This window comes from Chiroxiphia lanceolata, chromosome 12 (assembly GCF_009829145.1).
Source record: "Chiroxiphia lanceolata isolate bChiLan1 chromosome 12, bChiLan1.pri, whole genome shotgun sequence".
Taxonomy (NCBI): Eukaryota; Metazoa; Chordata; class Aves; order Passeriformes; family Pipridae; genus Chiroxiphia; species Chiroxiphia lanceolata.
The window spans coordinates 12,265,403-12,322,654 of NC_045648.1; the positions used below are offsets into that span (position 1 = coordinate 12,265,403).

Here is a 57,252-nt window from a genome sequence, read left to right on the forward strand (position 1 = left end):
AAAGCTGCCCTGCAAGATGCACGAGTTGCTGATAAGGAATGACATATCAGCACCCCGTTATCACATGAGAAGCCAATGTGACAATCATGAACAGAGGAACTGTAAGCAATGCATAGACAGATCAGGGAAGTACAAGAGACTTTATGAACTGATGGCAAGAAAGAGTTCACTTTAATTTTTATGCAGTCTACAATACATTTGGGAAGCTGGAGGCTCCCCTAGGGATGTGCAATTGAGTTTATATCAACTATAGAAGGAGATCACCCAACTGTGACGCCTCAGTGCTTTCAATTCCTTGTCAAGCAACTTGATCTGCTGAACTGGATCAGCAGTTCAGCCGTGACCCACCTAGCAAAAGAGCTGAGCTGCGGGTCAGCATTTATTAAAAATGTCTACTGTGTGTGCACTGTGGAGCCATGGATCAGCTGCAGCCTTACGGCTGATTAATGGAAGCTGCAAACCTCTGGATGCCTGCCTAGAGCTGGAAGAGCTCAGAGGAGTTACTTCAGCTAAAGTGGCTTTTAGTAAAGGGGAGCTGCAGTTCAATAAATTGAAATGTTGTGTAACATTAGTGATACAATGAGTTGAACATGCAATATCAATTAGTTTGAAAACGTGCTTGAAAGGTGCACTAATATTAGACAGTATTATTCCCTCTAATGTTATATTAAACTATTTATATGCCAAGTGTGTGCAATACACTTTAAATCAGCTGTCACAACTCCGAGAACAGCAGAAGCACCCCTTGCATTAGTATAAAGACACCATGGATATTTTAATATAGAAAGATTTATTTTAGTAATAAACCTTTTCAAGGATATATGATATTTTTTATCTTGTGGAGTTGCTGGATTGTCTTTTCCTTGCATCAGCAAATTGTGGAGATGCTTGTTTATTATCTCAAAATCCATATTATAGCCAGAGAGACATTTGGATCCTGGGATGTTGCCAAGATACTTGATCTGATTAGCTGTCTGCCTTTTTTCTACATGAAGTGAATACCTTCTAAACCAAACATTTAGTTAGACATTTGAGCCAGAACTTTAATTAGGTAACCCATCTTTTACGTGTATCTTTAATGTGCATTCAAAATGAATTACAGAAGAAACTAGAAGTGACTTGCTAATGACACTTCATTTTTAAGGAAGAAAATTGTGTTACCATTGAAAACGTGGTGTCTGGGCTACTGAAATATCTTCACGGATTGATCTGTGAAACAGTAGCTTCCCTGGGGTGTATTGGCCCTGAGTTGTGAGTTGTCAGCCCCCTGTCTTGGTAGAAGCTGGACCTCACTTGCTTCCCAGTGTCCCACTAAAAAGGGCTGGAGTTGGTGTGGTGCAGACTGGCATTGTGCCAACACTGCCAGCTGGGTGGGCTGCTCTGTGAATGACTCCAGACCAGTGAACAAGCTCCTCTGGCAGCCCCCAGGAGGGAAGGACTTGCAGTGCTTACCTACCCCTCAAGGTGTGAGCATTCAATATCACAGCATCAAACTTGCCACATTAGAAACAGTCCCTGCTATAACTGGGATTCTCAGTTCCCTGGAGCAATATTTGCCCTCCTGATCTCTGAATCAGCAACTTATTGTCATATGTGGGTAGTTCCTGATATGCACAGGGGTTACATGGCAATTAGTTTGAGTTTATTGGTTTAATGGCTGATAATAACCTTCCCTGTTCAAGGAGTCTCTTGGCACTACTGACTCCCCTTCCTTTCTCCTTGTTCTTTTCTCTTTGCTGTTTCCTTATTACTGCATCTGTTACCTCTTTCCCCACAGTAGCTTCCAGTTTCAAGGAGCTGTACTTGCCCAAACTCATTTCTTGCTTTAAAATCAGTAGTGCAAGCGTTGAAGTCCTATAACTGGGGGTTGGATTTGACACTCATCAGACTCACATGGGACAGAGGAGTTCACTCCTCTGAGTCATTGTCCCAAGGGTGGCTGCAGACGTTGTAGCATATGTTCCTCACTTTGCCTTTGGGAGGTTATTGCTGCAGCTAGAAACATACTTTTAGAAATGAAAGCTTTAATCTCATAAAACTCAACTAAGCTTTATGGAGTGCTTGCCTGACCCAAGAGTTCCTTAGAGCTGAATCTGGAGAAGACAAAGTCCCTCTCTGCATTTTTTTTTTTCCTTGGGGACACGTTCAGACCTAGTTAATACTAGTTTTACATTCTTACATAGAATCATTGTACAAGAATTGGATAATGACAGAAATGATGCATGGGAGCTAATATTATCATATTTACTCATGCAGCAGTGGTTAAAGGTAATTCTAATTAATTTTTCAGTTCAGGAATTGTCACTGCCTCTTCTGTCTTTCTAAACTTGTTCTGAGGATGAGAGCTTTCCTTTCAGTAATGTTGCATGATAAATCTTCTAAATAACCACAGTATTTGAGTCTGGACTACTTCTAGTTAGTATTGGATATCTAGCTACCATTTTATCATTGAAAATCATTCATATCTAGATCAGTAAGTGCACCATGATCTTGATTTATTTTAGATATTATATGGTCAACAGATTACAGTCAGCAATCTTCTAAAATAAAGATCAGTACCAAGTCAGTCTGGTTAAGGTGGGCATATGATTTAGTGGCAAAGTAAGTAGAGAAGAGAATGCCTTCTGGCTAAATAATCATTCTGTTAATGGTCACAGCTATTCATCACCTACTTTGCCAGTAAAGAAACTCAAACTTGCTTAGTAAAGGATTAAATGTAACAGCCAGCATTTCCTAACTTTGATGTTTATGATGATGCACGCCAGGGACATTACCATTTATAATAGTTGTACTGATGTAGAACAAGGATGTTTTAATTTCAGGAACAATAAAAAAGCTATCCTTGTGGGCTATATGTGTGGGCAGATTTGCACTAATTAGGATAGAACAGGGAAAAAGAAGGCTACCCTCTGGTAATGAGCCGTGCATCAAGCTAAACCGTCCACCTCTGCTCATGTTGCAACCTCTGACAAAAAAGAAGATGTAATGTAGGACAAAGATCAGAGACAAAACTTGCCTTTTAAGAATAATAGCCCTGGGTTCTTCAATTAATTGCAGCAAAGAGAGAGGGTCTTGCATGAATTTCAAAAGGAAAGTAGGATCATCTGAACTGATGAACGTTCCTTAAGCTGTGCACATCTTCCTCATCAAAATAAGCCCATTATGTAGCAGGAGCAGCTGGGAGCCATTATTAATATTTAATGCTCCTAGCAGGGGTTACTGTGGGTTTCTGTATTAAGGTTACAAGACAATGTTGCAATATCATATGCTGTGGGTTTGCATTCTCAGAGCTTTTTTTGGCTTTGTATAAAGCGCCAGTGAAGTTTTATTTATTCCTCTTCCCTACCATTTGCAGAGGCTAAATATTTTTCTAATCGAGATTGTAGTGCGTGATTATCCATTCTTCACTGCCTCCAGTTTTGCTTATATGTCACCTGCTGACTTGGTAATGTGTGTTGCTTCTACCCATCCTGGTAGAAGCAATCTTGCACAGGAAAGGATGAAGCTAGTTTGGGTCTCATAGCAAGGCCTGGCTTGTGCTATCACAGGTGTGTTCTGTTTCCTCCAACCATGTGGTTTTTGGTGTGACCTCCTGGAGAGTGATGAAACCACTCAGCCTCTTCTTCCTAACCACATCTTTTGACTGATACTTGTTTTCTACCTGTGCATGTTTTAAGGGCAGACAGTTATTGAGCAATTCACAGTTGTTTTCACTAAAATAGGTGGGCTGAATATGCAAGATGGAATCACCATGTTCTGCGCATCTGCACCTGAGGGGGCACCATCCATGCATGTATTAGACCTTGGGAGTGGGGCCAGCAGGCAGTGCCGAGCACATGGGGACATGGCAGACAGGGAGTTTCTGCTGACATTGCTTTGGAGGAGTGTGGGACAAGCTCTCCAGTGGCTCCTCAGGGACAGCCTCTGGCCTTCAGGCTTTCTTTTTTGCTCATTTTTTTGTTTTTACCCATTTTATTTTTTATCAACTTTTTTTCCTTGAAGTCATAAAATCCTTGAAATCAAGTTGTTTACAGCTCTGTCTGGTTAATAAATTGTCAGGCAGTGAAGTGAACAGTACAGGAGGAGGAAGCATTTGGAGCATCATCATCATATATATCCTTTAACAACATAAACTATATAAAACACTATGAAACAGTTGTTAGGAAGGTGCCCTGGGACAGTATCTGCTCTCCTTCAGTGACTTCTGGATTAAATGTATTCAGTTTAGAACTAAAATGTCAGGCTATAGCCTTCCTTAAATTCATGCCTTGCTGATCATATGTGCAACCTGAGATTATGTGTGGCAGATGGCTGGGTGTTGATTAACTTCATAATGCCTCAATAGCATGGTCCCTTTTACACTGTTTATCCAACTTATTAGTGACAGGGGATATTGGCAACACATCTTTTACCTCCTAAGCTGGTTTATAGATTTGCAGGTGGAGATGCCTTGTGTTACTTAACTGTTGTTTGTGTAAGCCCTGCTGCAAGATGATGGCAGCACATCATGCTCATTTTGGAAGGGGAGGAGTGAAAAATACTGCTGAAAACATGGAGGTAAATATGAGTGAGAACAGACAACTTTCTGAGTGACTCCTTTATCATTGGACCTCATGATACAATAGTTGATTTCAATTTCCAGGCTGAAATTAATGTCAAATTGGAATATTAGCCATTGCAGAATACTTCTGCGTTTAAACATGGTTTTGATTTAGCTTCTGTGTGTTTCTATTCACATTGCCTGAGCTGTCCATGTAACAGCTGCTTCCCATGCACCTACAGCCCAGCTAAAGCTGGATATGCAGGATCCTCACCACTGTTGCACTCTGCCATCACTGCTGAGCCTTCTGGTGCCAAGTTAAAAATAGTGTCTTCCTGTTCCTGCTAAATTCAAATTCACTGCAATTAACCTCTGCTTTAGCCTCTTTTAATTAAAAAAGCAATGAATACAGTAAATCTGGATGTAATAAGGATGTTAATGGCACCTTCACTGATGTGTAAACCCAATAATGAGCATAAGAAAAACATCTCTGTTGTTTGGGAGAACTGTGCAGAACAGCCAGAGGGATGGCAATAAGGAAGTGACTTGTCTTCACCCCATTATGTCTGTGAGTGGCTTTTTTCCTGGCTGGAGAATATTTTATTGGAAAATCTGTAAACAGGTGATTCACCCCTAGAAATACAGATTTATTCATACAGATTTAAAAATAAATAAAATCAATATTTATTCATCAGTGAGTGTTTTTTCTTTAAATATCATTATGCACCTCATTTTGCCAAAATAGTTCTAGTCTCATCTCTGTCTAAAGCCAAAGGGAACTTTCTTAATTAAGTGAAGAACCATAGAAAAAAAGACTGCTTTACTTATATATGTTATTACAATTCCCTTTTTAAGCTTATTTTTACCAACAGTTTTGTATAACCTGTTCTAACAGGTTGAGAATGACTTCTTTATTTTATACATGCCTTTAGAATTTTTTTTTTAGCTTGGGAAGACTTAAAAAAATAAACAAACAGCTGCTTTAAGCCTTCCTTCAATCTTAGGATTCAGTTCAATAGCAATCAACTAGTGATTTCAAAGAGCTCTGTCCTTTATCAAAGTGTACCTCAAACTGCTTCAATAGGAAATCCAAAGAAGCTGTCCAGAAATTCCCCAAGAACATGAATGAAGTCATCTGATGTGCAAAAATCCAGATCAGAATATCAAGCTTTTCATCTCCATGTCTACCTACTAGACTATACTTATTCTTCCTTTTCACCTGCTTATTGATCCTATTTCTCTTAACTGTCCATCAGTCCTCATCCTGTATTTCCATCCTTTTGTTGCCTTTTCTCCTTCTTCAGGTTGGACCTGGCTTCATCTCAGGAGCTGAAGTAATCTAGGACAGAATCTGGGCTGCCAGTAGACTTGATCTGTCATCTAGACTCCGGTTTGCTTCAATCCGTGGAGTCACTGGGGTGATTAAGAGCATAACTTTGAAACTCAAGCTGCAAATCTTCAGCCGCCTGCAGACATCCAACAGTCCCCTGCCCACTTGAAAGACAAGTTAGGAGAAGCATATGGGTGCTTGCTTTTGCAGTGTGTGCTCGCAGGGTACTCGTGTGTCTGAGGAAAAAGAGCACTGCTTCAAAATAAGGGTGAGAGGGCTCTGTTTGTGAATATTTTCCTTCAAGGTAAAACAAAGTTTAACTCTTGTCTGGGAAAGAGCAACTCAAAGGAGGTTTTTGCTGTGAGTCACTTCTGAAATTACCTGTCTTCACTGAGTGCAGAGGCTGCCTCAAACTACAGCATCCCCAGGCCTGAAGGTGGTGGCCCTTGCGACACTCCCCTGAGAGCAGCCTGTCCTCGGTAGAAAGGAAGGCTGCTCTGGAATAAGAAGACAAAACAAGGGTGCATTTGAAGCTGTGTAGCAACTTTCTATTCCAAGACTTCTCTTTGCCTTCAAAACAAAGTTTACTAGTGTTTATTTTCTTCCTGTGGGTACATATTAATATGACCTAATTGGCCCTGTAGCTCATATTGTCATTCAGTGTCCAAAACTGGAGTATGTTTTTTGCCTGGGATTATTTTTAGCTGGTGTAAATAGGGCACTAAACCTACAGCATTCATTTTATTACAGGCTTCTCGCTTCGGTTGGTTGGTCTTAAAAGTATTACAATGCTCCTATTGGAAGTGAGAAGGTGATGATGGACCAAGTAGGTCATTGTTTTGTATCCTGACAGTTTCTAGGTGCTGTTCCTTAGCTTTTAAGGTGACAATGTACAAGAACTTTCTGTGATCTGATAGCAGACAGTTGGCTGATCTGAGTGGAAACTAACTTTTTCCCTTTCTCAGGTAAATTGTTTCCATTGGAGGAGGGTGAGAGACTAGAATGTGGGTGTGTCTGCCTTTCTTTTTAGTAGCTAAGACATATGCAAACTAAACTGTACATATCTGTACAGTCTCTGCTCAGATTTATCTGGCATTGACCTCGTATTTCTTCACTGCTTACACTTCAGTACTCTGCCACTCTGTTTAAATACGTACAGAAAGCTTTGAGATCAGCCTGCAAACAAAATCCTCGTGGTGAGCTAGAACAGTCTGGCAGTTTGGTGTCCTTCATTTTCGTTCCCTCGTCTTTTCCTTACTGAAATGCTGCCCTCGAGTGGCGACCAGCTGATTGATCCCAGCTGGAGGTCTCCAAGCTGTTAGTCCTGCCTGGCCGGTGCCCTGCATGTCCCTTTGGGAGGTAAATGTTCCTGGTGCCCGGGTACCTCGAGCACAGTGAGGCTCCAGGGTCAGCATCCAGCTGAAGGCACCTGCTCAGCCTGTTCTGTGCAGTAAGTGATCTGAAGTTTCCAAGCAATGCTATGACACAGCAGCTTGAACTCCCTGGCACCAACAGTGTCCTCAGCTTTTACAAGAAAATGGAGAACTGTGATTCTGAAGGAAATGTAATCATTCAAGATGTTAATCTGACCACAAGACCTCTAAATTTAATTTATATGAATATTTCTTCCAATAACTCCATCTGTTGTGCTGTTTCTCTACATTAGTTCAAGGTTTTAATGTAGAAACTGTTTACAGAGGAGTGTTTGTCTGTGACAGGGTAAAGATCTCTGAGCTTGTCTGAGCAGTATCTCCACTGTGCTCTCTGTCCTGTATGAAGGTATCCTCTGAATGAGCTCCAGAGCACCCCAACAGTGTATTAAGTTAGAATATAAGATGAGAGGTTAATAAAGGGATAAAGTTGGCTTATGGGAAAGCAGCTTGGGGCATTACTGCTTTGAGTTTTTCTCTGTGTGTCTATGCCAGGGGTTACAGCCTTTATAGCAGCGTTGCTAGAAGCATAAGGACGCTGGCTCCTCAGCCAGTAAGTCATGGCTTAGTGTACTGGTATAACTCAGATGGTTGTTTTTCTGGGCCACTGAAAAGTGTGTCAGTGTGTGACTTGTTTTACCTGCAAGGTAAAAAGCAAAAACAAAAATGAGGAAGGTTTTTTATGTGAAGGGAGCTGTGTCTTTTGGGAGGACTTTGTTCTTAGCATTCCCAGGGTATTTGAAGAGTACTCCATGTTTCCATGCTTCACTGTAGACCAATTGTCCAAAGGGATATATAATCCTACCTGTATGTAATTAACTTTTCTGGCAAGTACCAAGTGTGTCCTATTGGGAATAGTCTCATGTTCTCATCTTTTCAAAAAGACAGAACATAGTGCTTTTCTTATGTACTGTAAACTTCTATCAACCTGCACAATATGCAAATACCATAATTTCTTCCTTCATTAACACACCTAATTAGGGACAGACTTGGTTGTTCAAGCATCAGTACGGTTTGCAGACTCAAAGTGAGTACATGAAGTCATGTACTTTCAGATGCAGAGTCCTTTCTAGGGAGTCCTTCAGGACTGGTTATTTAAGTGCCTGAGTCTCCCCTACTTTCCCATTCCTTCAGAATCCCTTTAGGTTCCAGTTTGAGTGATTTTTCAGCTAGTTTTCCCCCCTGCTGCTCAGTCCTCATCCTATGAAGTACTTGCTACAATGACCAGCTAATTCTTGCTCACTGTCCTTTGGGTGATTAGTCTTGGCAATAGCTGTGCCTATGTGTCTATGGATATATGGGTGTATGAAGGCCTCTGAGAGCCTCTGTGTGAAATATCTATGTCAAATATTGTCAGTAAAATTGTCTCCTTGATGATCTGGCTCAGCTGAAGACTGCCTGTACTGAAAAGCTCTCTCAGAAATGATTTACATCTCTGTTTCTAGCTGCTGAGAGCTCCTTAATTGAGATGCTGGTACAGGCCATAAGATGTGATTTTTTTCAAATGATCATAATAGCACCTCATCTACTTTTACCCAGCACTATCTGAAATCCCATCGAAACAGTAAAGTGTGGGAAGACTGTCTGGGACAGTATTACCACAGGCAAGAATACAGCAAGGAAATGCCCAGAATATTATGGTAGTAAACCAGGTAAGTGTTAGTTCATGCTCTGAATTTGCAAACAAGAATGCCAGACTTGCAAGCTGATGTTACAGGCAGCTGACTCTAGAGTGGAAGTTAGTAAGCTGGAGTGCTTGAAGCAGTGGTTATCTCTAATATTAAACCAGTGAGATGCTAAATGTCAGTGCCTGGGCTGTAGGTGTGTAGAGGTCTGGACAATGATAGTTCCTGGAAACAGTTACTCTTTACTGGACTTGCAAATGAAAGTAGCCAGCTGGCCAGAGCTGCAACTAAAGGAGGCAGAGTCTCTCTTTCAGCTAGACTGTACTAGTTACATTAGATTTCACATTTATTTACAGTAAACAAGAATACATTTTGATACATTTAATCCATTCAGGTGAAACCTGACTTGAATAGGGACCCACTGATTTGCTTGCTGCTTACATCAAATAATCTTTGCTTCCCTTGAATTTCAAATTTGGTCTTGTATCCTTGAAAAGATAACTGGAATGGAAATTAAGGGAGGAAAATGGAGAACATCAGTTAAATAGGAATGCTTGCTCCCTTCAATTCAATGCAGAAAAGCATTTTTTCTTCCTTTTCCTGGCTGAAATACTCCATATACTTTTGGCTTTCGTTTCCAAGCTCAGTCCAGCATCCATTTTTTACCGTGCAGCGAATGTGTGTATGATACTAACTAGACATGGCAGCTCTTTTCTAAAATAGACCATTCCAATCTGTCACTTTATTCTTTGGCACCAGGGATTTTCATTTTCCTGAGATGAACTCCGCTGCTGGCCATCAACCTGAGTGGAAGAATTGCAGAACAAACTGCTGCCAACAGCTAATTCACCTGAACAGAGCAGTGTGTGAGGCCTGCCTTGTCCTGGGAGAGTCCTGTCACTTGTAGCAGCTCAACAAATATTTTCAAGATGGCAAGTGAGCCAATGGGAGGAATTACCTGAAAGAGCCCAAACATTTTATGCAAATACCTGTGCTGTTGTTAGTCATACAAATTTGCTGGAACTTGCCTCCCATCAGCTTTCCTGTTAAGCAATTATTTCAAGCTGCTCTAACTTCCTAACTCCATGCGTGTGAAGAGCCTGAAAAGGTATCTTCAGTTTCTCAGGATCAGTCTTCTGATGCTTCCTAGTGAGCATCCCTGGCAGGTTTTTCATTTAGGAAGCAATCATGGAATTAATTAGCATTTAGTATCAAGGTTGACTTTCTTGTAAAGTTATATAAACCCCCAAAGTATACTTGTTGGTTACACTGGTCACGGCTGCCACGTTGCATTTCTCCATCAAAAAATGCATTCTGGTCACTAACATGTCACCACTAAGTGATGCCTCTGTTTATGTGTATTGCTCAGTATCTTGCTTCTAGAAAAGGATGCCAGATAAAAAAGGAAAGAAAAGGTGAAGGACATAAGAGGTAAAGGAATGTCATCAGCAGAGCAAGGGGATCTTGGCCTTGTTTGTAGAAAACATGGAGCTCATTCACCTCTGCAGCTCCATAGCTGGGAACAGAAGCTCAAGGACTTCAAGCACATGTCAGGGGTAGAGCCAGAGCAGCCATCTGGAGCCAGGGTCTCTGCAAAGCTGTGTCTGTGCCCCTCCAGTGACTTTGTAAGGAAAAAAAAAAGGTTATTTTCATGCTTTGGGCCTCATCGTGCTTGGATGCTGAGGGATTAGGATGTCATTGTGGGGTGGGTATTCAGACCCTTTTGTTGCCTCTGTTCTCTTCTGCAGCACAATGTGAGATAATGTGAATCTGCAAAAAGAGCTGGCTAGAGTCCATGTATTTAGTTGTATAGATCAAACTCTGCAAGCTGACCACCAGTATTTAATGCATGAACTGAGGAACAAGAAGTACTGAATATATTAATCTCCTAAGTGATGTGACCTAGTTGCCATCTGCCTTCATTACTTACTGTTTTAATTGTCTGTCAGGGTAAGAGGTTAATTTTCCTTCATTAAAATAGCATTTCATACTAACAGTACATTTCTGCTCACTCATGTGACTGATTAGCATGAAATGTAAAGTGAGCACAAAATATGCAAGAAAGAAAGAACTTCTTTAGAATAGAATATTACATATTAATTGCTCTTTTGGTTGATGGGGATGTCTGTTCATGTAATCAGTCCAAGTGAGTGCTGAGAAATACATGAAATCTAAGGAAAAAAAGGCTGCTAAAACCCTGTTTCTTGCATGTAACTATGGATATCAAGTGGCTCTGAGGGCATAATTTTTTTGAAGTTTTAGGCTTTTCACCTGTCAAGTGCACTTACTCATCTCTGTGAATATTTGTACAAATGGCTTGAACAGCATGGAAACTCTTGTAGTAAACAATTATATGCCTCCTAGGGCAATAATGAGTGCCTTAAAATTAGCAACAGTAGTTCTGAGATGCTGGCTGTGAATTAGATTCTAAAAATGGAATCTTATTTCACAGTTTTGAATCGGAAAAATCTGAGTTTGAACAAGAACTAGTTTTTTGTTGTTGTTTTTGGTGTTTTTGTTTTTGTTGTTGTTGTTTAACTGGCAAGAATAACGTCCTTGAATGAAAAGGTGGTGTGAACTACACTTCAGCTGCCTTGGTTATGCAAAGGTTCTTCAACCTGTTTTACTGAAATAAATTAATAGATGTTTAATCGTCCTGTGAATTGGGATCATTATTTTAATGTAGTCATAGCTACAAAGGAAAATGGCAATCACTGAGATTGGATTATGCAGTGACCTTTTAAATCCATGGTTGTTTGCAACTTTTAGACCTCCTTCAAAGTAGGAGTTGGAAAGCACTTTTAGTTGTGGGCCTCTTGGAAATAATTTAAATGTTTCTGTCCAAAAAATAACTACTTTTCCCCAAAAATGCTAATTTCTAGTTACTGATTTTTTTAATTCTTCATATAATCCACACCATGAATACACACGATGTTCTCTAGTGCCTCAGTGTCTGGGAAAAAAAACAGGTTTCAGCTTTTGTTTATAAACTTGTAAACTTCTTTTCCTTTCTTCTTGGTTAAAAGGACTTGATATTTTGGTTTGGTATTTATGTTCAATCTGAAAGTGGAAACAAGAAACCCAAGCTCTTTTAGGCAGATCTTTCTCCCCAGTGGGACTGCAGCTGCTTGTGAGTTGTAGTTCAGTGGGTGTGAAGGTGCTGGTCACCTGTGTGGGATTTCTGTGGGGAACACGCAAACAAAGAAGAGTTTGTGTGGAGGGCAACGTGTGGGATTTCTATGGGGAATACACTTGCAAACAAAGGAGCATTTGTTTGGAGGGCAACGTGTGCCCAGGAGATGAGGAGTCCTTGCTCTGCTGCAGAGGCTGAGTGAGATCCCTGGGCACTCTGTCACGCCTGGGCACTGCTCCAGTCTGACTGCAGGGGCTGTCAGAGGTTCCTGGGCTGAAGGTCACTGGAGAGACCAGAATACACAAAGGTAAATGCATCTGAGATTCTGTATATTGGGTGCAATGGAGCCAGACATGTGTTTGTAATTTTGAACTCTGAAACAGAAATAATAAACCTGCTGGTTTAGTTTCTAATCTTTGTGCAATAGTAACTATGCTTTTACTTGATATGTGGGCTCTGCATGGCACACTGGGGCCTCCCACTCAGCTGAGGCTGCCAGGCTCTGTAAATTATAAAGAGCTGTTACAAATGCACATGCATCTTTGGAGCTAGTTTTGTAGCTTTTAATTGACCCCAGTGATTATCTAAGCTACAGTGAGAGCACTACCTGAGCTGTTCCAGTGCAGGGCTTAGACTCATCTTCTTAAAAGCCTTTTTATGAATCATAACTCTTTCTGTCCTTGAATAACTTAAAATATAACAGCATTGCAAATCTCAAGATTAACAGTCCAAACCTCTTAATGATGGTTGGGTTTGATGCACATCTGAGGAAGCAGGTACCATTGCTCATCCTCACTTGGATTATATCCCTAGGTCCATTTTGTAACATTCTGTAGTTCTGTCACGAACTCCTGACCTGTTCTGTAAACAGGCAGGCTTCTGTTGTTGAATGTTAAATGTAGCAAACAAGTAAATCAAGTAGAATGTGTACTCAGAGCTGACATTTCAAAGGTGAAGCCTATGAGGTTTAGACTAAGATTGAATTTATTTTTACAAAAGTGATTACACCAAAACTTACTTGCACTGGAACAACGTCATGCCATACTGATAATTCACCCCCTTTTCTAACTGCACTCTCTAATCAGGAATTCTCTTAGCAGATGTTTTTCTTGCAAGGATTTCTGCTCATCATCTCTATTACCAATATATTATCTTTGCACAAAATCTACCTTAGCTTCACTGACAGACAGTAAAGTTTCATTTCAGGGTATCAGCTATTACATTAGTATATCAGTGCTGGTCTCTCATGTTGTCTTTATTCTCTCAGGCTGTCTAGTCCTCATAAACCCACATCTTGGCAGAGTAGCAGCATTTCCTTACAGAAACCTGAGTCTTCCTTGTGTGTGGGTTCATTTTGTGTGATTACATCTGGTTTGGGGATGAGGCTGCTGTTATTTCAGCTGTGCCATTACACAGAGCAGCATAGTTGCTCCTGGTTGGTGGTTTCTCTTTATGCTGAATTTCAGAAGGGTCGGGCCAGTCTGTCACCACGGACAGCATCAGGTTTTATCTATTTTACTATTTCATCTCCTAACAAGAGCATGAACTCTAATTAGTCTGCAGTGTGACACATAACAAAGCTTTCAAGTCAGTCTGAACTGCATATGTAAATGGGATGAAATCAAAGCAATGAAAGGTCCATCATCTTTATTACAACTGGACTGGTCATTTTGAAAAACAAGTTTGATCTTCCGTGGGTCATTCTGGTAACAATCCCTGTAAATAGGTTAATTCTCCCTTGTTAGCAACCTCCCTGTGTCTCAGGTATGAAGTGAAGGACAAGAAAATACCCTCTAATTGCAGAGAATATTTTATTAGTCATGTTTCTCCCCTGTACTTAAACAGGTTTTTCTCTAGTACTTATTCAAAAGAAAGTGATGTTCTGGAGAAAGAATGTGTCCTGCTTCTTCCTGAGTCAAAATAAGTCCTCAGCACTTTAAACTTGCCTCAGGAATTTCTTCTGGGTAGTTTCATTCATTTTGTCCTTGTAAGGCAAGTTCACCAGGAGCCCTAAACCTTGAGTGTCTTCTGTGAGACAGAGTCAATGGCATCTGAGGAGCAGGGTAGAGGGGGAAGTCCAAATGCTGAGTTACATCACTTGGTGCTGAGATTAAAATAGGGAGGTCTTCACAAGTCAGAGCTTTAACTAAAGGCTTAGCTGTATCTGGAGGCTTTTGTGTTATCTACATTGTGGGTAAAGCACTTCAGACTTTGAACCTTGAAGTCAAATTGTAAAGTCTTGAAAGAAAAGAGCTGTGTTTGTATCCCCCACACTGCCAATCCTTTCTTGCTGTGGACATCTGGCAATTAGGGGGACAATGCTGGTCTCATTCTTCTGTTTCCAATTGCACACCTGGTATGTATTAGCAGTACCATTTATTTTTAAACCTATTTTACATGTGTAAAGCAGAGATCATCTTGAGTGCCTTTAGTTACAGAAAAAATGGAGATTCTCAATGCAATGCCATTTACTGCTGTTAGCAAATCTGCAGCCCCTTGCCTAGCAGCATAAAAATGGTTGGGAGCAGCAGGCATTGCATGGAAAGGTAGTGCAATGAGTTAGTGAGGAAATCTGGGCTCTGTAATATGACTAGAGACATCTTTTGTTCATGTGTCTGAAGATGGGATGAGCATCAGTGACCACATACCTATAGTTGTGGTATATGCAATGACCTTGTTGTTAAGAACAGATTATCCATCTTTCAGCTGTTAGACATAGTCATCACTGAGCAGCCAGTGCTGAAAGGCTGTAATGGAAGCTGTGCCAAGGCTGTGTACTCAGGGAAGGGTGGTGTTGCTCCACTCGGTTGAACACAAGGTACAGCTGAACAGCTCTAAACTTACAATGGGTAAGTGTTGTTCTCGCTGTGCAGTGACTTACAGATGAGTTTAAAAATGCTTAAATCGGACCTATGAGAATGTAGATTTTCACACCTGAAAAAAAATAAAAGGCAAATTGCTTCATGTTTTAATTTTATTGTTTTCTGAGTATTTTTTTGTCTTCCTTGCACACTTAGTTATTTAGTCCATAGAACTCACAGGGCTGGTCTGTTCCTACAGGCTGTGAATTTCAGTTCCTCATCATTAAAAGGGGACCATTACAGTACCTGTTGTATACCTTGTCCCAAGCTGATTTTTCTTTTTTAAAAAGTTACTTTTATCATCCACTCTGGATTCATGTCTTCTCACATTGCATGCTGTGTCTGGAATTTCCTGTTATAAAGCATTTCAAAAAAGTATGAGGGTTAGCCTTCCTGTTGCCTTTGATTTTGTGTCTTTTTTTTTTTTTTGTGAATGATTGCTAGTATAGACTTTCACCTAATACTGAAACAGCAAGAAACTCCCAATATTTCTAACTATGTCCTCAGTTACTACTCTGTACTACAGTGGTTTCTAGCCTATGATCTTTGGATTTCTGAAGGTTACTGACCTGCTGTCCATCTGCCAGGACATTTAAACCTGTTTGTGGTAGGTCTCAGTCATCCCACAGTGAGGAGAGGGGACAAAGCCTGACCTCTTCCTCCCATGATCAATGATACAGCCAAGGGAATGCTTGGGAGCTTCTGATGACAAGTGTAGGTTTTCCTCCCTTGCTCTGACGCTGAAGGACTTTCTCAGTGTTAGAGGCTGACAGATGCTGGCAGTGAATCTTGGTCTTCTAGTGATGAGCACATGGCTCTAGGCAGATCTACCTGGTGTCCATCACCTTGGAAGTGCCCTTTCTTGGGGCAGCTAGCAACTGCACCCAACCCTGTTTCATCAGTGCTCCTTGCAGCTCAGGGCTTTCCCCCATATGCTTTTTGGACCAACTGTAGTCTCAGCTGTTTGCTGTCTGTTTGGAGTCTTTCAGAGGCTTGCCTAGGGAGTGCAGTAAATATTACAACTGTGGGAGAAACGAGGGAGCAAGAGTCAAGCCATTAATTAAAGGCTGCCTAGTCTGAGTAACCCCGTGGTTAAAGTGCAGTTGCCATGGCAGCAGTGCCCCTGGATGCTCCAGCCTGAATCACGCTCCTCCTGCTCCCTGTGCCGTGCTAGGGTGCCTGGCTGCCGGTGTGCAGGGAGGGTGACGCTGCTCTCTCTCCTTCCCAGACAAGGAGCCAAGGCTTAGTGGCTCACGGCACAGATCAGAGGGAAAGAAGCATTACTGCAGCCCCAGTGAGATCCACTGAAAACCAAATGCATGACTAATAGCTGAATCTTCACTGACAGGCTGGTGGATCAGGATCTGTAGGAAAGTACCACAAAGAATATCAAGGGACATCTACTTTTAACGTTCTGTTGGGTGACTGGGAAAAAAGCATTGAACGTGTCTGTGGCTTAGTTTCCACCTCTGTAGTGCGTGAAGGATATGTGCAGTAGTGCCTGTTTGAGTACTTTTCAATGTTTACACCAAAACTGTTTGGCAAAATGCAGTGAACTATGATTTATTAATGATTTGAAGATGGTCCAGAAATTGAAATGTCACTTGTACCAGTCAAAGGGTGAGTGCAGGTGACAGCCAGCCCTTCTAAAGCAGGTAATTACAAAGACTTGTTTTAAAGTGTAAAGTCGACATTGCAGGGGGTGTTCTGAGCATCAGTATCCTGAGGGGTAGTCATTAATGCCCAGTTTAGAGAAATATATAAAGACATATCACCCCAGCAATATTTATGTTCTTAAGGTATTCCTCAGTTTTGCAGAAGTAGTGCATTTATAATGAGGCCCACACATTCAGCCCAGATCTCCTCCTACCTCCCTTCCCTCTTCAGTTAACCATAAGTAATTTGTTTGTCATCCTGTGACTTCTCCGTTACTGGAGGCAAACTTGCTGTACCCTGTGTCCCTGGCAGAGCAGCCACCAGAACTGACCTACCCAAAGCCATGGTGGGAGAGAGGGGAGCTGTGCCGTGCAGGGCACCCCACTGAATGCCAGCCCTTGTTTCAGAGCTTGATTTCTCATTCCTGCTGCTTGTGAAACTCGCTGAGGGTAACGTCATTTATCTTTGCAGTAAATTGATGTTAACTAATAGTAGGTGACTGTGGTGTTTCCAGCACAGTGCCTCTGTTTTCTCTGTTAAAACCCAGTGAAATAAACCCTGTTTTGTGACAATGAGCAGACAAGGATGAGCAGTAATTTGCTGCTTGCTTGGGCTGTCCTTCACAGTGTAGGAATACTGTTCGTGTTCTGTGCTGCAGATAAGAGAGGATTTCCAAATATAGCCCAGCCTAACAGCCCTGCTTATTCTGAACTCCACCAGGTAGACGCAGTCTGCTTAGGCACCATCAGCACACTGACAGTGCTGGGCATGGTCTGAGGGAAAGCAGTTGAAAAGTGCTTGCTGACTGCACTGGTGATGAGGTTAAACTCTGGCTGTCAGTGCCAGATCCATTGGAGCTGGTGTGTGTGTTATGCTGCGTGAACCCTTGTGGTATCTAAATTCTTTTGGAGGTAAATCTCTCTTTAAGTTCAGGGCAGCTTTATTCAGGGGAGGAGATTCAAAGGGTCATCCAGAGGGCTGATTAGCTTGGCATGGGTTTAAACATTTTCAAGTAAATTAGCCTGCTGAGATTTCTTTGTTAAGTTCCAAGCAGAACAAATGATTGGGCTCAATGTGAACATCCGGAAAAGGATGCAGAAGGTTGGTGCCAATGCTTTTTTAGTATCTCTGGCAGACCTTGTGTGCCAAACTGCATATGTGTCCAGAGGTAAACTTAATCACCAGCTCTGAGCTGATTCCCTCCACCCAGCTGAGCTGACGGAGACCTCAGGCTTTTCACTTCCTCTGTAGCAGGTGGATTTTACATTCAGCACATGGAAAATGTCTGCATATGTCACACCTAATTCATTCCTGTCATTGCATCACTTACTCTCTGGAACACAGTTCTAGTGTCAACATTTTTCTTTTATTCTATATGATGCAAGGACTTGGCCTGATTAAATTATAGGCTGGGTCGTGGCACGCAATTTAAGGATATCAGATACACAAGAGGCCAGACTAGGTGGCCTCATGGTCCCTGTCATGGAAAAATGAGACCCAATGGAATCATTGCAAAGCACTAAGCAGTTTCAAAGCAGCAGTAACTCATGGGCAAAGCTGTGACCTGTCCCACCAGGTGATCAAACACCCACATGGCCTTTGTGAGGGCTTATATGGCACTGGTATGAGTGGCATAACTGAATGCTCCAATCACTGGTGCACCAGTGGAAAAACAATAAGCAAAACCTTTTGCAAGTGTCCTCTTGAACACCTAGATCTCCTTGGATATTCTTGCAGTGATTCATTCTGACTCCAAGCTATCAAGACAGCCCAGTGAGCCCTTCATTGACCAGCCAGAGTCCCCAGGGATTGCTGCCACTCTTGGCACTGGCTGTGTGCGGGTTCGAGTCCCTGCTGACTCCTCAGCATGCAGGATCCTGCTGCTTCTCCTTGGAAATAATTTTCCATTGTACAAATACTAAAAGTAACTTGTTATGACTTGTTCATTTAATCACAGAGTCAGTTTGAAAGCTTCAAAAGAGCGAAGGGAAATCATATTTTTAATTGGATTTTCTCACTGGTTCAGGAATAGAATAGGAAATAACTGGAAGATATTAAGCACAGCTGTCTCATTTTAATGAAAAATGTATACAAAGTGAAAGCAAATGCATTTTTATTTAAATGTCATCACATATTTTTGTTTAAACCTTCAGTCTTTCTCATCATGGAAATGATCTTTCAAACCCCATGAATCTCTAGTGCTGGAAGGGACTCCAGCTCTTGGCAGGTGGCATAACCACTTATGTCCCTGCTGGCTGGGTTTGTCACAGCTGCTGAGCACTTCTGTCCACTTATGACAATCAAACTTCCATTTCCCTTCTGTCAGGCACTCTAGTTTTTATCCACAAATGCATATGAGATCAGTACTCTGCAAAAAAGGGGGCAACTTAAATGTCAGGTAGCCAGGTCCAGCTTCAGTGAAAGTGCTCTTGACTTTATTCCAGGCTCAGAAGAGATGCCATAAACTTCCCTTTGGTGCATTGAAGATGTCACAGTAGTTAACCTGGATCAACCAGCACATTTGGAGTGTAAAGGCAGAGGGAGCTTAACTGCAGCTTTTTTTGTTCTGCAGAACAAAATTTTAAGGAGATTCTTCTGAGGGACTATCCTTATTTTCTAGTGGGCTTGACACATTCGATGACACCTTTCTTCCCTCCAGCCCCAAGCAGCCTAAACACATGCAGGAAAAAATGCAGGAATGGAAGAGTGACTGTACTGCCTGGTGCTGCTGCTGGCAGCAGGAAGGGGGGAGTCTCCAAGCAGCTCCTGTTCCTGAATGCACTGTCATGTGAACTGTTATAATGACAAAAAAAACACATTAAATCTCTAAGCAACTGAGTTAATGTGGGTGATGAACACCAGTGTGTGCAGTGTGCCAGCATTGCTGAGCACAAACTAACCAAGAATGCCAACGCCCCAGTTCACCAGACACTTGTACACAGTGACCTCCTTCTCCACCATCACCATCTGAAAGCTTTTCAAGCTAATTTAGATAGATGATGAGTATATAATTTTTCAGAATTAGTGCAAGATTCTCAGGGCTCGGGAGTTCTTTATGTATAGTGTTCACCACCATAGATTGAGAATCTAGGCAGCTTTTAGGTGACCTGCATCTGTGGTGGCAGCTGGGAAATAAACAACTTTGCAGCTATGAAATGTTGCTTCCAGAATCTCTTCAATATATTGTCAATGCAGTAATCATCAGAAAAGATTGAGTGTGAAACAACACATGCAATTGCTTTATCTGAGTGCCTTGTTTTCTCCTCCCTTACCCACTGAATGAGTCTACCTAATGTCAGGCTCAATAAAGTCAGGCAGCTGGCTATAAGAAACAAATAGTCCCTCATTAAGAGAGGCCCCTTGTGCTGCTTTTGTTTGTGCTCTTCTGCTTTACGGGAATGGGCCAGAAAAGCATGAATATTTAAAGCACTTTCCTGTGGCTGGGAACCAGCTGAACACAATTCTGCTGGTTTTTCCACCCCCCTTCTCTTCCTCAAAAAGGAAGCCTCAAAGGCCATTAACAATTCTGCTCCATTCAGACAGATGTACATTTGCTATAGCTGAAACAGATCGTTGGTTTTAATGTGCAAATGCTGTCCTCTATTAAAATAGCTAAAAAGCTGATTTGAGAGCTGCCCAGTTTTGTGGTTTCTGTCCAACAGCCTCATACCCAGCCGAGCCCTTGCCCTGTGGTTCCTCTCCCCAGCAGTCCTTGCTCTCCAGGAGCTGCATTTGCATGCCAGCCTGCTGCAGGTTTGGCAGCAGCTTGTGTTGGGCAGAGGGCACAGGGCTCCTGGCTGTGACTAGAGAGACACACAAGCCAACAGAGCAGAGCTACTGCAATGTGGCAGGAGGTTCAGTCAGCTTGCACTCATTCTTTGATCTTGTATTAAAACTCCCCATATCACTCAAAATTGAGATTTTACTTCTGGGTAGATGCACAAGCGAGGGACCTTCTGCATGGCAGCAGCAGGAGATGGATGGGCAAGGGGTAAATGCAGTTGGTGCAGTTCAGGCTGTCACTCCGTATCACGTTCATGGGGAGACTGACCTGGCATTCCTTGCACAATATGAAGTACCTGGGGTTTGCACTGCTGTCACTCAGGCTTGGGAGAGGATTGAACAGATCAGAATACGAAAGATATGAAAATGGAAGCTGAGGGACTTAGAATAGTATATAACTCTTTGTAAGTTCATAGATTTTCAACTGTTTGCACACGAAATTTTCATTCTGAAAAAAAGTGAATGCAAGGGAAGAAGCTGATTCCTAAAATAAAGGTTCAGAGTGATAAGGTGGGATACAGTATCTGTATTCTTTGGTATATATTACATCCCAAGGGATTTGAACACAACCTCTGTAATGAAAGGGATGTAGGACCCCAAATCGGTCTTTTTGTAAAAATTATGTAGAAGTAAAGCTGTATCTTGGAGATAGGAAATGGAGTGTGTGACCTCATAAGCTTCTCTGCAGCTGTATTCTCTGATTCCCTTATGACTGAGGATCTGGGAATTGTGCTGCATAGTTCCCATGAGCACTCCCTCTGATGTTAGGCTCTGCAAATCCCAGCAGAACCACATACTGGGACACAGATACCTCCTCTTCTTTCAATATGAGATTTCCTCATTTTCTTGGAAGAGTCTCAACCATAGATGAGAGGAAAAGAAAGATATTGTGAGATTTCAGATTTAAAGTATTGACATAAGTAAAGGCAGTCTTAAAATGGGTAGAGAAGGTATTTTGTTCATTTGTGGGTTAACTGTGAACTTCTCTGGGGTTGTGGAGAGCAAATTGTCTATCGGGAGATGTTCTGACATTTCCTTTTCAATTATTCTTATGCATGTGTGGTTATGTGTATTTTACAGCATCTTTGAACATGCAACACAGATTCTTAGGACCATCTAATCCAGGTCATGCCTTCAGGCACTCCACAGTGTACTTGAGTCCTTGAAGCTTTAGAGCTGTGCATACTGTGGAAGAAATTGGTGTAAGTTCTTGGTGTCAAATTCTAATGAGGTGCCATATGGAAAACTGCTGAGACACTGTGTGGGAAACAGAGGGCAGGAAATACAAAAAAATCTCTCTACCTGATGCTCACAGAAAGCCCACTTTGCAGGCTTTCCAAGTAGAAGCTAGCTGAGGAGGGGTAATTGGATATAATGCTTCTGCTATGTTTTGGATCCTGGTCAGACAACAGTGGTTTTTTATGCTTGCAACTGCACACAGTTAAACTGGATTCTAAATTTTGCAAACCAGTGAAATCTCTATCTTCCCTGAGTTAGTGATGAAGAAAACATGAAATCTAGTCTTTGGAGCCCCAATGGCAGCAGATTTTTATAAATTGCACTCATTTTATACTTCAAAAAAGACAGCAGCCTGCAGAGATCTGTTACTGTGCTGTCACACAATTTCAAAATACATGCAGACTCATGTCCAGCTTTTCATCCACCAGTACTCCCAGGTCCTTCTTTGCAGGACTGTGCCCTTGGCATTGTGCAACCTCATGAGGTTCACAGGACCCCAGCTTGTCCAGGTTCCTCTGGAAGGCATCCTGTTCCTCAGGTATGTCAACCACATCACTCAGCTTGGTGTCATGTGCAAACCAGCTGAGAGAGAAGCTGTGCTGGCTGTCTCAATCACCAACCTGTTCTCCTTGTGCCTCAGTACAACTTCTAGGAAGATCTGTTCCATGATCTTCCTGGGCACTGAGGTGAGGCTGACAGGTCAGTAGTTCCCAGGGTCCTCCTTTCTAGCCTTTTTTAAAAGTAAGTTTCCCTTTTTTGATTCACCAGGGATTTCACCTGATGGCTGTGACTTTTCAAATATCATGGAGAGTGGCTTGGCAACTACATCAGCCAATTCCTCAGGACTCTGGGAAGCATCTCACCAGGCCCCATAGACTGACATTTGTAAACCTGGGAGCTTCTGTTAAACCTGTGAGGAGCATCCAGGTTTCTCTGCTCCCAGTCCTGGTTCTGAGCACACAGTCATTGTTCACAAAGCTCCAGCATGTAATGTGGGGGGAAGAGAAGGTGAAACCTAGCAGGTAATCCAGATGAGTGAAAGCTGCAAGAGCCACAGTGGAGAAAGCTGCTTAGTCTGATGTCACAGCATCAAGGGAGGCTTGATTCAAGGCACAGACCTATGAGAAATTGCAAAAGCCAAATCCTTTATGAAGATTTATTTAGAAAAACCACGATGCTGGGGAGTCACTGTTACATAGCGTGATAATTCTCTTCCTCTTGAGTAATATGCACCACACTGTGCGCATGCAATTGCTTTTGTTCCAGATAACATCTTCATCTATACATGTTCACATACAGTCCTCAGTGCACACTACACTTCACATGTATGTTAGGACACGCACAAAGTTGAGCTTTTCCATGAAAAAACTGTATAAAAAATACAAACCAAACTGAAGCAGTCAACACGAGAAGCAATGTGCAAAAATAGTCAAAGTTACTCCTGAATGTTTGCTTAAGATAAAAGGGCTCTTCTGTCCCTGTTCCCCATTCAGCATTGACAATGCCAGATGTTGCCTGAAAGTAGGATAGGAAATAACTAATTACATCCTGCCCCCTTTCATGTTAGTTGCAGAGATTTTTAACCAGCTAAATAATCCTATATTAGTATGAAAATCTGCCTTCAAGCATCACCATCATGTGCTGTTGTTGCATTGAACAGATCTTTATATTGTTGCAATGTTTGACCGGTGATGCTCAAGGCCGATGACAACCGAGCCCTTGTGTGGGGCACACAGAAGAGGCAGGACAAAGATGTCCCTGGTCACTGAGGCCCCTGGCAGGGGCTGGCAGCAGCTGCCTGGAGAAAATGGCCAGGGATTAGGAGTGCTCTTCATGCAGGCTGGAAGGAGCCTGACCTCCCAGGTCCTCTGCCATGGCGTGCACAGCTCCAGGCCCTGTCTGCGAGCACGTGGTGGGGCTGCTGGTTGAGATGATCCTCTCAGAGTGCCTGAGGAATCCTCCCTTCAGAGGAAACATCGTGAAGGGATGGAGAGCCTGCAGGGCTTTCCCCAGCCAGGTGCCTTGGTCCATGATGGAAAACTGTAGCTGACGTGGATGGAGCCACCTGGCTCTGTGACCACTCGTGTGGCTCTGGGCAAAGCCATACAAGGTGACATGCTGCAGACACCATGAAGCAGTCAGACCAATCCACCTTTGCAAAACTGCTGCATGCAAATACCAACACTTTAAATGGCAATGAAGACTAGAAATGGATTGCACTTGTTTCCCTTAAACATGTACCACCCTTAAAAAAAAGTTACCATTAAAAAGAAATCTTCAAAAACGTGATTGATAGTTGGGATTCCCCTGGTTGGATCAAAGGAAAAGAAGAAGAAATTAGGAGCAGTATGATTCCTATCACTGAAGTTTGTCAGTAACATAATCTTTAGGTTTTGTGGATAAGGATTCTTCCTACCCATCAAACTTGATGCTGCAAAAGCCCAGTATTCCCCTGGTAAGCCAAATGGGTATTAAGGACTTTACTGAAACTCATGCAGAGTTATTACTGTATTACAGAACTTGTAATTTTTTTTTTAATGGGATATCAATTTTTTTCACAGCCAATCCTGCATGGATCCAGGGAAAATCTCAGCATGACTCCCCCGTGTGTTACGTTTTCTACTTGCAAAGAAAAGGTTTCAGTTTATTCTGAGGAAGTGAAGCAGTGGAGGAAATTGTAGAGACTGGGAGCTCTCAGGGAAGTAAACTGTGGCTACTGCACTTTACATCCCAGGTCAGCAGACCACTTTAGCAAACTATTTTAAGTAGGATTTACATCAGTGTTATTTACTTTGAACCCCAGTATCCAACAGAAAGAGTGTTGCCTTGGGCCTACTCATTTCCATTATAAAAGGCACAGAGAGAGGGTTCATCCTGTTAGCTTGCACCCCAGCTCTGGTCATGAAAACATCACTCAGAGAAGTGTGTCAAACATTTACCAACTGCTCCTGGGCTCCCCAGGTTTCTAATCCCTGGATGCCCAGCTGCACAGTGTCTCACAGCTCTTCCCCCTGGGTCAGGAGAAGCTGCAGCGACTGTGACCTCCAGCATTGTCCCAAGGAAACAGTGCTTCATCCCTGCTCTCAGAGGAGAGGCCCGTGTGTCCCAGGTAATGGCACCAGCCCCAGGTGCATTTCTGCCCCTTTCTGGAAGTCTTGGTATGTGTGACACACCTGAACTGAGTGTCCCTTAGCTCTTACAGCATGCACACACGTAACCAAAATGAACCTCTGGCTGTCAGTCAACTGTTGGCAGTGATAAAACAGTGGCAGAGAATAGTTTTAGACTGTAAAATACACAAAATGAAACACCAGACTGAATTCTCACTAAAATTTCAACGCTGTTGAGCATTGGGTTAGCTGCTGCTTCATGAGTGTTATCCACTGGGTTAGGATTATGTCCAGCATCTGAGTTAAGGCCCTGATTTAGCAAAGCATTTGTGCATATGCTTAAATCTGCCCTTATTCAGATAAGCACTGACACAAAAACCCTTGTGCCTTGTGATATAGGGACAAACCTCAACTGCAGCCTATAAATGTAGCTGTCAAAACTACCCCTTTAATGCTTTTTCCTGGTAGCACAGTGGCTCTCCTGGATTAAATATTTAATTAATTTTTATCTAAAAGGTCCTGAGAACAGTTCTATAATACTAACAAATGTACATAAATACCAGAACTAAAAAAAGTCAAACTCATGGCTCAAAGCAAAACAAATATTGCTCAGAATACTTGTTTAGGTTAAGATTAGCTGTAAACTGTGCATTCTAGTAGCAAACAAAAACTCGTTGGCCTAGAAAAAAACTCAAAACATTCAATTGGCAGCACTGATATTACTTTACAATGTGGAGTAAGGATAAAAAACATCAGAGTAACGTTGCAAAATGACCCACCTAACCTAAGCTCATGTAAACAAGTACGCTTTGACAAAGCTTGTACGTCTAGGCGTGATCCTGCACTTGGAGCTGGACGGGTGGAGACCCAACAAGGGAGATGGGTGCTGTTCCAGTGTGGTTCCAGCTGCCCAGATCCCACTGCAGGAGGAGGATCAAGGGTGTGAACCTGCAAACCTGTACTGGCATTACTAGTTCTACTCCTGGGAGCAGCTCATGGCAGGATTCAGTTCAGCAGGACTATACACATAAGTCAGGATTATTCACAAACATAAGGCATTGCAGAACTTGGCCCTAAAATTTCTATTTTCGGCAGAGAATCCCTTATCCATACACAAGGTCATATTTTAACATATCAAAAAGTGTCTAAAATAAGGGTCAGAGTCACTATATGTTATGCTGAACAACACAGTTAAGATGCTGCATATTGGCTTCAGATATTGCAAACCATTTTGTTTTCATTAAAATCAAACCACCTATGAACCTTTCTCATAAGAATTAAATTAACCGTGAAAATTGAAAATGAACAGGCTCTGTTTTCAAGGTTAGAAGGAGACATCAACAGAAATGAGCAACTCCCACAGTAATGGTTTTCCAGTGCCTTCCCTTCGGACCAGTGAGCACTCTGAGACTGCAGTTGGTGGTGGCCTCCACTCTTGGCTTGTATCCTCCACGACGTGGCTACTGCCGCTCTCCTTCCACACGCTTTTTACGAACTGGACCAGGAAAACAAGAAAAAAACCAACCATTATTGCCTTCCTGAGAGTCTAAGGACTTCCCTCCCAGACACACTCCCTTCCCAGTAACATGGACAAGAAGGAAGGAGCTTCTAAGAAATACTCAGCAGGATTATGTCCATAAATACCATAATTAATAGATCTTAATGCCCAACAAAACAATTGTACCTAAGTTGCATTATCTATATCACAAGACTGTAGAGTTTCACCAAGTGTTCATATCAATACATTTTCTATAAAAATCAGATTCTGAGCTAAAAAATCAGATTGTGATCATTTTAGATTATGAAGAAATCACCGTTTCCAGTGCTTCCTTCCAATGGATTCACTTGGATTTTTTTTAAGTTTTATTGTTCTCTTAAAGAGCACTGTGTTCCAAGATAAATTGATACTGGTCTGCTCTAGTCTGCATGGTAGCACTCTGGATTATTTAAGCTTTAGGCATCAAAAATTAATAACTTTTGTAATTGCACAGTGTGTACTATAGGTAAGCAATAATCATATCCTTTTAGAAAATAATCTGAAGTACTCTTAAGTACTGGTATCAGCGAATATTGGCAACAGGGAAAATATCATATTGGACCTTAAATTATCTATTTAAATTTCACATGATCTGATTGCATCAATGATCTGGGAGTAAGTTAGTTAATTTACTATGGAGTTTCACTGGAAACCACATAGGCTGAAGTTGCCATTTAGCAAATCAGAGTGGGAAGCAGGTCTATTGGGCAGTATTTGCTACTCCGTACTCTAATAAAATGCACTGAGTGTTTTCTGACTTGGCCAGATAAGATGAGTGAGGTTCTCCTGTTTGTGTGGTACAAAATTTAGTGTCAGGTCAAACTGTCCTGTCCTGTTTCTGATATCAAATGGCTGAAGTACAGAACAAAGCAGGAAAATTGGATGAATCTCCACTACGGAAAGTCAATAACAACAACATATTACTACAAAAGTCCCCATTACTTTACTATCAGGAGTTTTATTTCATAGTGCTTTCTTGGCAAACAGACTGCATTATTCCAAAGCCTTCAGTGTAACATCAGTGTCTGCTTTCAGTGTTTTGTTGCTTCATCTATTTTATTTTATTGAATCCTTTAAGGAATGCTGTCCTACAGAATCTTGAACAAAGCCATACAATACAAACACAGGAAAATGAAGATTAGGACATAAGTCTAATGGCAACTGGTAAAATAGTGGGAAAAAAGGGTCTTTCTCTCTTTTTAGGTGGGATGTTTCTAATAGCACTCACTAAAGAGTTTCAAGACCAGTAGTATGTAATTGGAATGCTTAGGTACTCCTAAAAATTAAAACTGCAAAACCTCAAAAGTATGTGTGAAAGAAATAGGTTTTAGCTCAGCTGTTATCATAGTTCTCACAAAGAGAAACCCAAGCTGAAGCCTGCAAAGGCATCATGGTTTGACATCCCAGCTTGAAGTAGAATTGATTAAAAACACGTAGTTTAGTATTTTCCTTTTTTCCCCCCCTTCTTACTCTAAACTACATCTGCCTTGTCATCTCCTCACTCTGTGTACTGAGGACACAGGGCAGAGCGTGTCATGCTCAGGCAGAACTTGCAAAGCTTTATTGTCTTTGGCTGTACTTGGTCACAGAGGCAGGACAGTCTGTTTTGTTCCCTTGGCTGGGTAGGCTTGGCCAGTCATGGACAGGGCAACAAAGCCAGGACTTCTGTGTCCACTGAACAAACAGCTTCACTTATGGGCCAGAACAGATGATAGAGCAGCTGGAAATCCAGCATGTTCCATGGAAAAGGCTGAAGTAACTCCCATTCCCTGAGGGAGCAGGAGAAGGAGAATAGTGGCTCCTAATCACAGTAAGATCTTTGCTGTTGCCTATCTGGAGTCCCTGGGGCTGTGCTTCCCCCCTCACACAGAGCAGCTTGAATGTTGCACAGTCAAAATTCAACCTTATGTACAGACAGGAAAAGTTGTGTCTGGGAAGGTCAGGGCTTGGCTCACATAAATAAATGATCAATAAATGTAGTAGCATCTTACCCAGATCGTTGTTTTTAGTGATAGCTGCTGCTACCCTGGTTCTTGGACCTTGCTTTGTGAACTGGTATCCAAACTTGAGAATCCTTGAGTTCTCCTCCAGCATCTTGGCAATCTCCATCTCTACAGCTGTCCCGAGCTGCTGCCTCTGTTGGCAATGTGGTGAAATACCCCCAAAAGAAAAGAAAATATTTGTTTTCATGTGAGAGAGAAAGTGGTTGTATTTCAGCACTGGGCTGCAAACTACAAAGAGAATCCCATCCCTGGAGATTTTCCTCTGGGTTTTATATTTGGCTTTGGCTATTTTTATTTAGAAGTTTTCCACTGTTTGGTTGCACAGGCATGGGACATGAACTGCAGAATAACTGAGCCACAGAGGCTGCCTTGACTTTGCCAGAGTCCCCTAGAAGAATCCTCAGGGAATTCATATAAAAGTGAGACAAAAGTGGACTTCCTCAGTGGTCTCTCTTTACCTGGTTGTCAATTTTAATCTCTGTTAGGGATTCATTCTTTTTCAGTGCTTCAATCAGTGCCAAAATCCCTGTTCCAGTGATGAAGTTGGATTCTACATTCAGACTCTTCAGTGTTTTGTTCACTTTCAACATATCTGCAAATGCCTGAGGGGTCAAAAAGCAGGAGCATGAGATAACATCTGGAGAGTTTCAGGGAATAATGGGGAATTTGCAAAACATAGCTTAGTACCAACAAGAAATAAAACATAAATATGCTTAGAAGAACATAGAGGTAGATCAGAAGAGATTACACTTCCACTTTGCATAGTCACAGGGAAACTCTGCAAGAGAAAATGAAGAATGCATCCTAAAGCAGACATGGACTTACTCAAAATCTGTTGTGTTTTTTTCTTTTTTTTCCAAACAGTGTTTAAACTTACAATAGCTACGGGGTCATTGCTTCGAGTAGCTGCAAGGCTGAATGTCTTCACATGTGTGTTGCTTTCCAGAGCTTTTGCAAATTCTTTCAGTGTTGGAATAGGAATATTCTATAATAAGAAGACAAATCCAGTAATTAGAAAAGCCAGTCACATTGCTAGACACTGATTTTAATTATTATCAAACTGATTGCCTAATAACCACAGTCTAGGCAATTTAAACATCCCTGATGCTTTTAAGAGTATTTCCAATTCACAAAGCCTCCTCTGCACACAGTGGCCCCTGGAGCCTCATGGTTGCCTGTGCTGGGCTGTGATGTCAGTGCTGCCTGTAACTGGGTCAGGCCAACACAAGCACATGACCATCTCTGAGCTACTTTCCTATTTTGCTGCTGGTTATTCAGTCTCCACGTGCCAGCTCCTCCTCGATTTGCACGTGTGGGCTAATTGAATTTGGCCAGTGATGATTAATAGTGCCCATGAGATATCTTGCTTTACAATCTGCTAAAGAAAGGCAGCCAAAGGGAGTCACCCCTTGGGCTTTTAATTGGCATTTAATTCAATATCAGGAATTGATGACCTTGGAGCCTCTACAACAGTTCTTTCCACATCCCTTCACTAGGTGTCCTGCTTTTTCTGAACAGTAAAGAGAGACAAAATTTGAAGATAAAAGCAAGGGCTTTGGAAATATTTGAATAAATCCTCCTATGATGACGTAAATGAAACCACAGCATCTACCTTTATGTTGTTGAGATTGATTTCTGTGAGACTAGGATCATTTGCTTTTATCCTTTGTAAACTTGCTTCCACGTTGGTCGGATTAGGTGGTTCCTCAAAGATGGGCTTGACCTTTTCACCTTTCACCACATCTGCAACACAAGATCTTGTGAAATGTTGACCGAGGAACAGACACCATCAACAACAGTCTGGCTTCTCAATTCCCTTTTAGGTTTCTACTGCAGCATTAGCCCCATTATCCCTGCCATGCCCATTGCACCTTCTGTGGCCCCAGAACATGTCACTGGAGGCTGTGGTCACAGGCTGGGCAGTATCATCATGAGCAAATTCCTCCTTTATGTACAGAAGTCCCTGTACAATTAATTTGAGCCAAAGCAGCTTTAAAGACTATTGTATAGGATGTAATATACTGCAAGGCCTGCTTTGTTCTTTGTCTAATATCTGTAACAAAAGGTGTGCTCAAAACTTGCCCATGACATTAGCAAGAAAACATCCCTGCACCTATGAATAGACTGTGCTAACATGAAGCAACATGGTCAGGAGGCCCCTCAGTTTCCTTCTCTCAGCTGATACTATCAGCCTTACTATAAATTCAATTAGCTCTTGTAAAATTGCAACATCTGCACTTTCTAAATGATAAAACTATCAAAGCATGAAAAGCAAGTCCATCTGCCAGCACCAAGATTTATGAAATCTTTTGAGTGTTCATGCTCACAGAACTCCGGTATTTAATGCTGGAAGCTATGAGCTATAAATGTTCCCAGAGATGCATAAAAATCATAGCTTAGAACACAATTAGTATTTCTAATTCCCACGCATGTAGTCATGGAGATTAATTTATAAACCTTGACCACCCAAGCCACCAGAGGCAAGAAAGGAATATGTTGCTGACCACAAGTATGTTTAAACCCTCGTATTTTATGCTGCAGACAGGGAGAGATTTTGAAGGCTCGTTTCAAGTCTCAGGGTACTATGCATTGCTGTTCAGTGCTATGGGTAAAGTTCATGCCATGTCACGGGCCAAAAAAACCCCACATCTTTTTTTAGAACTCATACTCTTAGTGGAGATGGTCATACAGAATCCTTGAGCTGCTCCCTTTGACACCAAACTTTATTTTTACTAGTCCCCTGAGAGACTTCACATATCCCCAAATAACACTTCAGCCTTCCTAGGGAGCAGTGAATTGAAAACTACAGGTAAAATTTAGAGAGAGAATTCACCTTGCATGCAAGGACAGAAAGGAAACAAAAAAAAGCAAAGCATTTTTTGCACTTGTGGCAACACCCTTTCAAACTGGGAGCTGGGAAGAGACAAGCACCCTGTCCTCAGGTTAGACATCACAGTGTACTCATTCTAGAGTTAGCAGTAATTTTCATTTTCTACTTCTTGTTGTTTCCCACTAGTTTTTCTTGTTTCTTTAATCATGGTGCTGTTTTGCCACATTGATGGGCAACTTTTGAGATGTCTCCCTCTTTTACTGCAGCATTTCACTTGGCTAAGGAAAGGTGTTGCTTTTGGACCAAGGAATACAGTGATGTGACGGTGGTTTTCTGGTTCTTGAGTCTGTGATTAGAGCATAGTTTAGCTGACTCACATAGCTGACTTTTTGACTCAGTACAACAAAAATATTCTGAAATCTATGAGGATTAGTAATGCATGCAGTTGCCTGCTATGAGATAGATGGCAGCTCACACAGGGCCCCACTGGGGAGGCTTGTAGAGCAGCCTAATCCTGAGAAAAATGAAGTGACACAGTCTCCTGTCTACTTTCCCACCTCCCCTTTAGTAATGAAAGATAGAAATGAAAGTCCTTGGTAAAGATAGCTGCTGTTCTCACGGCCTTAGAAAAAGTAAGCATTTTTTTTGTACTGTTTCCCTAAAAAAGGACATTCCACAATTTTGTGTTAAAAAGCAAAGTTTAGCCCATTTGATATCCCAGAGCTCAGAGGTGACAAGTTCTGGATCAAGGTTGGGCAGCTCTCAAGAAAAACGTGGAATTCAGACGCACCCATTTCTCCCCCCATCCAGCCTCCTGTGGGGTTGTTGAGCTAAGATCTGGTTCACCACAGGTCTGTTTATTTAGTGCAAACATTTCTGGATTTGTTTTTAGTAACTGAAGCTGTCTCTGCTGGGGGATTTCCTGGATGATTATGGTTCCCATGTACCTGAGGAGCCTCAGAACAGGCACCGTTTAAATCCACAGCCACAGGGCTAAGGTGGAGGTGGGAGATCAGAGAGAGCACTCGAGGCAGGAGCTCATCCATGCAGTCTTTGCCTCCCTGTGAATGCAGCTTGAGGTGACCCCGGTCACAGATGTGACTCTGCCAGGGACTCTGATGCATTTGAGCCCAGTGGTTACAAGTCATTTTTCAGTTGTGTCAATGTAGGTACTCGTGGCAAGATGGCCTGGCCTGAGCTGTGGCCAACTCTTAGCTGCAGCTCCCTCTGTTTTCTGCCTGCTGCCCGAACTGAAGTGGAATGGAAATATATATGTCTTGGCCTCCTAAATACTCTCATCCTTTCAAGCACCTCTGCAGAGCTAGATACTGCTCTCTAGGAAAACAAAGCTCCTTAGGAATGATCTATTTGTATATTACTGTTGTCATGATAATTTACTTTAAGATTGTATTTACTTTTAAAAAGTTACCTCTCATGATTAATTAGGTCAATTAAGGTTAGGTAGGCCTGATTATATTACACTAAATTAGACCAACTGACCAAGCTCATAGGTGTAGAAGTCCCTAAAGATGACATGCAGCCCACAAGAGAAAATCTGCTGGCTTACTTCTCACGGTTCCTTTTCCATCTTTACTGCGGGCTCCTGCTTCATTAAATTTTGGGTTGTTGACCATGTTGTGCACTCCAAGAACAGCTGAAATGTTTAAATACCAGACGCAGGACACAAATGTTAATGGCAGAAACACGGACTTCAGAAAAATATCTGTAGTTTAGTTCCCCAAACAAAACCCCCTTTATAAAATATTGAGTCATGCCTGCTTGTAGGGAGAGTCTTTAGGGGTTCAAACTCTGGCGATGCAGACATTCTCAATATAGATTTTTGAACAACTGAGTCAATGTACAATGCACTTCAAGAAACGCCAGCTGGAAGGAACCACTGTGGGTCATCTTGTCCAGCCTCCCCCTCAGGCAGGAGTGTTGCCAACATTAATGAGGTCAGCCATGGCTTTGTCTGGCTGGATCCTGAAAACATCCAGGGATGGAAATCTCACAATCTCACTGGGTAACTTGTTTCAGGGCTACACTCCTAATCATTTTTCTTCCCTAATATTCAGGAACAGCAGGGACTTGAGAGGTGATCGTGAGACACTCCTGGTGGCAGGTCTGGGCAGAGAGGAACTGGAGGTGTGAGAGGATCATATCTATGTATTGTCTCACCTGCAAGGTCATAGAGCTCAGTATCTGAAGCACTGGCCAGGGCCTCTTCTAGTTCTGGATCCAGGGTCACTTTCTCTTCCGTACGGGTTTCTACGGGCTTTTCTTTAGGGATAAATATTTTTCCTGAGAGAAGAAAAGAGCCAGAGTTAGTAATGAATTATTGGAACAACTCCTCTGCCTCCTGGCAGGGATGGGAATAGGTCTGTGACAGTGGAACTGCTTGAAAATATTATCAAGTGCATGTTTTTCTCTTTCTTACTTGATGCTATCCTCCACTAGGATCTCAATAAGTCTAAAAATAAAAGGTGCAGACTTCTGCTCTGTGTTGGTGATTGTTATTTTAGGGAATTTGCTCTCAGGAGCAGTTACAGCTGGGATTTTTCTGAAGGTCCTGTGCCCTTAAATAGGCAGAATCAAGTCTACATAAAAAGCATGCAGAAATTTTATCCTTATATTTAAATTAGGCACTAGAAGGAGTTAAAACCATCCCCCTGCAAGAACCTTTCAGTTCCATATATGATCCTGAAAGCTCAGCAAACCTGTTCTCTTCCAGCAACTCAGTTTCATTTCCAGCCTCTCCAGAGTATTTTCCCTCTGTGTCTCCTGATGATCATTCACATAAATAGCCTTATTCTGATCATCTGTGCAGGTCTGAAAAGTCTGAAGTGAACAACATGTTGCCCAAGAAAGACTCAACATGTAGTAGTAAACCAATTCACTTATCTCTTTCATACAAGTTTGTCTACAGCCATTTCTGTACTGTCAACTTCCACGACTGAGGGCACTGAGTAAGCTCACAAAAAATTTTAATGGAAATTTCTGAAACTCTGGCAAGGTTTACTGATGCAGTATTCAAATTATTTACCTTAGAGACATTTTTACTAAGGCTAAATAATTTCAGAGTACAAAACTGGACAGAAGGTTATGTAGAAAGACAAAATAGCATCATGATATATTTTTCATGCAATATTTTAAGTAATTTTTTTAAGAAAAGGCTACAAGAAGATAAAAGCCTTTGTGGGCCAAAGGTAAGAATCATTTTAACTTTCACCATGCCTTGGATGACAGGAATCAAGGACAGCCATCCCAGACATATCAAACAGAAGTCAAGTGGAAATCTGGGGTGAGAAATACTCTGCAAAGGTAGATTAGTTGTGCTCTCCAGCTTTAATAGCAGCACAGGTGCTAAGATTTCAGACTCTCTCTGTATTATCACCTAATCTGAAGTGTTGGATGGGAGCTTTCAGACACCACTGACCAAGACTGCACTTGACGCCAGCTTGATGTAAGGAAAAACAAAAGCTAGAAGACCAAAATCAATCAGACTCTCCAAGTAAACAATCAACAGTAAGGAGTACTGCCTATAAAGTGTTTTCCTTTCAGAACACTGGTGGTTCCACACGAGTTTCAAGCAATCAGTAGGTTGGTTGAGATTTTGAGGGAATCCTACTGATTGATAACAACTATCTCCAAAGTGACAGCTTGCACAAAACCTCTCCACCAGGCAGTAAGTGATTCTTCACAGACCCAACCCAGCCACACTTTTAACAAATACTGATGGAAGTCTTGTACTTTCACACAGAACATTGTGAAGGGGACACAGGACCTTGAGTCTGGTGTAAACTGGACACAACATGTAGTGTAGTTGGTCTTTCTCTATAGACTTTGGATGTGTGAAGGCCAAGTATTTTGCACAGCAAGAAATCAAGGGGTAATGGAAACCAGTACAGGCTCATACTTTTTCTGTACAGTTCACATATATAGGAATAGAATTTTAAACATTTGTTTCAGGCATATGTAATTCTTGGATGACAGCCCAAACCTTTCTTTTTAAATGTGTGTATGATTCCCAATGATAGTTTCATTTAAAGCATTCCTGGCAAATGTTTTAGAGAAAAAATTCTATTATTGGTTATATGAAATATTTAAAGGGGCAAGGTCATGTCAAAGATGGTAATATATATCTTTAATATATGTGGGCCTTGCTGGCATGCAGTGGTGCTTTAAAAATATTCTTTTTACTGCTATCTAGATAAGAACATTCCACTGTGAAGAGATGCTGCAGCACAGCAGATGGAGGTTAGAAAAACTTGTGCATTTAGCACGTTATTAGGAATTTATTACCTGTCCACCAGCTGCAAAACCACGTGTCCGTGTTTATACACGGCTGTCAACCAGTTTTCCTTAATTTTTTAAGGACAGAGTTTAAAGATGCAGGAGGTCTCTTCTAGTCCCACATCCATACACTGTAAATTCATTATCCATTGCCATCGTGGAATTCACTTGCAAAATAAAATATGGATTGTGGCCTCCTCGTTTCAATGGTCCAACTTAAAATTTATTATTTGGAAGAAGCCTTGGAAGAATAGCAAGGTTTTATTATTTTAAAATGAGATTTATGAAGAAAGGCTGCTGCTCTTGGTGCTCTTTATAGCCACACTGTATTTTAGTGTTCTGTGTGACATAATTAATGTTGGCTGTGTTACATTTTGCCCCCAGAATATGCTAATGTTCTGTGCTAAGTCTTAATAGTAATAGTTTAACTTACTACCAATGAAAAACACAGTGACAAAAATTCTGTTTATACATAACTGGAGTTACACTGGTGTTAACTACACAAATATAACCACACTTATGTACAAAAATAATATATTCTTTAACAGAAAAACAAAGTTCAATTCCGGTAAAACAATACTAAGTATTAAAATACTTTTTTTTTTTTTGCATAGAAACCCAAAATGTGTGGAATCCAAAGTGCTTTCTTTCAACATGAAATTTTAAGCAAACATCAATGCAACTCTCCCCTTCTTTCTGTCAAACTGGGATAAGTGTCTGGGGTGACCTGGGTGACAACTGAGGTAGCTTATTATAACCCAGGGACTTTCTGACTGTGGGTGCAGTGAGCAGAGATTTGTCCTGGCTCACTTTAACAACAGACCTATTCCTTTTCACACACTGCAAAACCTCCATTGAAACTGAAATATGATACCGTTCATGTTTCACTCAAAAGAGGTTAAATGGAAAAAAAAATCCATTGAAAACCAGAGGGAAGAAGGATTCAGTGAAAAGGAATACAGAGACACATAGAAATGTGGAGGAAGGCAAAAGGAAAACAAACTCTCTATAAAAAAGGAAATACACTGGGTACAATCATGAAACCACAGATGTAATTTTGCCACTTGGTTCAGCAATGTCTGATTTCCTGCATTGTGCAAATGCCCCCATTGAAGCAATGTCAAGGTAAGGCAAGGAAATTATATGTATCCCTAACTCCATCTCTTCATTCAGTAATAGTTATCTACATAACCACACATGCACATCTATAGGAAGGTCTATTAACTGAGCAGGGAATTACTTCAAGTGTATTTTCTTGAAGTTTTTTTTGTTTATTGTTACATAAGGAGGGGAAAAAAAGGAATCTCAATAGTGCAGTTGGTAGGATTTTACTAGCCAGTCCAGTCTAAAAAATGTTTTGAGGACTTCACATTCATTTATAGTTTACAGCATTTGGAACATCATTTTTAGTATGCCTCCTCTATTCCTTTTTTCTTTTGTCATTAGACTTATATGAATAAATATAAATTGCCACCATTTTTATTTAGTATAAATACTTAGTATCTATTCCCACCTTGTACAAGCCAAAACTTGATAAAGAACAGAGCAATGGGAAATAAGCCCACTTGTATGAGCTGTAAAAAATGCCCTTTTATTTAACATCAATTTTTCTAAGGATACTTACTTAATTTTATAATACAAACACATTTTCTGCTAGAATTGTAAAACAATTATGTACTTTCTTTTCCTATAAACTGCAGTTCAGATTACTGTACTTTCAAGAAAGTATCTGGTTCCACTTATTACTTCTCAATGAATCACTGACTGCAGTGAGTGCCTGTTTATTCTCAATTACAGAATGCTACACTGACCTTGGAAGTGAAATTCAGTAATCTTGGAAATCTGCCTTGCATAAATCTGATTCACTTTTTCCATTTTGCACTATTATTTTCTGTTGAGGCTTACTTAAACTTTTCCCTACAAATAATCTATGAAAATGGAGCTAAATTAATTCTTATCAAGAATAAACTTACATAGTGAAGAAGAAAACAGGCCAAGTTCAAATAAGAGTGAAGCTGAAAATTAGTAGTAATAAAAATGCAGTATTGTAATTGTTGCTGTTCTGTTACTCTTAGATTAGTGTCAGCACATTCTATGCCTTAAAAATTATGATAATGGAATAGGAAGGTTGCAAAGATAAGCTTTCCAAAGTTATTAAATCTGTTGTGCATAAACACAAAAAAGGAAGCTAAATTGCACCAGCATCTTTGACTTTGATCAGCATGCTGTGATTCTGCCACAGTAGCAGTACCTTTTAAAGAATTCTCCTGAGGAATATGCTTTCTAAAATAAAAATAAACAAAAGCCAAGCTATATTTTTTACAACCAAAGGAAGCCCAGAATTTCATCAGAGCCTCACATGTATTATCACAACAGCTTGTATGCAGTCCTACAGCAGTCCTCTGGATCACCACCTGGATTTCCCATGTCACCAACAGAGCAGAAAGCTCTTAGGTCTCATGGGGAATGGTGGCAGAGGAGGAAGAGAGTCAAACTGTGCCACTGTGCTTCAGGTTCTCCTGGACACCAAAAAGCCTTGAAACTTGGGCAGAGCCACATTCCACACAATGATTATGTTCCTCTCTGGTCTCTTTTCTCCCATCCCACATATTCTTCCGCTTTTTCCTTACCTCATTGCCCCCTGTGCCTTCCCCATCCTTTGTGTCTCCTGGTTTTACACATCTCTGAATCCTGACCCTTCCCACCACCTCCTTTCCCTCTGCCCTCTCTCCCTTATCATTGCTCTCTCCTACAGCTCCTTTCCCTTGAGCTGCCACATCAAGTCCTCCATCCTGAAATATTTATACAGCTCCTCAAAAGGCTCTTCCACCTCTCTGCACCAGCCTCTCTGCTGGCTGTTTATTCTCTTTTTCTCCTTTACCAAGTGAGGAGAGCACTGTCAGAGCAGGAGGGAGTCTCCCTGCCCTTGGTCCTGGGGTGACAGTGGCCTCTCAGATTTGGAAGAACATCCTGCACAGCCCAGCGCCCCCTGACCAGCCACACCAGGCCTCCCTGGGCACTGCTGGGCTGTCACATGTGCTGTCTGCACAGCTCTGAGGACATGACTAACACACTGCAGGGGGACTATTTGGAGAACACCATAACAAACTGGATGTACAAGAAAGCACAACATTTTGAAGATGCCAAACTTGAGTGTCTTTCCCTGGGGATTCCCAAGGGCACGTATTTCAAGTCCCCTCTTCAAAGCATGGAGACACTGCAGGTCACAAAAAACCAGCTGGAAAAATTTACTCTAGATGGATAAAACAATGTGTTTTCTCCTAATCTTGTTCTTGGAAACAGCTAAGTCCTTTTTGCTGACACTTTCCAAAAATTCAACTCGAGGCAGCCTCTCAGCATGGGAAATTTCAGTGTGAACTGTGCAAGTCTGGCAAAGTCATGAGCAACTAAAACAGGGTCTTACAAAAGCAAGCAGTGAAAGGCACTGGCTAGAGGCATTACTGTCAGCAACTACAACACTTTCAGTGCCTTAAGAGACAAAGATCAGCTCTAAATGTAAGCCCTAAAGAACAGGAAGAAGGTGGCAAAAATTTAAGCAAACCCTTTCAGCTTTGGGGGTGAAAACACTGCCTTGGCAATTCAAGAAAGATACCGTGTCTCTACACTAAACCCTAACCTTTGAAAAAAGTCTGTTAGAGACACTGGAATTGCAGCTCATTAGCATCTACTCTAATACTCTAACCTGAAAATGTATTATTACTAATGCTGTATATTGATACTCTGCTTGGCACAGCACCACATGCAAGATAGATGGTCTCTGAAAACAGGGGTTTGGCCAAAAGTTCTCTGGTTTAATGATCCTTATTTTCTTCCTTTTCCCTATTATCAGTTGGCTGAAAATGTTAGTATTTAATCACATACAAGCATGTTCCACTTCCCTTTCCAGTCACAAATAATAATAGCCCAATCCACTGGAGTTTTTCCATGACTTTGATGAGAACTGGATCAGATCCAAAATGCAATGGTTTGGCAGGGAGCAGAAGACCTTGAAGAAAACAGGGACAGTAGTGAAGGGTTGAAACAGCAATCCTGATAGCAACCTTTCACATCTCATGATATTTCACAACTGAGGAACTTTTTTTAATTATGTTTCATTAATACCATGTAGTTAAGAGAACCCCTGCAACAAAACAGAAACTGAGATGTTGTTCCCAGTTGATGTTTGTATTACAGTAGTACTCAGCTCTTAACTGAGGTCAGATGTACACACTGCATTCCATGAGAGAAAACATGTTGTGCTGACTGTGCTCTTGAATATTTTGTGCCTGCACTGCCTCTTACTTTCTCCACCTTTTCTTTTTATTCCTGGACCATTCATGAACTTGATAATGATACAGAGATGGAAGTGATGGAAGTCTGACAACCAGCTGATCCAGTATGTGTTAAGTGCAGTGGGTCAGCCTAAATAACTTCTGTAGATCATCAGGTTCTATGTAGGGATTTCTAGGATATCTATCCTAAGTAGGAGCTAATCCAGAAATACACCAAATAAACACTCTCAAGCTGCCCATCGCTATGGCCCCAGTTATCAGCCCTAACTCCCTGTACTGCCACTGCTCACTAATAACAAACAGCTGTGTTGCACAACAGTTCCTGAAAGCCACCAGATCATTTCATACCACAGTGGGAGCAAACACTCACTGTGGGGACACTCAGATGAAGTCCCCAGCCCAGACTTGTGTTGGGGAGGATGTGGGGTAAAGCAGCCTGAAAACATTTCTCGATGGCCAGTTCGGGTGTGCCTGTGACCGTTCTGGCCCTGGTTCAGGCAAAACTTGGGTTTCCATTGAAATTTGAGAATTATCCCATACAAGCTTAAAGCCTTTCTGTACAGTAATTAATGAAGTACGATACCCAGCTGCAATGTGGCAGAGGGCCAAAACCCTAATGCATGCCATACGTTCGATTGTTTTTGCCAAATATTTCCAACCTCTTGAAACCACAATTACAATCAAAAACAAGGCAATTCCCTGCATAATCAGCCCCTCCATCTTGGGCTCATATTTAACACTTCCTGTGTTTTAACCACTCTGGATATCCCTGTCAGCTCTGGAATTTGTTTTGGCTTGTTTTCTAGGACAATCAAAACCTTATTGTTGTTCACCATATAGAGACCAACACAGGCAACTGAATTTTGTCCTTCAGCAGCTGCTTGGAATTGCTTTTTGGTCAAGAACTCTCTAATAAAACATTAACAGCAACAGAGAAAAAATTAGAGATAGACACAGTAGATAAAAAATAATGATGTATCACAGACTATTCTGGAAGGAGGACATTTTAAATGCCACCTTCTTTTCTGCTCATCAATGGATTTTCAAGACAGTTTCAACTTTGCATGATAACTGTAGGAACTGGTAGAAATGTCACTAAACAGAAGCATCCCAGTTTCGTAATTTGAAAAAATAAATGATTTCCCAGACAAACATCATGGTACAAAACACTGACAAAAGCTGAAACAACACTTGGCATATTCTCATCCTACTGACACACAAGTATGCTCAGCTGGTAAATAGTCCCAATGGTACACAACACCTCCCATTTCTAATCATACACAACTGGATGCATTTTTGAGCTGCTTGAGAATTTAATTTTTAACTGCAGAAATAGTATCAAATTAATTTGGGGCTATCTACAGTATGGCTCCATTACAATGCTTCTACAGTATAAATAAAGCATTTAACAGGCATCTATATAATATAATCATATAAATATTTACCAATCTGTAAATATACCTCAGAGACCAGAAGGTGAGGAACAAGATTTTCCTCAGGAGAGATCCTTCTTTAGATTCTTTTGAGAATATATTTCAGAAATTTAAATTATTTATCCTGAACTAATTACTGAGCTTTGGAAGAATACTAACTATTTTCTAATTATAGTGACTTTCCATCTAGCATGTAGTATCATATCTTGAAAACATCTTTGCAGGACTGCTTTGTTTCCTCTCATAGAAAATATCTCCTTATAAATGTAAATCAAGTAATTAATATTTTAATACAGCCATTCTGTTGTTATTTTTTTTTCAATTGAGAGTGTCAAAATAAGTAACACTGCAGTTAAAAGCATGGATTCTAAGATCCAGACACAGCCACACATGGACTTTGTGGAACATTCATCACATTTCACCAGATTAAACCAATTAGCAGGATCATCATACAATCCATGGGAAGATTTCAGTACATTTGGCAGATGGAGTTTTCAGTTATATGCTTTATAAGGCTCAGATTCTGCATGAAGTCTTTGCAGTGCAGAGCAAGGGGAAAGGAGAACAAAAAAAGGAGGGCGTGAAGTGCAAGTGCTGGAAGTCTGGTGGGGTTCCTGTAGGACATCTCCTGCCAAGCAAGCCAGGGGCAGCAGGGGATAAACTCAAATACCAATACAGGATATGCCAAGTTCAAAATAAGCAGCTTTTTTCTCAAAGTCAGTTACTTCCCTTAAAGCAGCAAGAAAATGACACTGTGCAGTCCATCAGTTCTCAATTGTCAAGGTAGGGGACCTCATCAGATCTCAGATTAATTCAGTTATTTCTAACTTACAAAGGGTATTTTCATGGCATTTGGCCTTTGACTTCAAAGGAAATGTAGTATAATTGTTTGTGTTTAGATTATAATTGTAAAATTACTTTAGAAATCACAGAACACTCACTTGGCTTAATCTGCTAAAGACAATTCTGAGGATTTTGTCAGAAATTTACATTGTACCAGGAACAGAAGAAATTAGGGAAAGAATTCCTTTAGCCTAAAATTCTGTCATAACCTCATAACTGTGATAATTCAAGTGTAATTTTTGAAGTAAATGAACACAGTGAATCAAAAGCCAAATTAAGAATAGTTTAGAATGCTAGCAGAGCTGCATTCACTCTGTGCTGAGGGAAAAGTGAAATGTGTGGTTGGTTGTGTTTGCAAAGCAAAATTTCCACACCAGAGACACCAGGAATTAATAAGTTGCACTAATAAGCACCTTAAGGGCACCTAGAAGCAAATGTAGGAATAATACTGCTTCAGCTTCCTCAAAAGAAAATTGAAATGGAATAAATAGGCCAGTACACACAGTAACACTGTCAGGGACAATACAGGGACTTGTTTTGTAGAGATCAAGTGCCAGTTCTATGAGTATATTTAATTCCACACACCCCTGGTTTTTGTGTATTTGCAGAGACCTGCAAGTGGTGAGTTGTACTGCCTTGACACAGTGGTGTGTAGGAGACTGGAAACAATTGATAATAAATCCCTACTACAATAAACCACTTCCCTTTCTGCATAGGATGTGCTTGACCATTCCTGCTACTGGCAGGATCTCTGCAGTGTCACTGCATTCAGTGGGCCCAGAATCAGCTCTGTGAAGAGCAGAACACAGACACTGTGATGGAGAAAAAAGTAGCTTAGAGAATATGCTGCATGGTAAAATAACATCAGATCTAGCTGAAAAATATCTCAGTTGTCTAAAACCATTGTTTCAAAGACTGAGAACACAATGTAATGACAGTAACAACTCCTGGCCCACTCCTGGTCCATAAAATGTTATGTAAATAACATTTTACATCTTTGGTAATGGTACATAAAGTAAAAAATGCTGCCCTTGACTTTCTTGAAATATCTGCTTTCCCTTAAGCAGAACCCATTGAAATAATGGCCAGAAATGGACCCAGGCATAGGAATTTCCTTCTTGAAGGAAGGGGTGGCCTGAGGTAGGCATTTTTATCCACTTTTTACAAAAGAGGAAAAGGAGGTAGTGTGGCTAAAGGAATATTGTTTGCTAAAAAATATGACTGTTCCTGCCCTAAGGTTATCCTACCAAAGTTTGAATTATTCAAATTAGGTTTTCCTGTTTTCCCCTTTTTTTCCTGGAGCTGTAGGACAAGGGTAGCAGGGAAACTGTCTGCATGAATAGCATTGCCAGATGTGCTAGCAAACAAGTGGAAAAATACTTATTTTGTGTAACTTTATTCCCTGAGTTGTTACTTACAGCAGTTGTAGGCAAGACTTACTCAGGAAGGCATTTATATGTTTCCTCCCCCCCACTGCACTACCCTTGCAGGGCCTAATGGTTAACATGGGAATAGTCCCTGTGAGGTTGGTGAGGGCACCTTTGTCCATGCTTAACTGCACACAGAGGGATTTGCTGCCCAGGGAGCTGCTGACTGAGCCCTTTGCTGGGCTGGAGCCTGTGTGTTCCCACAGCCACTGACAAGCCATCAAACCTGCCACTGTAACTCCAGAGCAGTCAGACAGACCCCTGTGCAGCAAATAAAACCATCCCTTCAGCTGCTGCCACAACAGCTCTAGCTCTGACTCCTGAGCCTCACCCTGCTCAGTAACAGCCTTCCCCTCTTCTGTCCCAGTGTATTCCACAAAAAAGCCAGGCACCAGACAGTCCATCACTCAACACTGACATGAAGATGGACGGTACCTTTCTTTTCCCCTGTAAATGGCACAAAGTCTTCTCTGTCTTTGTGCTCCAGCGCTTGCTTCTCCAAGTACGAGAGCAGGCGTTCCCTGTCGAAAGGGCCCGTGGCAGCCTTAGTGGTCTGGTCCTTCTGCCGAAATCCCGCTGGAAGCAAAGCATTCTGTGGAGGAGAGGGAGGCAGTTTCATACAGTGCTCCAAATTTCATCTCAATGTTGTCAGTTTTTATGTGCCATCATTCTTTGCATAATGCTCTTTGGCGACAGCAATAACACACCTTACCTAAATGTAACCATGAAAACCAGTATATTGTTCAGGCTTCTTGATTTACCACCTATTAATATTTTTATGAACCACATTTACAATCACAGCACCAAAGAACTAAGATCAGAGTCCTCTGTGTTACACATAAGACCACAGAGTTTGCAGTCCAGGTAAATCTTTTACACATTTCCTTCTATTCATTTGCTCCTCTTCCTCACCATTTTTCTCTGTCTCATAAGAAACAAAATTCCTTTCATTCTAATGCAGATGTCTCCTGGACTTCAGACATGAATGGCATGCACAGAAAGAGACTGGTGAATGATGTGGACTTCAGCTATTTAGAGCATGAGGAAGCAAGCAGATAGGTCCCACTCTCAACACATAGCTGCGTGACCCTGTGGTTGCATCTTCATCCCATAACATAAGAAGACGCATAAGGCTTCCACATTTTAGTCCAGGAGATCCACATGCCAGTCCAGGAAATCCCAGAAAGGAATACAGGTGTGTGGACTGAGTGCACATGTAGTAAAGCCAATGCGTCGAGGATGCCCCAGAGCACTTCTGAAACACTTCATCACTGACCAGAACATGCACAGTAAATCTGATCCATAGCAAATATCCAGTGAATTCTGAGTGTATCCAGTGAACTCAAGTCACTAGACATTTTACCTGTGCATGCACAAATGGGTAGTGTGACTCCAATGCACCATGGCCTGTTTAATTTGGTTGGTTGGTGTCCGTTTTTTGATTTTTTTCTGTGTCACCATTTGAGATTCCAGACACTTGAAAATACCAGAAAATATCACTGTAGAAGTGGCAGTAGTGAGGGAGTGGCAACATGGAGGGAGAGAACAGTAAAGCCCACCCTTAATCTCCAGGTAAATTGGTGTTATAGAATTAGAAACTATAAATTGATTGTGTTTTTCCAAATTTATTTTGCCTCCAGATTGAACAGATTTTATCTGCCAGTTTACCTGCCAGTTTTCACACTCCTACATCAGTTTGAATGTTTTGGGGTAGGTACATTCAGAATTCCCAGCACACTTGAGACTGTAACCTTATTATTGTAGGACCAAGTGGTTCTCAGGGCAGAGATCTTTAAATTCTTTGTGAGGATGTCTTCAAATATCCAAATTATCCTTACTCCCTAGAAAATGACAGTTGTGTAGCTGAATCTTACTTCTCTTAATCATGCCTAAATATGTTCTCTTCAGCTAAAAATATCTGTGCTGAATGCCACAGTCAACAGATTTCAGAAGTTCAAAAGACTTGATCCTTGCAAACATACGTTATGTTTGTTTATTGCTGTGCTCAGAAACAGCAGCCATAAAAAGCTTCTCATTGTGCTGCAGTGTACAAACATGATTAAAGATTTAGATTGCAGTCAAGCTCATGTCTAAATAGATAAGGGATAGACAAAGGCTACAGTGACTTGTACAAAAGCAAGGAGCACATCACAGCAGGAATACAACCAAAGTGTCCCTAGCTGAGCTGCTCATACTTTAGGCTACACTGTAACAGAATACAAATAAACAATGCTGCAGTATGTGGCATTTATAACACGGAACTCTTGAACTATGATCCTCCTAGCCCCCATCACTAACCTCGGGATCAAGGTCATCAAGAACATGCTCGAGCTGTTTCAGTTCATCCTCTGAGAGCTTGCTGAGTATTTCATCTTCATTGATATTCTTGTATTTCTCCAACTCTTTTCGGAAGGGCAGAGACATGGCTCCTGCTGCACTGCTCCACTGATGCTGCTTGTCAAGATTTCAACCATTCAGGAGTACTGAGCTTCTTGTGGCCTCACTTGCTGTTAACAATAAAGCATTATGAGTATCTCCATTTAGCTGAGAGTCCTAGAAAGCCCACGTGCTCAGAGTCACATTGACACTTTATTAATGAAAACAAAGCAGCAACATGTCCTGGCACAGCAGGGGGGGTGTGGGAAGTGCTGGGGCTGCCTGTGCAGCAGTAGCCATGGAACAGCAAGGATTGGGTGCAGCAGCAGAGAGAAGCTCCAAGAATAGATAAGAAAAACATTAGGAATTTTCCTCTTCCATTGAAATAAATCTATTCCATTTAATTTGCTTGCAAACAGCAGTATCTGTTTGCTCTTTTGGCCAAAAGGAAAGTGGTAGAGTTACAGACAACAGTCCAGCACTGACAAACAAGAAACAAAATGTTATGCCTTGAAGTATTTTATCTTATTCCAGCTCTGCTGGTGGCTGAAAGCTAACCCACATCACCTGGGATCACTTCTTGGCACATTCTGGTTACCGAAACATCTTTAAACTATGCTGGTTGTTAGTCTTATTTCAACATGTTCAGTTACACACGATAGCACTTATCATCAAAATAATTCTTGGAGTGAGGACATGGTACTCATAGCTCACAAGATTATCTGTAAACCATTCTGCTGCATGGGGCACCAGCAGGTGTTCAAAACACAGCCATAGAAAAAATATGGACTCGATATTTCAAAAACTCTTAGTTTTTAAACTTGAATGTGGTTCCTTATAGATGATCCCAACTGATCAGGAACAAGAAGTTCTCATTTGCATGGTCACAACAGTCATTGTCATATTATTTGTCATATGACAATATGACAAAGGACTCTCTGTCTTTACTTGCTTTTTTTCTTGTCCAGAACAAATTCTAGAACCAGAATCAGCCTGTAAATGGACGGAGTGAAAGAGAATTAATCTGTGATCAGAAACAGCATTATCTGGGGACTTTAATTGTGCTCCAGGCCCCCAAATCTGCCCAGTTTCCCACAGCAGCACCAGCTCTCTCTGAATTACACAGCTCACTGTGCAGTTTTACAGCTGAGTTTTTGCATTCATGAATTTTGAAGTCATTGTTGATATGGAAACCAACCAACTGGCACCTACGACTGGCTTACGTATCAGCCCTAACTCTGATTTCCTCTGACCACGTCCTTAGGAGTCATAAGCTAAAAAAATCCATGTGGGTTCTGTTCTCTTCATATGAGCTGGAAGCCTGATTTTTATTTTTCTTTTATTCAAGATCCAAATGAAAATATTTCATTTACTTAAGAGTTTCACTATTAAAATACTAAATATTAAAACATATATAATTTTTCTATTTATCAAAAAGATTAAAAATTAGAAACCTACAAAGGATAAGCAGAATTAAAAATTTGAAAAATCTGGAATTCTATGACTACTGCAAGGCACAATGAGCCTTGACTTGAAATACTTAAACATCCTATTTCAAGAAAAAGCTTTATTTCCCTGACACATTCTCATTTTGTTCCTTATTACTGCTCTGTTTGGTGCTGCTGTTTTCCTGGTATGACATCATCAACAAGCCATTCCAAATGTCAGGATAGAATTCAACCATCCTTTAAATTGTGGGTCTCTTTCAGGAAGTTAGTCGGCATCTGATGTTTCCCAAAGTTACAACAGGTGTGTAATTTTCTTATAATATCAAAATATCATCATATGTAATGAGTGTGAGAGATATTTTGGCCAAAAAAAGTCCAAAAGAGCTAATGTTTTTGTGTACTTGGTGCTTAAAGAGAACACTAGTTCGATATGTGTTTAATCAATACAATTTAACAATACTTGTTGAATACCAAAAGCATTTATTTAAAAGTGATATTTGTTTAAACTGTAAAAACAAATTGAGCTGCAGCACAACATTCTGCACTAAGGCATCAGGTACCTTCTCTAAGTTCCTTTGGATAAACTCATTACAAACATAACATTTCAGCTAGCAGCCATTAACTGAGCTGGAAATTTTCTTTGAAGGGATTAGAGCTTTTTAAAACTATTTAACAGTTTAAATGGTTATTTTATTAGAGTTTAATCACATCCCCGGAAAAGAAAGAAATATAATCCCAAGGTTGGGGTAATTAAATGTTGTTGGAAAAGTAACTAGTGAGAGCACACAACAGTTTCCCTGGTGGAGGGTCAGCAGTTCTGTGGTGCAGGATGCCTGGTACCAGAACCTCTCCCTTGGCTCTCTCCTCGGCACTGCACCATTCTCATCAGGCAACACAGCCAGGAATTGTTTTACTGGTATCAGCAAGGCCGTGTTTGTAACAGCTTTTGTCAAAAACTTTGCCAAGCTGAATCCAGGTGCTAATGGGCAGGTACTGCAGAGTATGGTTTGTGTGCACCAGACACTCTGATTCCTTTGTGAATTGCCTACATGCTCAGCCATAAAGGGAAGATGTGCCAGGAGACACTTTTCAACAGGTGACAGTTCCAGTATTGTAACTGTTTCCTTTTAGTTGTTAGGAAGAGAAGGTATCTGACCATGTGCAGCAGGGATACCCCAAAGAGACACATAAACCCAGATATTGCTGATGTATCAGCCTAACTTCCCTCATGGCATGAAGCACTGTACTGGATAACCCTTATTAGATTAGCAGTGGAAGAGACTGAAATCATGCTTTTCTTGTATGCACACATTTGCAACAGAAACTCCCTTGATATTTCCCTTTCACAACAGAATCCTACTCTTCTGTGACTGAACAAAAGCACAAGACGGTGCCTAGGGAATTTGTTTGTCCACAATCCCCGTAAGCACTAAAGCTCTTCTGGAGCTTTCACTCTGCTGAAGAGGCTACTGCAAGCTCAGCTGAAACGCCTGTTGCTCATGTCCTGGCTTCATGCACTAGATTGACCTTTCACCACAGTCACATTATGGGAAACCAAGGGAATGAGATAAATCCAACAATTCAGCATCATTCAGTCTGGGAAGGAAATGTTGAAGTCTTGATTCACGCACTCTGGAAACTGCTGTCTAATGTGTTGATTACGATCTCCACCTTCCTAATTGGATTCCATACTGTTAATTTAGTGTATGTAAACAGGACCATATGCTGCCTGTGTGGCTTCTTACTGTGGCTTGGCTTTTCTGAGTGTGCACATACTATTTACTTCTTATACCTGATATCCACTGGATTTGCTTTGTTATGATTACTGTATGACACCATTAGTTAAAAAAGCAATCCTAATCAAGACTCCCTGCTACTGTTATTTTGAACATAGCAAAGCAGATCAGGTGTCACGCAGTAGAAGGGAGATGTCCAGTCTAACTGCAGAGGAAATGTGCTGTTGAATGTTACACTGTATCAGGGACAACGGGGGAAGCAGAATGAAGGACCATGGGTAAGACTGTGGGGTTTCCTTCACATTTACAGGGAAGTGTGAAAGAGGAGATTAAGGAACGGGAAGAACACAAATCCCATCTCTTTTTCTGCACTTAGTTTCAGTTGGGAGCATCGTAGTTTCCCATGGGCCCGAGTCCCCACTGTTACAAAGCAAAGCACTCTGCTGGGTGCCCAAAAGGTAAAATCTGTGCTGATTCTGGATAATGCAGAACTGCGAGAGGCAGCATTTCTGTTTAACCACATACTACTTTTAAATCTTTGTGGAGCACAGAGGTTTCACAGTGAACTTCAAAGAACCCACTGCTATATTTTTAATTTTGTTTCCTTTTAAAGAAAGAAATACATATGGTTTTATTTGGGGCAGCTTCGTCACGTATGTCAACATCAGGATTTGAAATGTGTTTCCAAAGAGAAAAAGGGTGTCATTAGTCAGCCTGCATAAAATCATTATTGCTCTATGTAGTCAACACCTGCTGTGATATAACTCCTCTATACTTTGCCATGTTCCATAAGTACTTTTTTGTTATCCTTATACATTTCTGAAAGGGCTTTGTAGAGTAGCTAGGCTGTAGTTTCCGCTGATATCATGACACTGTCATAATTTTCTACTGCTGATAAGAGATGTTTCTTTCTGAGAGTGAATCAGTCCTCTGCTGAGTTAATGTTGACTGTCAGAGAGGTCCCACTCACATTTGCTTGGATCCCTTGGGAAGTGTTGGACAAGCTGAACTACAGAGCCTTCTATGGAGCAGCAGCTACAAAGGCACTTTAGACTCTTGCTGTCAAAACACAACCTGTACACTTACAGAAACATCATGTCTCTGGGTTCTGTAGAAATGAGAATACTGTGATACCGATGATATTAATTTTGAGCTTTTGATAGTGTGTACAAGGTAAGAAAGAAGCTGCTTGGCAATGTGCATTTATGATGTACAGGGAGATGTGCTGAATAGGAAATATCTAACACAGTTCTTTGCATTTTTCTCGGGAAAAAAATACCTTTTTATAACCAGATTTGAGAAATTGTTCTCATTTTTTCAGATCATTACAAGTGATCTTTAGAAAGGAAATCCTGCTGCACGATCTGCTTCCAACTATCTCCATAACCACAGTGGTGCATATTTGTGTTTTGAAAAACAGTTGCGAAACTGATCTGTAAATGTGGAAAAGTTTTTCCCTTTCTTTAAATAGACTGAAGTAGCTAAACATGAAAATAAGAAACAGGTGGAATTAATCCCAAGTTAAATTGATACGGGACCAAATAAATAGGATTGGGGCCATTATGATTAAGAGCCGTGTTTGTGCAACACAAGCAGATGCTCAGCAGAAGGAGGATGATTGTCCTGCACTGTCCAGGCAGTGGAATGCTTCCACCAATACATTTAATCAAGTGCCAGATAGGGAACCTCTCTGCTTTCCAGGAATGGCTATGGAAAATCAGTCTGGGCTGTTGAAAGTTTAAACTTAAAAAAAAAAAAAAAAAAAAAAAAATTAGAAATACTCCATTGTTTGACATGTAAATAAGGTTCCTTTTTAATTTTTATACTTAAAATGCAAGACCAATGTACCAATGTACTTTCCAACCATGAATATATGGGAGATGTATACTCAAGAGATCATGTTTTGAGGTAGGAGGTTCAGAAATCTCAGAAAAGTTAGAAAGAACTCATTAGTGCCAGCACAGCACACAGGTGTGACAGGAACATACAGGGAAGCATTACAGAACTGAGTTCTGTGTGGGTAGGGTGAAAATAGTATTAGCTACAGGTCCTGATGCAGACACAGTAGACATGTCAAAGAAACTCACACAGGTAGCAAATGGAAGAGAGATCTGTAAAGAATTTGGTCTTCTAGAATTCCCCAACTTTTCTGTCTATTTTCCCCCCAGAAAAACTTCTGAAGAACTCCACCTTAAGAAGCACTGAACTGTTCCAGTTTAGACACCTTTTCTAACTCTTTTCCATCCATGACACAGCATGGTCACTTGGTGGATCAAAGCAAACAACCTGTTTGAGGTTCTGTAGAACTGGATTCTTCAAGAATCCCTAAAAATCCTTGTATATTTAAAACGCTGGTTTTTTCCAGGGCTAATGCAGGGTTATTTCATGTTCTGTTCCTAGCAACTGGTTTAGTCCTACATAGAGACCAGTGAATAATCAACAATTATGTTGTCCTAATACTAGACTAGGCCTGAACTTTTAGGATAATCATACAGAATCAGAAACTCCACTTGATAATTGGATGAGCCCTTCTGAACCTTGGTAATGCTTATGCCACTCTGTTGTTTACATTACAGTTGGCTTCCTAATTGGAGGACTCATAACTTCCATGCAAATAAAATGTGAGACATCAATTCACTTTAATGGGAGTTCAGACATGCCCTTTATAAGAAAATAACTATCATGTATATTGCAAAATTATCCATATGAATGTACTGTTATTTATAGAAGACATAAAGGGATGTACTCAGACATAAAGGGATGTACTCCCTTTGATTCAGATAACATGAAAAGTTTTTCAGTGGTGATTAAAGAAAGATGAGACATTAATGCTTCTCCTACTGATGCAAAATAATGTTATGTAATAACTAATTTCTGATTGTTTCTAAAATAACATTAGTGATATTACTCATAAGCATTCAAAACATGAAACTGAGTCCTAGGAAGGAAGTATTCTTTACAATGCCTGATGAATTTGTAACTTGTTTCTAGGTATCATCATATTTTTAGATCATAACCATTAGAATTGTTTCCATACAAAAATGATGACAAATGATACAGTGACCATATGATGATTTAAGCCAGTCTTACTTAATAAAAGCAACCTTTAAATCACTCAATTCCTACCCACAGGAAGAGGATGATAGAATGAACATAAGCATCGCAGATATCAATGGGACTGTTTATGGTGTTCTGACACTCCAGTGATGTATCTAGTACAGGAAATGGAAAAGACCAGAGACCTGTCTGTCTGTCGGGTCTCCTGCAGATGAAGACTCCCCTTTGCTTTTAGAAGGGTAAAGTTTAGTTATGAAATAATGAAACAATCTTTCTGCTCATGGCAACAGTAATTTTGTGGAACCGAAAGGTAGGTTTCTTCCATTTTTAGAACTCCAGTGATGATTTGAAAATCTGTGCAAGGTTAATTAGTTTTTCTAAAATAAAAACGTAACACAGTTACTGTCTGAAACTAAGGGTAGTGTGAAGTGCAAGGCTGAAAATCCTGCAGAACAGAGTCTTTTTATACAGACAAAATAGACTGTGAAGAGGCAGCTCCACCCACAATTTGTCATCTATAAGCTCCACTCTGATGTGAACAGAACACCCTCCTGCTGAGCTGTACTGGTGGTGGTCGACTAACAGTCCTTGGATGAGACTGGAAGTGTCCATTTGACAGCAACTGGAAGAAAAGTGCCTCATTATCTTCTGTGGGCCATCAGTGACATTTCAGCCTCCTTCAATAACTACCAGACTCTGCAGGTTTGATTCTGCAGCCAGGTGCTGATTTACCTTGGAACAAGAGGCTGTACCTGCCCTGGTCAGCAGAGTCACAGAGCAGACGTGCTCCCAGTCTGTGACACAGCAGCCCATGGCTCTGCAGTCCCCAGATGAACACAGACCATGCCCATTACAGTAACAGCTGTGATGTTTACATGATGCTGTTTTTATCCAGTTCAGTCTCCCAGACTGTGTCTTATGTAAAGAACTGAAGTTCTTGTAATCAGCAGATCCACCACGAATGCAAAGCAAAGCACACATTGGGGTATCAGTTATCTGCAGCTTTGTACAAAGGCATCCTTGGGAAGCCAAAGGCCAGGGTCTGATATCCTCAGTGATCAACCACATTTACATGGAAACAACGGTTGTTGCGCCTTAAACACCATCAGCCACATGAGAGCCTCTCCATGGCTCTGTCAGGGGAAAGAAATGCCTTGTTTAAGGTCAAATGGGAAGTCTGTGGCAAGACAAGGAATTGAACCATCTTTCAAGTGTCAAGCACTGGACAGCTTTTCCTTTGGTTATGGGTCCCTTCTTCCACAGACAGTCTCACTCACTGAAGTGGATCTTCTAAATGAACAATATTTGCCAAGCAAAAACACAGCAGAGAGAGACCCAAAGGCAAGGTAAAGAGCATGTACTACTGACCACAGAACTAGGATCCTTAATAATGATCACTTGCAGGTACCTTCTATAAAAACTTCTTTTTGCATCTTTCCTAAGCTTTTTTCCTTTTACAATGTACAGGGACATTGTAACTACCTTACATTTTTTGCATTTTAGCTATAAACCAAAGCCAGGAGCCATCCCTGATGTGCACATCCTGATAGCTGAAGCAACGAACAGGAGAATAAATTGTACCTGGAAATAGACTTTTTATTTTTACAACAAAATAGATCAGGCCAGCCCTGGAAAAGACAACACTAGTGTTTGTTTTCCACATGTTGGAAACATTGATAGGAAAAAAGGACACTGGGTACTATTAACAAGAGTATTGTTTCACCTGTGCTGCCAACAGATAGCAAGCGGTGTGCTACCTTTTTGTCACTCTTCTCACATTTCCCTATTTTAGCACAGCAGCTGGACTTTCAGTCCCAGCTGCTCTTTGAAAGAAGGATTTAAAAACAGTTAAAAAAAATTTACAGATTTTTGTGGCACCAAATAATGATGGCCAAACTCCACTGTTAAACAAAAGTCACTGCTACACTTGTGTGCTGTGGTCAGTAAACAGAACACAGGCATTCACCCCAGTATTAACCCACCACATGCAAATACCTGTGGCTACAGGATGCTACCTGGAGCCTCCCAGTGCAAAACCCTGCACAGCCACCTCAGTCTCAGTCAAAAGGGTACTCAATTACAGGAAGGCACCAAACTATGAGGTTCAATAATACAGGAATGCTACCAAAAAAAAACCCTAAAACAAATTAGTAACAGCAGAAATGCTGTCTACTGCAGAAATGCTTGCCAGAAGTTGTAAATACTGGAAATAATAATAATTTTGCAAAGAAAGAAAAGTTATGCAATGAGAGAGCAAAGGGCACTATTTTGAACAAAATTATTTAGGTTATCAAGACGAGAGAGGCTACTGGCTAAGTTCAGACAAATACAGCCAAGCTGGATGAGTGGGAAAAGAGGCACATGTGGAATTAAGGTTGGTGAAGTCACTAAAATAACTCACGTAACCATCTTCATTTTTTTACAGAGTGGTAAAAATTTAAATATATCCATAGTGGAAACCAGTTAAGAGCTGTACAGCAAAGAGCACCACAGCAAAAGCAGGCAGGCTGTTAGACAGCAAATGAGTGCAGAATAATGCATAAAAGACTGCAATATTGATAGCATAACTCAGTGAGACACTGCCATGCATCCCTGAGTATGAGTTTATTTTTCTAATAATTGTATCCCTTGCATAGAATTTGAGGATGTGATGCCTGCAGTACTAGGCCAGTTGGTCCCAGGTGTTTCTTTCCCATTACATGTTCCTATCTCCAAGAGTGGAGGGCAGAACAGAGGAAGTTCAAGGACAACTTCTTAGAATAATCAGTTAAGGAAAAGCTTTCATATGACAAGAAATTGAATTACTGCATCTATTTACTACAAATAGGCTACTCAGTAACTTGCTGAATATTTCCTCTACTAAACACTGTCAAAAGCATAGATCTATACAGTGTACCATTCATGGTATAAAAATATAATTGCTTCTTCCAATTATTTTTAAACTGATATTTGATATCATTACATTTCTGAATTTCTTTCTTCATTAATGATGTTAAACTCTTTTTTTCATAAGTTTATGCTACTGCTAAGCTCAGGATGGTCACATGAATCTAACCAGTCATCATTGATTTTTTGGTATTTACAGTCCTCAGATTTCTCTACAGGTTTCTCATCAATCAACTGTGGATTTTTACTCTGTCAAAAGAAATTTCCCCAAAGCTTCCATCAAAGCAAAACCCCTTGAATTAGGCTACCCTCTTATTTTTTTAATTAGAAGATGACAAAACAGGGTACGTGTGATATCTAATGTAAATATGCAGAGGTTTAGGACGCATTTTGCATCTCAAGACCTTGGAAATGCTATTAAATTCCCTAAATCAGCATCCTGTTCCTGAACCTGTCGTTGGCCCGTTTATTCTGACCTGTTCCCCGGCCGCCGAGCAGAACCACCCTCCGCCGGTCCTGCCGTATTTCTGACATACAAAAGACAGATCTCCAAGGAGGGGCAGCTCATCTTCATGTACAAAAAAAACCACCTCCTTTTCTTATTTTTTTAAACCGCTCCATCTAATTTCTGTCATTTCACGCCCGGCGCGAAGGATGCGAGCGCTCCGCAATAAACACACACGCATTGCCCTGGAAGGCGCTCGGGGAGAGCCGCCTCCGCCGAGCCCCGGGCGTGGCGGGGCCGCCCGGCCGATCCCTCCGTGCCCCGCATTCCCAGGACGGTTCCCGGCGGCGATCCCGCGGCCGCGGGTGGAGTCGGGCCGGGACCGGCCGCATCCGAACCCCGCGCCGGGGATGCTCCGCCACACGCCGCCGCCCCGCCGTGCCCATCGCATCGCACCGCTCCGCATCGCTCCGCTCCGCATCGCACCGCTCCCCGCCCGCTCCGCATCGCTCCGCTCCGCAGTGCGCGGAGCCCCGCGGGGCCGCCCGCGGGCGATGCCCCGCGCCCCGCCCGGGCCGCCTTACCCCGCCGTGTGTCCGGCCCGGCCGCCGCTGCCTCCGCGCCCCTCCGCGCCCCGAGCCCAGCGCCCGCGGCGGCAGGTGGGTGCCCGGCGCGGCGGCTGCGCATCGCCGGCCTGCCCTGCCGGGCACGATGGGACTCGTAGTCCGGCACCACCGGCCCCGACAGCGGCAGCGGCAGCGCTGCCAGCCCCCGCCAGCGCCAGCTCCGCCAGCAGCATCCCTCCTGCCCCCACCCTCTTGGTCCCCCCGCCCTCTCTCAGCCCTTTCCGCCTCTGTCTGCCCCAAGCCTGCGGGTGGAATCCCACCTAACCCATATCCGCCACAGGTTTATTCCCCTTCGCCTTTGGCTTGGCGTGATGCAGCCGCAGCCTTGCCCCTCTTCTGGGTGGCTCATGAAAACAGACTGTGGCTTGGATGCTCTCCCCCTGCAGCCACCGCCCCTGCCCCAGGCACATCTCTAAGCGGTTCAGCACTCGCTCCTTGCACGCGGTTCACGGCCTCCCCAGGAGATGCGCTGGTCAGTTCTGGGTGCACGTGTAGGCAGCCGATCCCAAAGAACGCGATTTGCTTCTCTTACACACCCTCTGCAAACTGAGCCAGCCAAACAGGGCCTGCACCGGCCCTCACCCTGCACCAAGATGTGTTGCCCAGGGAGTCAATTATGGAGTGGAGGGTGCTGGCCTCTGAGACCATTTTGATGTTTTCCCTTCATTCTTTTAATTAGTGTTGACAATTCGATTTATATTTGTTCTATTAATCTATACTAAAGTTGACCATTGGTCAAAATTATATGTAATATGATTTGAATGTACCCCCAGTAATTAATTTAAATTTGTCCATAATTTAATCTATCAGAACCTTTTCACTGGATGCTGGGATTTAGTTGAACTGAGGCCCTTGGTTCTGAGCACTAAGTGATGAGTCACCAGCAGCAGAAAACCTGTTCCCATAGTTGGGATGTCTTTAAATTTCATGACACATCGGCAGGAAAACAAGACATTGCCTTGTTAAGAAGCAGATGCTGCACCAGAGATGAATTTTCCTGTGGAGAAAAAAGAAAAAAAAGTACACCTAGGAAATACAATGCCTTCACTCCACAACCTGACAAATACCCCAGGTCTCTGTAGCAAGACTTACAGCAGAAGAATCAGATTTATACCATGGGCATTTTGCCACTGCTGCTCAGGAAAACACCTGTATTCACAATAATGTGCAGAGTGCAGAAAGATGCTCCAAGCTGCAATTATCTGCTTGCAGCCTCATTGCCTCAAAATTCTTGTGAAATGGGATATCCAGGCATCAGTTAACATCCAAAATATTAGATCAACAGAAATGGAAAAGAATCAGATCCATTTATT

The 57,252-nt window shown here is 41.5% G+C and overlaps 1 protein-coding gene across 2 annotated transcripts; it reads right to left on the reverse strand.

Annotated features, from left to right (window-relative positions):
- Window positions 1–22,739: 22,739 nt before the first annotated feature.
- Window positions 22,740–56,296, reverse strand: TMOD2 (tropomodulin 2). Of its 2 annotated transcripts, none has more exons than XM_032700336.1 (10): window positions 56,200–56,296; window positions 45,664–45,872; window positions 43,801–43,957; window positions 33,256–33,378; window positions 32,645–32,731; window positions 29,860–29,990; window positions 29,125–29,232; window positions 28,706–28,849; window positions 28,236–28,380; window positions 22,740–26,202 (listed from the first exon to the last, which is right to left on the reverse strand). In XM_032700336.1, the coding sequence occupies exons 2-10, from the start codon at window positions 45,787–45,789 to the stop codon at window positions 26,168–26,170; spliced, it is 1,056 nt and encodes a 351-aa protein (XP_032556227.1). In that variant the 5' UTR covers window positions 45,790–45,872; window positions 56,200–56,296; the 3' UTR covers window positions 22,740–26,167. The 2 variants fall into 2 exon arrangements, with proteins under 2 accessions (XP_032556227.1, XP_032556225.1); XM_032700334.1 differs by lacking the exon at window positions 56,200–56,296 and adding an exon at window positions 55,898–55,977.
- Window positions 56,297–57,252: the final 956 nt, after the last annotated feature.

Excerpts from the sequence above, each read along its gene's own strand:
- TMOD2 (XM_032700336.1), bottom strand. The coding sequence starts at position 45,789 with ATGTCTCTGCCCTTCCGAAAAGAGTTGGAGAAATACAAGAATATCAAT. Across the intron at positions 33,379-43,800 it reads ATTTACAGGGGAAAAGAAAG|GAAAAATATTTATCCCTAAA; the intron begins GTACCGTCCATC and ends TTCTTCTCTCAG. Across the intron at positions 32,732-33,255 it reads TGAGCTCTATGACCTTGCAG|CTGTTCTTGGAGTGCACAAC; the intron begins GTGAGACAATAC and ends TAAACATTTCAG.